The sequence below is a fragment of the Rousettus aegyptiacus genome, unplaced genomic scaffold (assembly GCF_014176215.1).
Source record: "Rousettus aegyptiacus isolate mRouAeg1 unplaced genomic scaffold, mRouAeg1.p scaffold_m13_p_4, whole genome shotgun sequence".
Taxonomy (NCBI): Eukaryota; Metazoa; Chordata; class Mammalia; order Chiroptera; family Pteropodidae; genus Rousettus; species Rousettus aegyptiacus.
In genome coordinates, this window is record NW_023416307.1 from 8,267,748 (window position 1) to 8,339,836 (window position 72,089).

The following is a 72,089-nucleotide window of genomic DNA, read 5'->3' on the forward strand; positions in this document are numbered from 1 at the left end:
CTGTTCCATCTCCCGAATCTTGTGGACCTTATAGAAAAATAACCCACTAAGAACCCCTAATTGGTAGAAATACTAAATGAGTGTCAAACACATTTGGATTTTAGTTTTCGTATAGCACAAGTACCGCAGCCACATTTGTGTGCATGGATTTTTGATGTGAAAATAAAGGGTCCGATATTATCAGGAGTGCTTTGAAAATTACATTGTAAAGATACGTAAGTCAAGGAATCCTTGATTTGAACTTGACTCACTTCTTGATAAATGACACTGATAAATTAAATTATCAAAAATTCTTCATCCCCATAAATTTTAAGTAATTTCCGGTGGTGTTGATACTATTGGGAACTAAATAACAAGCACTATACATAAAAAAAAGGCCTTTATACCTTTAGCTTCCTCTCACAGGGTGAGATTTTTACTACAGAAGGCAAAGAAAATTAAGAAACTAGGTATCTACCCCATGTAGATGTCATTGAAAGATCAAGTATTTGAAGAATTCATAATTACAAATGATCTTTATAAATTGAAGTGGTGAGGGTTTCAAAACAGGTGCTGGTGTGAAATAGAGAATGAATGTATTTGGGAAGATCTCATATGTGGTACATGTATCAAGTTACATGTGCGTTCTGCCTAGAGGACTAATATTACATAACTATTTTTCTACACTCTTTCATAAAGTCGATCATTGCTAACTGTAAATGGGGTAGTGCATAGGTGCAGGAAATGGCTTAAAATAACCTGTGGGAATAGGCAAATCTCTTAAGACATCAATCTTCAGTAGCTGATAAGTTGTTCAATGGAAATGAGCTGAGACTCATTCACTGAGGAACGGAGATTACTAGGTGGAAGTGTTAAGGAAAGATTCAGCTAAAAACTAAAAGGAGCTACTTTTGTAGGTAATGAGATTTCATTTTGAGGACTCTGGGAAGATCTGACCAGAAAATTGTAAATGGTGTTTCAATCAGGGGAGGACTGCAGATAATTGCCAAATTCTCTCCCAAAGTAGACTTTATGAGTCTGAACATTTCGAATAGACAAATTGGTCTTCAATCATGTTTCATTTATTAGGGAACATAGTTTGTTCTCTGTTTATAAAAAAATAATTTTTACTTATTAGGCTTTTTTATTATGAATAGGAAAAAAACATTCTAGTACATTCAAAACCTCTCATCTTAATTGTCAATAAAATATTGAAAAGCAAAAACATCCAGATAAATATTTAACTCGCCTAAACTGAATTTGCTTGTTCGCTTCAATGTCATCCTCTCTTGTGTAAGCTATTTCTGTGGAAGAATATTCTATGAGATCAGATATTAAGTAATGTTGAACTTAATATCTTTTCTCAACAAAACGGAAGTTTTTGCACCCAAATGCTTTTGTTGAGAAGTGGAAATTATTTTATATTAAATGAACACATCAAATAGCACAGAAGCCACAGCAAGACAAGCCTTCTCAATCTCTCCCCTTCCTCGAGGTCTCAATCTTCATTACCCTACTACACACAGGTAGAATAGAAGTAAATAGGACAAGAAAAAATATGACTGTTATTTTAGAAATGTTGTAATACTTGTTGGGAAGACCTGAAAACAATTTAATTCAAAGTGATGTATATTCCTTTCTGAAGCAAAGTAAGAAGCTCTTTAAGATGGCTCTGTTGGTCTAATACTTCAAGGCAATTAACTACCTTACAGACTTTCTTTAGAACAAGAACATTGTCCAGATTCTGGGGAATTCTTTTAGTGGTAAACACTGCCTTGGATTAGAGATAAAAATACACAGGGTGTTCTTGCCACATGTTTTGTGCTTATTTTTAACAATTTTTCAGCATTTTAGATGAGTAACTCTAACGTCACAAAATTGAATAAAACACTTATAATATTTAACTCATCTCACAGTAAATACGAGAAGAAAACAAGCTAAGATCAATCTTCTGAGTCTGAATACTGTTGTAAGTAGGAGCATGGGAAATAAAGGAATGTCACAGTTAATATTTCACTAAAGCCGTTCACATTGAGATCCAATTGAAAAAAAAGATCCTCACATATCTTGCATATCACCATTGCGGCTTCCTGATGACACTGTTAAGTAACTTTGCCACTTCCTGGCAACAATCAATGTGTGTTTTTGTTTAAAAGAAATGACTGTGAATAGATCAGTTTGTTAGCAACTTTGCTATCCAGATGGCAACAATTTTGAGACAGATTGTGAAAGGGGTATCAATTATTTTTAATTTTAGCCAGCTTCTCTCAGCCCAGGCACTGCCTACCTCTAACGCAGTTCTCTGAGTGATCTGCTGGGTGATCTTTGGTAGAGGAAGATGACTAACAGCTTTGAAGATTCAACACTATCACCTGACTTCCAAGACGCAAACATTCTGCACTTTCCAGTTATAAAGCCACCAAACTACATATGTATGACTGTAATGATCTTTTCGATTCAATTAAAAGCAGAAGGTAACATGTTTTTATGTGCTATGTGGATGACACACCCAGTGATAAGGGTATATAAATGCTCTCATTCAAGGAGTGACATTCAAAATCAGAACCTTCTCATTGTAAGTCGCATCTGTCAAAAAGTCTTACAATTGCTATTCTGGGAACTTCTTCCGTTCCCTTCAGGTCTGTGTATGCAGCCCCAGCAATCTGGTCTACAACACTGGTCTCTGCTCTCCCAGCACTTGCCAGCAGGACTCCCCTCTCTACAGTGGCTGTCAGGAGACCTGCTGTGAGCCCACCAGCTTCCAGATGTCTTGTGTGGTGCCCAGACCTTGCCAGACGTCCTGCTACCACCAGAGGACCTCCATGCTCTGAAGACTCCGACGGACAACTTACTCTGGGTCTCTGGGATTTGGCTCCAGTGGTTTTCGATCAGTGAGTTGTGATCCCAGTGCCTTTTCCTACCTAAGTTGTAGATCCAGCTTTCCCATCCAACTAACTTCTATTCTGGAAGTCGCCAGTCTGCTTCTTACCAATCAGGCTGTGGATCCGGCTTCTACTAACCTTAGGTTTAAATACGGTATCTACTATGTAGAGATTTTAACACAGTATCTATCTACTATATCGAGATCCATACTATCTATTGATCTCCTGTCCTATCATTAGCTTATAAATTTGACTTTTACTGTTATCTACTATAAATTAAGAATAGTTTGAATTCCAGTAACTGGAAACTATATTCATTGAATAAAGATACTAAAACTACTTCATTTGTAGTTGTACAGACATGCAATATTGAAGCATATTTCTTTCTTAATATCTGCCCTAGTTATTCCCCTTAGTGCATTTGTTTCACATTTTACCAAGTGGAAAAATGATGTAAGTTTAAATAAAAATGTTATAGTACATCCACATGTTTGTTTTAACATTATTTGTTTACTCTGTCTTCAAAGCTACTTACAAATGTCTGGCTAGATATTTCTGTACCTAGTATTTATTATGTAAAAATTTTTTACCTTAAAAAGTAAAATTGTTCAATGTCTTTTTGGTATATAAGAAATTATTGTACCTTTTGTGTTTACTCCATCTGTTAATACCTTTATATGATAAAATCTAGGAACACATTTTTAAGACTACAAACAAGCTAATAACTAGCCTTTTGTTCTGTAGAGAGTTGAAAACTTTGATATTTTTATATAAAGTAATTACATATTGTAATGAATATTAAATTGACCAAATATATCCTACAAGTTTTGAGAAATTGGAATTAGGCTATCTATTAAGAAGTTGGCCGTTAGTTAGATTTGGTGAAGGCTTCAGTGCCTCCGGCTTCACTGCTGTATAAGAAATCAAGTCTCTCAATGAAATATCCTAACGCATTCCAACATTTATTAGCAAGCAGGCTCAAAAATTTCCATATAATCAGTTCTATAAGTTTGATAAAGTCCAAACTTGCTCCTATTTTTAGTTATTTTCTTGGTAGCATTTGATTGAAAACAAACAAACAAACAAACAAAAAACCTCCTTCAAAACCAATGTGAATATTCTCTTGTTACATAATTTAAGTAAATATCCAGGCAGCTGATAACCCCTGAACCAGCGCTATGTCCCAAATATATATCCATCAAGTCAAAGACAACATTACTAAAGGTATCTAGTTTCTTCCCAGGAGAGTAACTATGTGTCTTGGTTCATTTTGTTTATCTCAGCTTTGAGCCCCATTTGATAATTACCTTAGAAGTTTCACTTTTTATTTATAATAAATAACAACTGAATTAGCAAACATGATAATTGGTTTAGGAATCCTCCACTTTGCTTTTGCCCTGGTTTTTTAGTTAGTAAAACTTAAGGTGCAAGTACAGAAATCAGAGTTTAATCATTGTTAAATCAGAAAGCAGGCAAGCCATATCCTAGCCTCCCTTTGCTCACCCTTCCTGAATAAAATAGAATTGTCACTTGTCTCTCACAGAGAGTATGCACAGGGATCACTGAAAAACAAATTACACTCAGATGCAAATGACAGGACAACCCACGTGTTCAAATTTGGTGGAGGGTCATCTGTTGCTCTCACCTAGCCCCGCACTGTTAGGGTTTTTTCCACAACCTGCAAGATGAAATAACATACACCAAGCTACCAGTAGGTGGAGTTAGTGGAAAATTTGAGAGTTACTGATTAGGTGTATGGTAGCGTTGCTTTGCAACTTCCCTGGAAACTTCCCAGGTATAAAGTGAAACCAGCTCTGTACACAGAGAAGGGAGAGACTTAGGCAAAAGGGCAGACCACTTCGGATTGGGAGGTAGCAGGTCCAATAAGCAAGGAAACTTAGTTATGAGGATCGTCTTGGGAGATCGCAGGATAGTAATTTTCTCCACACACTACCAAATCTTAAGTTTATAGAAGTCCTAACGGGGATCAGTCCTGTGCCGTCATGTACCCAATCCAGATGATCTCAACACCGCATTCCCAGCCTGTGTCCTTGGGCAGCGTCTAGCACGGGAAGGCAAGCAAAGCACACATCTCAAGCTTGCGGGAGGAAGTGGGAAACTTCCAGTTGCTAAGTTCCAGCTCTGGGGTCAATCATGTCTTTTTGATGACCTTCCCTAACTCTCTATCCTAATGACTGGCTCTTACAATCTCACATATTCCCCTTTTGTAATGTGCCCTGAGGGCAAGCAAAGGGTTCACTAGCACAGACATGGATTGTTTGGTAACTATTTGGCTGCACTGGAAGCAGAGACCACAGTATAGGCACACGTAAGAGAAAACACAGATTAAGATAACGTTTCCTAAAATATTTCCTTGGTGGTCTTTTCCACCAAGACGGCCGTGATCGAAACCATTGATTTATTAAGTCCCCTAGGCTGAGGATTGGATCACTCACAGTATTCACTTGTGTCCTCATGTGATTTAATAAAGGTAACACATTAGCAGACTTATCAGGTATGAACACAGAGAATTCAATAATGTCCAAGGCCATCTATTCTGGAAGAGACATTTCAGGGTTCAATAAGGACAGGCTTTACTGACTATCATTCAAGGCTTGCTGAATGAATTTAGTAAGGGTAGTTCTATATGTGCTATAATGTCCTCCAGACAAATGCAGGGCACAGAGATGGCAGCCAAATGAATGAACTAATGGGGACAGAATGTGCTCACCTGGCCTTGAGGAGACAGAGGTTGACTGCTTTAGGATCTTGACTTGCTTGGGCATACCACATGTGTTGGCTGTGGGAGGCAGCACATAAGGAGATAAACTGGGGGAGGCGGGGAGATAGATAGAGATAGAGTAGTTCTCCCTCACCCAGGGGTGCAAAGAAACTCATTCATCCCGGTGGGACTTCCCATTGCAAGTTCCAGTAGATAATTTATTTTCCAGGTGCGATGGGGCTTGCCGTTCTCAGCAGCATAACGTGTTGGTGCACAGTGAGAGTGAGGGCAGCGGCTGTTTCCTGCTCCTTCCATAACTTTCATGATATTGGGTGTCTCAGTAGAGTCTCCAGTCTGGCATATGGGCCAACAGACTCTACTGGTAGATCATTCAAACGCATTAAAGCCTAGGACAGTAGTTCAGTCCACCAGGCCAAGGTGATTTTGCTTATTAGTAAATTAATCTGCTGCTTCGATATTTCATTTTCCTTCTTTTTGGCTGACCCTGCTGCTTGTGGGATATAAAGGGGATGGAACCTCCATTCGATGTCACACTCGTTTTCCTGATCTTGCCTATTGTGACCTTTAAAACGTGACCTCGATCACTGTCTAGTCGATAAGGATATCTGCACATAATACTCAACTTCTCTAATCCCTTAGGGGTGGCAGCCTGGTTTATGTGGAGACAAAGGACTGTGTGGGTTCGGCCAGCTGCAGTGTCCTTACAAACCAGCGTGTGTTTAGAGCACCTACTTGCAGGGAGAGGGCCACTATCATCAATTTGCTAATTCCTCATGGGTTGGAAACTCGAGACTCTTTTGGAAGTTGCCTTGGATGCTGCTTAGAGCACACATCACATGCTGTTATTGCATAAACCAAGTCACCGCATTTCAATCCAGCATCCTTGGCTACATGTTATTTCACTCAGACACTGCTGTGGCCGCCTTTTCTATGCACTAAAATCTGCTGTATCTGCTAAAGGATCAGTTGCTGAGGCTTGTACTAAAGCTAAGGCAACAGCTTCTCGATTGCCAGGGAGTGCCAGGGGATTCAGAACACAGTGAGGATTACCTCAGGTCCTCGCAGGCAAAACCTAATATCCCGCCACACATCCTGGCCCCATGAGGGCCCACTCATGAATCACCCGGCCTTGCCTTCCCATTGTCCAAGCTATAGGATTAAGCTCTTTAGAACAGAGCGACTGTCAGTGCAAAGGGTTAATGGCCAGGGATCATGAGTGGTCACCAAATTGTTTAGAGTTCAGCTCACTGGCTGTTACCGTTCCTTTTTTCCTGAGAGGCGCCCCCTGGAGGAGCACTGGGTACATTGCTAGGAACTGCTGCTCCGTGGGAGTATATCAGGTTTCTGCCCCCTTCCGGATGGAGCTGGAATCAAAATCCTAAGGGCACGCATTCCTTCTGCTGTCTCTGCCACAGTTCCTGACCCCCTACCGGCTGGAGTCACAGACACATCTGACTCAAATCGTTGCCCCGCCTGGGAGGTGCCCAGAGCTCTAATCTGCTTCACCAGTATTTTTGACTTCTCAAAGGCAGCTTGCTGCTCTGATCCCCGGTCCCACATTTGCCTTTTTTTTTGTTTTTGTTTTTTGTTTGTTTTTTTTTTTTTTTTTTTTTTTTTTAACCAAGTAGCATAAGAGATGGAAACAATGCGCTGGGTGGGGAATAAAAATTCTCTAAAACCCCAAAGCCCCTATAACGGCCTGCATTTATTTGACATTCTTAAGGGTTGGAGAGCTTTATATCTCATCAAACAGCTTCTGGGACAACACTTGTCTCACTTGACCAAAGGACTCCCAAAACCTACAGTGGTGCTAGACCTTGAATTGTCTGTGGGTTCACCCTCCATCCTCTCCAGCAAAGCCTGCAGAGTGCCCTGCTGCAGAGGCAAACCTTCACATGCTCTCACTATGTCACCAGTATAACGGCCCATTTTACTCATCTGAAGAAATATCAGTTTACATTTCAGAAGAGAGTGGAAATTTTAAGACAACTGCTTCCAAAGATAATTATTTATTATTTGCAGTTGCAAAAGATGTGTTACTATATCTCACTCTGATGCATACATTTTCATTTAGGTCAAATAACTGTTCTAAATCATTTTCATTCCTGTTCAATTCTAAGTTTTATTGTGCATTTAAAAAAAAAAGAAGCAACAGCTGATGATGTGTTTTTACATTAGCAGAAGAAAAACATGTCTAAGGATTAGATGAAACCAGTTTTATATCAGTATCATCAAATGTTTCGGAGAGAATGAATTAATTCCAAGAATGGTTTCATTTCTTCATCTAGTCCCAAAAATTCAAGTAAAGCCATCAAAACTTCATGCTAATGTAAAATCATTTAAAAAGTTCAACATTGCAGTTAAAATTATGGGTTGTCTCACTAATAACAAAAAAAACACAAATTTTGGTGAAAAACAACATTACGGTAAAAACAGTAAAGTAAGATTCCTATGGGGAAGAAATACCATTTAATTGTTGGAAACACATAATTCAATCCAAACCAACTGATGAGTATTCTGCTCATCAAATGGAAATTGTAGTTTTAAGACTTTAAACACATTTTCGTGTACTCAGAGTAAGTTGTTTTGGCAATGATGGTTTTTCATATCTCATCAACTGCCTCTGGCATCTCTATTGTATTATTATTATCATCTTCATGCCTTTAAATTATTGGTTTTTAGATCATTGAATTTTACATAACAAAGTGCATGCCAGGAATTTTCTTCTGTTTCTTGCTCAGCTTGGGCTATCAATTCTTCCATGCTCTATTCTCAGCTTTCCTTTCCTATCTTGTGTTACTTCTACATCCTACAGCACTACTTTCCTCTGCTCAAGGACAGTCCCACGATTGTACCCCGAAGGCCTCCACAATCCCTCAAGCTGATTTATCAAAATGAAGATATAGTTTGCAGTGTTAGGGAGATGTCACAAGGGTTGGGCCGTTTAATTTTTTTTTTATTTAATTTTCAAAGAAAAGCTTCTAGGAGTGATGAAGAGTGTTGGGGAATTGAAAGGAAGATAAAAAAAAAAATCTGCCAGGTTACATAAGAATCATTTTTATCTTCTTGTTTATTATAATATTTTTAACAAGAAGCTGATCATCTTCAGGTTTTTTCTTTTTTTTTGGTTGCTGGTGTTGAATTTGTGTATGTGTGGGTGTGAGAGTATTTTTTAAAACTGTTTTCTTTTATAGTGTTAGGTATGGAGGAAGGTATTATTACGATGTGATACTAATAATAATAATAAAAATAATACATGATTTGTCATATCACTCAAAATTTCTAGCAATATCTCTCTGAGAGATAATCAGATATTTCTCTATGTCTTTTAATATGTATTATTCTTAATGCAACTGTTTTCAAAAGAAATTAGCTAATTCTTTCTTAGTGATCTTCTAAACTGTAAATTTAGTTTCATTTTTATTCTTTATTATGGATACTACTCATGATTCTAATGAAACTAAAACCAGAAGAAGCTGAATGAAGCCTATTCAGAAAAATTTCCGTAGTACCAGAAGTACTTGGTGCTCTTTGGTTAAACAAGAAGTTGCACATTGAAAAAAAATAATTCAGGAAAGAACAACAAACCTTCGATTCAAGAGATCAGATTCTACTAGATCTTTGATTTGTAAACTTTAGCAAGCTCCTAATCCTTTTTGAGTTTTCATTACCTCATGTCTGGAAAGGTACATAGGATAGAATGTTTGTCTTTCTTACAGGAATGTTTGAGTATTAAATGAAAGCGATGCATCTGATACCCCTTGTGCCTTCCCTTATACCCTCATGCTCTCAGTCGTGATCTCCAAGCATGGTTATGCCGCATAATTTCATGCCAGCTTTAATCTTCTTTGCACGGGCATCTCCCCTCGAGCATATACAATGTTTCTTTATCTTTCTACCTGGACTTCTCAGAGGTCACAGCTAGGAAAACAAAAGGAGCCCGCTGTGAATCCTTTGCTCAGTTAAGAAGTTTCAGGAAATTAACACACATCTGAAACATTCAACAAATGAGAGACAGAAGCCAATGGATAAACATTTCTCCCTGTTAATCAGATCTTGGAGTGAACAATCCCAGGAGTCATGCCGCATGTTCCTACAAAGAACTTGAAGGATTGAGTCTGTAAAATCAAAAGTATGTCCTTTATGTGATTATCCTATTTGATTCTTTCAGCTTCCATGGTTTCCTATATCTGCTTCCTGGAATCTTATGCCAAATAAAGTGTAAAGCCTCACCTTATACATTAGCTCGTATTCTTATTGTTTATATTTTCAGTTCATGTACCAATTTCTTTGATCTCCTTTATCAGTAGAAGTTCACGTCTGCCATTCTCAGGCAATGCCCCTGATATTGACACATGTAAAATATGGGCCTCCTGGAAATGACTACTCCTAATAGGAAACATATCAAATGTTAACAGAAATTTGCTAAAATTTATCAAATTGTATTGTACCCAAATCCAATTTCAAAATCTTCCAAGTCCTTGAATACAAAAATTATAAGCACAAAAGAAAGAAAATAGTAATAATAATGAGATAAGACTTTAATTTTGTTCTAGAGTACATAAATTTATTAGATTAAAATTTTCATTTTCAATTGCTCTTTGATAGAAATACAATAGCCTAAATTTTATCAATAGTATAGATATTAGGATTTAATTTTGAATTACTCATTAATTTCAGAGTCTGCCAAAAATTGGCGATGCGAGAAACTGATGATTGAAGAATAAAAGAATAGTGTTAACTATTGACAATGAAAATTATAGATTTACTGAGGAAAAATTTTGACCTCAATACTCAAAATAATCTGGACACTTTATAAATTAATCAGTAGAAGCCAGATCCACAGGTTGGTCTGTAACATGATGATTGGCAGCTCCTGGAGGCATAGTAGGTCGGACGGCAGAATCCAGACCCATAGCGCAGGAAAGGGAAGCCACAGACTCCAGAATCCAGAGATCTGAAGCTCCTGGAACCACAGCCCAGGGAGTAGCAGCTGCTGCTGGATCCAGAACGCAGAGACGTGGTATAAGTTGAGCGGCAGGGACTGCAGAGTACGGAGGTCCTTGGGTGGTAGCAGGACGTCTGGCAGGTGATGGGCTCACAGCAGGTCTCCTGAGAGCCACGGTAGAGAGAGGAGCTCAGCTGGCAGGTGCTGGGCGAGCAGAGGCCAGTGCTGTAGACCAGGTTGCTGGGGTAGGAAGAGCCACAGGAGGAGCGGGGAGAGCTCAGGTAGCCCCCAAGGGAGCGGGAGGAGAAGTTTCCAGAGCAGCAGTTGTAGGACATGTCGGCAGGAGATGTGAGTTCGGCTGAGTTACAGGGAGAAGATTCTGAGTTTGACTGTCTGGGACCGTGGCATTTATATACTCCCAGCGATGGGTGTGATGCACAGTGTGATGACGGTTCCTACCGTGGATTTGCTCCTTTGCATATGTGTAACTCAATAATCTTCTCTGTAACTGCAGCTACATTTGAATAGTTTCCCACACGTTAAATTTATGAATGCTGTAATTTTGTTGTTATAGACAAAGCCGGTGAACCACTCCTATGTCAGTAACGCTATGACTGTTTTACACTAATGTGCATCCCATCCTGACCAGGAAAGCATCATGGCCAATAAAGCGTTTCCTCTAGCTTATACTGCCTGCATCTTCTACATGATTATTTGCATCTGGTTTGACCTGTGGATGTTTCCTTCCAAGGAGAAAATGAACTAACATCAATTTTCTTCTAGTATGATTCATCAGGGGCATTAATTTCCACTGGGATGGGAGCCTTTCCTGAGAATGATCCATCTTGTCACCATTTATCCCCTTTTTTCAAAATTACCTCGTGGTCATTTGTTATGGCAGCAATAGAAAACTAATACACCAATACACGAAACTAATACAAAACTAATATACTTACACAGCGTGTCTCTCACCCAATGAAGAGAGATCAGAAATAGGTAAAACAAAGAGAATGAGAGATGGCTAGAAACTGAAAAACACCTTGTCATGTATTTAAAGATAAGGTGACAGAAAAGGGCTCGATTGAAACAGTCCCGGCAAAGATCAATCTGGGTCCATTTCTAAAAAGCCAAGAGGATGCTGGCCTGATGAGGGAAGGAGACAATAGAGAGGAAAACACAGAGAATTTCAGGAATTTCAGCCTTTTTTCCTACTCTGCACTCTTGAGTTAGGGTCTGTTTCATCCCAATATTTTTATAGTTAAAACTTTTCAAAATTAATATAATTTATAAATTTTGATATATTTTCCTATTCATCATCTACATACATAAATATCTAAGGCTTCTATTCTTTTAGATCATCTCTAGTTTTTCACTCCACAGGCTTTGAATGACTTTCTGGCATTTTCAGAGCTGGGTACCACTCTGCATTTTCCTGGCTAAGTCTGAAGTTTCTTTTCCAGTTCTCTTTTTCTTTTCAGAGTGTATGAATGTTTCTCTGTCTCGGGTGTCTCTGTCTCTGTCTCTGTCTCTCTCTGTCTCTCTCTCTCTCTCCTACCACCATTTTTCTTTTCTGTTTTTTCAGTGTTTAAGTTTGATTTTCTATTTTTGTTTGTTTTATTTTTTGCCTCTGCTTAACTACAGATTTAAAGTTCAAAAAAATTTGATAGACTGATCCTATTTTTAGAGTATAACCACCAGCTTTGTTAGTTCACTCGCAAAATATTTATTGTTAAAATACAACCAGTTAAATTACACTCCAGACTGAAGGAAATGTATTATCATGGTTGATGGCAATATTTTCTTATAAAACTGTCATAAACTCACAATAATAAATTTAAATATGTAAAATTTTCTCAATAAAATCTATAGCACCTTAAAAAGTAGCATAATCTAGAAGGAAGAGAACTAAGAACTAAGGAAAGAAGTAAATGCACCCAATTCGAATAGCTACTTGGTGAGTCCTTGACTTTCTGTTCTTCAAGACCAGAATTCATTTCTCTTCACTTTGTGCCTCAGCAAGTAGGTAAAGTGTCCTATTCATACAGTACTGAAATGCTGAAGACACTGTTCCTTCCCTATTTTTTTCCATTTTCAAACATAACTCTTTAAAATTGTCTTGATGTTGGTCAAAGTGTACACAATTTCAATTACACAGAATAAATAAATCTGGAGATCCAATTTATAGTAGGGTAACTATATTAAAAATATTATTAATACTGTCTTGTGTACTTGAAATTTGCTAAGAAGGGTGATCTTAAGTGTTCTCACCACATACACAGAAACAAACAAAAAACTGATGAATATGTTAATTAGTTTGATTTTGGTAATTTTGTCACAATACTTACCGATATCAGAACATCATATAGTACATCTTAAATATATGCAACTTTTATTTGTCATTTATACCTTAATAAAGTATAAAAAAAGAAAATAACCCTGAAGCTAAAACCTTAACTGTTAAACAGGGACGATACATTTATTAGACCAACCTGAAGAATTTAGTGAATTTGTCTTCAGTTACTCATCTCCTTGTTTAAGGATTTTTCTCTGATAAGATATAATCTTCCCTTTGCCTCTAAATCTAAAAACTTCATCCACATTAAGTTAATATAAACTTAAGAAGAATTTGCAAACTCCCCAACGTGGGAATAAATAAAGCGCAGAGATATATCGTTTGTTTTATATAACATAGACCTCCTCCACTGTTTTTTTTTTTTTAACTGAGTTATCAATGATTAAAAATTGAGTTATTTCACTTAAAACTTATCACTCTGGGCTGTGCATCCAGTGGCTTCTTATCTTGTGATTACAGAGTACTGTCACTAGGCGATAAACAAAATTATTTTGATATTTGAAGTGTGTTTCCAGCAGAATCTCATCTATAATCGAAAGTTACAACTTTTGGCACCTATCTACTGCTCTTTCCAAATTCCCACTCAACCTGTCACTAACATGCTGGGGATCTTGCATTTATTAGTCATCTTGGGTAGAAGCTCAATAAACAAAAGCCAATATTTTTTTATATAAACATTTTCTTTAATCACTATGTGTTAATATTTATTAGCCACAAAATATGTTTTATTACTATTATGCAACAGAGATTAAAAGCCTTTGAATTCTGTATTCTTAAAAAAAAAATTTATTGAACAAAGTTATCACGGCTGCTTTTCTTAAATATGCTACATGCAATAGTAAACACATTTTTCACTGTGATATATTCTTGGTATTTTTCCCTAGGGTTCTTTTAATTAAAATTCCATAAAGTGAAGAACTATTGAATGTTTCTCAATAAACATATTAATGAGTCATCCAATATGTTTTTTTTTTCTGTATATTATCTAGAGACAATAGTTGAGAACATGACCTCAAATGCAAGTTGTTCATTTGGAAGGTGATCCTAATAAATATCTGTTGAGGAGTAGGACAATGTGACAAGAAATGGAAGGAAGGCAATATTGGTGCATTGCAAGCTAGGCACCTCCGTAGAAACTAGAGCTCAATTCTCCTAGAGAATTCCCTGCACGGGAGCTCAGTGCACCCTTGTGAAATGAAAAAGTTCTTAGGCAGAGTTCCACAGATGTCCCTAGCAGTCAGTCTTCAAGAGTTGAACAGATGATTACCCAGGGGATATGGACAAAGTGTTGACAGCTTCTTCTGGGGATGAGGTGTCACTTAGAAAAGCAAACATACAATAAATATGAAAGAAATAGCGTAAGATCTGGAAAGATAAAATGCGATGAGAAAAGCAGAAAGGTTTGAAGGCTCCTGATGAGTTCAGGCCATATCGAAACATAGTATCAGGCACATGTGTGTGGAACGGAAATGGGAGACGGGGTTAGGAAGAAAAGTGGGCGCCCACAATGGCAGCACAGGGATTTCCTGAGTTTCGGTGTCATCTGCTACCGCTTAAACAACCGTAACAGACTTTTCAATGGTCACTTTCACTGCAGCTACTCACTGATTTGAATTATTCCTATGTGTTGTGAAAATAAATAAATCTTCAAAATTACATAAAATTAGCAAAGTAACATTGCCGAAAATATTAAACCATTCCTCTCAAAGAGAATAGAAAAGCCGGAGAAGATACAAAAAATAATAATAATCTCTCTTCGAAAACTTCAGAGAAATTCCAAAGTGTTCCAGACTTATTGGGCTCCTATATGAGCCAGAACTGAAGCTAAAAGAAATGAGCCTGCAGATCTGGAGTTGCTATTCCTTAAAAATTGCATGTTGATTTTAAAAGTAATGACTAAGAGGCTGGAAGAATTTTCATAAACTCACAGAGCTAGAGAAGCAAAATTGGAATTCAGGGCCCACCTTTGGTTGCCAGGCCTGGCTGGCGCAAGGTCTGGCTGTGATCCAAGGCCTGGCGGATCCAAGGCCTGACTGGCTCAAGTTCTGGCTGGCCCAAGGTCTGGCTGTGATCCTCAGACTTAGAAAATATGTAAACATACTTCAGCGTATTGTATCACGCAAGTGTGGCTGAATGCCACTTTTGTACTCGGCTGTGTGAGGAGCCATGTGGTCCCCTGGAGAGGAGAAGGGGAGAGCAGAAGGGGGAGGAGGGGAGGGCAGAAGGGGAGCACAAGAAAGGGGAGCAGAAGTGCGTGCAAGACTGCAGTGCCCCAAGCAATAGACTGCACTCCCCAATAGAACTGCTCTTCCCAACAGAAGTGAGCTCCACGCAATAAAGTTTGTGCCTCCTCATGTCTGCCTCTTGTGCATTCTTCCAGCTGGGCGTCTCACTGTCGAACCTTCCCTTTTCGGTCAGCAATACCCCTGACACTTGGTGGAGCCAACATGATCCATTAAGTTCCGACATCATCAAAGAGTTGGGACCATGGAAAATACCCTAGACCTCAGAGAGCCAATTCCTAGATGTAACTTTGAATTGCTAATAGATAGATAGATTCTCATAAGGGCTGATGCGCTGGTTAGAATGATCTCAGTTCTTGATTGAATTAAAATGATCAAAGATGCCTGCTGCCAGAAACATAAGAAATTCTCTCTGGGGGAAGATAAAATCATGCAGATACACATATATACAAATAATAAACAAACAAATACATGTATTTATTTATTACTCAAATATTTATTAGTCTCTCAAAATATAGCAGGAGTATGAGAAAACAAGACTGAAACATAAGCGAACACCAGAAAATAGAATCAGAAGGACACAGTCCACATAAAGGACATGTCAAATCAGACATTAAAATACCTACGCTAAGAACTTAACAATATAACGTAGGTAAGTATTATCATTAATTAATAATTATGTTTAAAAAATTAAAGACAAGATCGAGAATTTTTGTATAAAACTGAAAACCACACAATAGAACCTAATTGAAATTGTTTTTTAGAAATTTACGTCATAATAACATTTAAAAACTTGATGTGCTGTATCAGGAGATTAAACATAACCGAACAGAGATGAGATAGATGAAAATTCTCACACTAAAGCACAAAAAGACAAAAAAAGATTAAACAGAAAAAAATATAAGGCATACATTACATAGTTTGATAATGTACTTCATTTATAATTGGAATCTCAGTAAAGGAGAGTGAAGAATTAGACAATATTTGAAGAGACTACAACTGAGAATTTACCCCAACTGTTGAAAGTTATCACCTCACCTGTGAAACGGTATTGAGAAAAATGTCTAGAGCTGGGCTAAGGTGGAAATGGGTGAAAGATGAGCATTAGCATATGTTACCCAGAGAGTCTGCAACGTATTCTCCAAAGCTAAACTCCCAATTTTTTTTTTTTATCATTAAATGACTGAAATAATTTTCTTTGTTATCTAATTGGCATGCCAAGTCTGAGTTATTTACTATCTGCCCACAAATTAGTTTAATTCCAAAAAGGTATAAACAAGATTCAATATACTCTTGATTTCCTGCATTTTTCCCTTTTCAGAACCTCTCCTTTAAATTTTATCTTGCCTTTGTTTCCTAATGCCAAAGTCTAAGGACTGTCTCTCTCACATTTAAGTAAGCATTTAGAATGTTTAACATGCACAACAAAGAAGTGCATCTGGATATTGTTCCACAGCAGATTAAGGAAGCATCGCAAATTCCAAACAAGATAAAAACAATGAAAAACGTGCTGATCAGCCCTACTTCCAGACCAGGAGGAAATCTGCAGAACAAAGGAAGATTTCTGCTGGGATTGCTAATGAACAATTTCCCCACACCATGAGGGGAAAATAGGAAAACAGAGTCTTTCAATGATGCCCTATGCAAAATAAAATCATTCATTCCTTGTGGCTAAAAATATAGGGAACCTATGTATCAAAGGCTGGGAACTACGAGCAGACCTTTTATGCTACCTCTTTTTACCTTTTCATGCTACATACTCTTATCCCTCCTTGCTGTATGCTCATATCAAAGGAAAATGAGTAGACAAAATCTTTAAACTATAAGTCACAGAACCTAAGAAAGATATATCAACTAAATTCCCCGACACTTGGGGCTTTTACTTTTTCTCGTCTTGGCTTTTTTTCTTTGCTTTCTCTTGTCTTTGCCTTTTCTCTTCTCTAATAAACTTTTCTTTTGACTCTAACTTTGGCGTGTACTTGAATTCTTTCTTGCACTCAGCAAAGAACTCTTGGGTGAATTTGCCTCATCCTGCATCACTAATGTCTTGGCTGTGCTTGGTCATTGCCTGAGAGCAGTCATTGGGAAGGCAGGCTTTCATGCTCACACAGTGTTAGATTTCAGACCATATCCTTGGTCAGTGAAGGCTCTTGTAGTTGAAGATCTGAGAAGTAAATTCTCAGGGTTTCTACACTGAAGGATGCAAACCAGTGAGGGCTATAGGCCTCTTACCACACACACTGAATCCCAAACCCAATTGTTTCCTTCTTTCATCTCAATATTGCTTAGCTCTTTGATAATCCTCATTAGGGCCTGAGTTGGTCTCTATTTGTGACCATCTTTGTTCTATCTCTTGCTGTCACCATGTCTCCAAATAATTGTCCAGGTGTCTCTCTGGCTCTAGTCTTCAGTAAGATTTCAATTCTCTTGGCTGATATCTCTCCACTGCATCTGTGGCACACTGTGTCACAGAATGTAATGGATGGGCAATGATTTTGGAGAATTAGAAAACGTAGTGACAAAGAAGGTCAGTATTTAGTAGGCTCCTCATTAAAGCTAAAGTTTGGCCTCTGAAACATGGACAATGAAGAGAAATAATTTTATCTCATTTTCTACCATTTACTCACTATTGCCAGAAACATGACTTATGAAGTTGTCAGGATGAAAAGGAGGGGCTTTTCTGATGACTGTGGGATAAGCGTTAGCATAAAACAGTCACAGCATTTCTGACCTAGGAGCAGTTCATTGTTCTTGGCTACAATACCAAAATTATAGCGCCCATAAATGCAATATGTGGAAAACTATTCAACTGCAATTACAGAGATTACTGAGTTACACATACGTAAATGAGAACAAATGTGTTAGGGATGACCCTGTAGGTTACCACGCCTATTGCTGAGTATATAAATGCTCCTGTCTAGAAGGTGACATTCATACTCAGAACCTTCTCACCGCGGCTCAGCTGAAACTCACATCTCCCGCCGACATGTCCTACAACTGCTGCTCTGGAAACTTCTCCTCCCGCTCCTGTGGGGGCTACCTGAGCTCTCCCCGCTCCTCCTGTGGCTCTTCCTACCCCAGCAACCTGGTCTACAGCACTGGCCTCTGCTCGCCCAGCACCTGCCAGCTGAGCTCCTCTCTCTACCGTGGCTCTCAGGAGACCTGCTGTGAGCCCACCAGCTGCCAGACGTCCTGTGTGGTGTCCAGCCCCTGCCAGACGGCCTGCTACCGCCCAAGGACCTCTACACTCTGCAGACCCTGCCGCTCGACTTACACCACGTCTGTGGGCTCTGGGTCCAGCAGCAGCTGCTCCGTGGGCTACGGATCCAGAAGCTGCTACTCCTTGGGCTGTGGTTCCCGTGTCTTCAGACCCCTGGGTTATGGCCTCTGTGGTTTCCCTTCCCTAAGCCATGGATCTGGATTCTGCCGCCCAACTTACTTTCCTTCCAGAAGTTTCCATTCATCTTGTTACCGGCCATTCTGTAGATCTAGCTTTTATTAATTAATCTGTAGAAGAGCCAAATCTATTTGAGAAATGCAGATTCTGTATTGAGAATATCTATTGTTTGAATTCCCTTCATTCGGAAATATTCTAATATTCCTGTATCAACAACAACTCTTTACCTCTTCAGCCTTCAGACATTAATTGATAGACTAACTCTGTCGGATTACAAAATTAATGAGTAGCTCAAATTACATTGCTGATAGAATTTGTGATTTTGTATTTCTCATCAAAATAGAAGAAAAATCAAATAATTTAAATAAACTCTTCATTCTGCTATCCGAATATGCTGTTAATGTTGTTATTTATGATCAATGTCAACTAGGATCTCTGTCATCATTGCTTCTGTTAATGGGATTTGCAAAGCTCAGATTTCAGTGGCTATGCACTAATTTTAGTTGGGCTTAAGCATTTCCCCTCTCTAAGCAGGCGTTTTCCCTGTATGCCCGTGTTTCTATGTGGAGCCTTTCTCTTAATGCTAATTTTAAGAGACTTGAATATCCTTGTTCACACAAATCCGGATCATGGATCTCTAAAGACATTATGTATCAGAGAGGTTAAAGAACATAGAAACAAAATATAGATATATGTGATGAGGCCTGTGTATGAAGGATATTGAAATGGAAGACTAGTTAGTGTGGGGGTGTAAAGTTTCAGAAAAAGTCCACCTTTAGATTTAAGTAATCACAGTGCAGGAAATGTCTCATATTTTTTTAATTGGCTAAATACCCACGCCCCAATTACTGTTTTTAATCTGCTCAAACGATCTCCATTTGTGTAAGAAGGCAGGGAACGAACTTAGATGAGAAGGAACGAGGTTCAGCAGGCGTGAAGTTGCACCAGTTCTTTGCGAACATGTAAACTAAATCTAACTGCAAACGAGAAACTAATATCGTCAAAAACAACTGTCTCAGTTGTATATTGAAATAAAACTGGATATCTTTTGTTTATACCATTCCTCTCTCTTATGTCCAAGTTTTATAAAAAATAAGGTACTAACATAGATAGTATAACAACTGGAGACATAATCTTTAAATAGAACAAAAACTGTTTAAATGTTTTTCTTCCCTTTCTTTCTCTCTCTCTCTCTCTCTCTTTCTGTTCTTTTTTTTTTAAATAAGATACTGAAACATCCCTAAAATTAGAAAGTGGAATGCAGTATATTAGAAGGTTGGCAAAAAACAAAGAACAAAAAAACAAAATAGTCATTAATATATGTCAATCATTTCATGCTCTTTACTTCCTCCTTTACTACACACATAATAAAATACGAAATATAGAAGAAACTGTAGACCATCAAAAGTCACACACGGTCTCATTGGGTTTAACTCAAGATGCTGACAGGCTGCATTCCTTTCCAGAGGCTCCAGAGGATAATCTATCTCCTTGTTTTTATTAGTTTCTAGAGGCCAAGGCCACCTGTATTCCCTAGCCCATGCCCATCTTTCTTCATCTTCAAAGTTAGCAATGATAGGTGAAATCGTTCTTACGTTACCTCACTCTGACCTACTCTTATGCCTTTCTCTTCCATTTTTAAGGATGCTTATAACTATATTGGGTCCACCTGGTAATCTCCCTATTTTAAGGTCAATTGATTATCAACTTTAATTTCATCTGTTAGCTGAATTATCTTCTCCACATAAGGCAACACATTCACATGTGCCATGGATAGCTTTGCATGTGGATATCTTTGAGGGGCCATTATTCTGTCTACCAACACTAGTAAACAAAACTAGTAAATTTATAAAAGCAAATCACAGATCGATTGGGCATAAATAGACAGCAGTGTGATGAATGTTCACAAACAGTAAAATTCAATGGTAGGAACAATGAACATGTAATGCCACAATTACACCTGCAGTTATATATAATACTCTATTTCAGGGTGATAATCAAGATAAGAAAAATGTGTTATTTTATAAAAAGAAAATCATAACTTCTGAACTGATGTCTTGCCATTACCTCTCAGGAAACTGTACCCTCCTTCATTCTGAGTCTCTGGCACATTCTAAAATTCCAAGATTACAGATTTTACTTATTTTTTATATTTCAACAATTAATTATAGTATAATGAATGGTGCTCTTTCAGAGTTCACCGCATTAACCCCACTCTACACAATTAATGGGAAACCAGCTAGCGCTAATCTGGCTTATATATTGTTGTTTCTGCTTTTCCAATTTCCTCCTACTGCACACTTTGACAGATGCAGAATATCACGAATTTTGAACCCAGGGGTTTAGGTCTCAAGCTTCTGTGCACAAATAACTATAATTCCAAAAGCTGTGGATTGTCTACTAGCTGGTTTCCAAAACTAAATATAACCAGTTTTTACAAAATTCTCTCACAAACCATTTCTAAGCACTTGATTTCAACAATTTCTACTTATTATGTTCATCCCACCCATGAGAGCAGCTTTATCCTCCCCAATTTTCTGCCCCCATTTAAAAAGAAAATGTTTTAGTCTTGCTTCAGAACACACTGTCAAACATTCCGTCAGTACCACTGTTTTCCACAATATTTTCATTGAGCCTTTACCATGAACCAAAGTCTGTACTGTGGAAATATATTATTGAACATATTTTTTAAAAATAAGATGGCATTTGTGTGTTACTGCAAAATGAAAACTATATTAAGACTGTGGTCTAACAAGACTGAAGATCTAACAGAGAAAACAAGGCTAAATAAATAATCACATATTTCCAATAATAATGAGCTGCGAATGAATTATCGATGTTAAAATAATGGAGAAAGATCTGATTTGGGGCGGTGAACACAGAATGCAGTATACAGATGTTATATTGTGGAATTATATACTTGAATTCTATGTAACTTCATTAACCAATGTCACCCTAATAAATTTAATTAAAAATAACATACATTGAGAGAAGCTTACCTAATCTTAGAAGGCAAAAAAAGTTTCTGAGAGGAATATCATTTGAAATAGGTATAAAGAATAGGCAGGGGATAGACAGGTAGGCTTGGAGAAGTGCTGTAAGGACCAAAGTCTTGAGATGTGCATTAGAAAACTAAAAGTCATTTTGGCTGGTCATCAAGGGAAAATAAAATAATGACTTGGAATTAGGCCAGAAAGATTTTGGGGCCATTTTCTTCAGGTCCTTTCTGATCTAATTCAGGAATGCACTTTCTTCTAAAAGCAGTAAGAGCCGCCGAGTGGTTTTAAGCAGGAGTATAAGATTTTCTGACTTGTTAGTTTAAAAAATCTTTTTGTTCAATTAGTATTTACGTAAAATGAAATAAACAGATATTAAAGATAGTTTGATACTTTTGACAAATATATACACCTATGTTACAACTGCCCGATCAAGATATAGAGGGTTCTCCACCCCCAGAAAGTACCTCTTTCTCCTTCTCAACCAACTCCATGCCTCCCTGCCCCGCTAGAGCCAACTATTGTAATGATTTCTATCATCATTGAATAATTTTGCCTGTTCTAGAATGTCACAAAATTGGATCATACACTATGTTTTCATGTATATCTAGCTTTTTCACTCAGCATAACATTCTTAAGATTCTTCGTGTTGCTTATGTTTTATTTATTTTATTTCTCTCTAGTGTTTCCTTGTGCGAATAAATCACAATGTGTTTATCTCTTCACCTGTGATGAACATTAAATTGTTTCGAGATTAGAAAAAACAAATTACTACCGCCATGCCACCCTGGACAAGCCGGATCCCATCTAACCTCAGAAGCTAAGCAGGGTGGGGCGTGGTTAATATTTGGATGGGAGACCACCTAGGAAGACCAGGTGCTGTAGGCATAAAAAATAAAAAAATAAAGGATTGTAAGCTGACAAGGTTCTTGCAATCTGTGAGGTCAACCAAAGGTTGCCTAGACTACAAAATAATAATAATAATAATCAATAAAACTGCAATGAACATTTATCATTTCAGTCTTTTTGTGGACATATGGTTTTAGTTTTCATTGGAGAAAAACCTCCACATGGAATTTCTGGCCTATAGAGTGAGCATATAAATTACTTTATTAGATTTTGTCCATCGGTTTTCCAAAGTTAGTTTTATCATTTAACTCTCCCACTAGCAATGCCCTAGAGTTTTAGGAGCTCTACATTCTCATCGACTTTTGCTAATATAACCTTTCTTTTAGCCATTTGATGGATGTCAGTGGTATCTCATGTGATTTTAAGTTATATTTACTTGGTGAGTAATAATTTTCAGCACCTTTTCTTGTGCTTATTAGCTATCCTCATATCTTCTTTTTTGTAACGTTTATGTTTTGCCACATTTTAAAATAGATTATTTTCTTTTTACTGATATGTTGAAATTCTTTACCTACTTTGAAAATCTCTGGAAATAAGTTTACTGTTAGAGTTATATATTGCTAATGATTTCCTATTTGTGACTCCTCACATTCTTAATGGGTACTTATGATAAGCAAAATGTTCATTTCATATTGATGAAATCAAAATAAAATTTATCAATTATTTTTATTTTATAATGCATTTTCATATTTTCCAAAAAAAAAACTTGCTTATCATGAGGTTTAAAATATATATTTTTACGTTTTCTTCTAGAAGCTTTAACATTTCAGCTTTTATATATAACTCTATGATATACACCAACATATTTTCTTTCCTTTTTGTTGTTTTGTTTTGTTATACATGTATTCAGTGATTCTAAGAATCTAAAAGCATTTGTTGAAACAACGTTTTTCCCCCATTTGAATCTGACATCATTGTAAAAAAAAAAAAAAAGGGACAGAATACACCTGAGTCTACTCCAGTACTCTATTCTGTTCCATTGAGCTATTGTCTGTATGTACAGCAGTACCCTAATGCAATTTCTCTCATTCCCAGTAAGCCTGAGAAACTCCACTTTTGAATTCTTCTTAGTTCAGGAAATGAGATCGTTACACATAGCAATTTACTAATCAAATTACTAAGTTTTTTAATTCAAGATTTCCATATTCACTATACCATATCATCCCTATCACCTCACTCTGTAAATTTTACTGTGATGGAAGCATTATAAATGAAATGACATTTAAAAGTAAATCTAAAAGTTGCAATTATCTTAATTTACCCAAAACATGAGAACTATGAGAACAGATAAGGGTAAGTATAAAAAGATAAGTCAGATGACTGAAGCAGAAAAAAAAAATGTGCTTTATATTCAAGGAAGAATGAAAGTTCAGTTGTTTTACAGTAAAAGGAAAGTTTATATAGAAACGAAAGACAAAGATAACAATATAGGATGGTTACATGTGGCTATCCTATTGGACCACATTAATCAGAGGTTATTATTCTCATGCAAACAAGTGCAATCATCTAATTGGATAAATTTACTCCAGTCTACCGCAATGAAGATATTTTTATACACTTTCTACACTCAGTTTGTAAAATAATTTCTCTGGGAAGCTTTGTTGACTTCTAAAGTAGTTAAGATCTCATAGTTAAATTGTGCTTATATAATTTAAAACTCATATACAGCTTTAATCATTGTTGTAATTAAATAGTTATTTGGTTACAGGTTAGAGAAACAGGAGCCACATTTTAAAAAAATGTTTTTAAATTTTCTCATCACAGAGTAGCATACGAATGAATGCATTCTCCTTGAAAAAAAAAAAAACTTAATATAACATTTGTTCATGATGCATTTCCTAAGAGCAGAACCAAATGAATGTTATTTGAGAACTGACTGATAGCGACAAGATGTTTGACAATGTACTAGTAAGGCATGACTAATAAAAAATATAAGAGTTAAGGTTCGGGGGAAACAAAGCTGTTATCTGTAATCACTAATGTGATGAGAATAAATAATAGAAATCGGTGAAATAAATTGCATAGAAATGACTCATGATGAGTTTCCTGGGAACTGAATACATTAATTCCTAGAAGTCAGAACCACATGCTGGCTGGTAAAAAGTTGATTGGAAATTTCTGGAAATAGAGAAGCTTGGGTAGCAAGAGCTTGAGACCTGAACCCCTGCATTTACAGAGCCAGTGAGTGTGACAGATGGGCAGGGGCTGCATCAGGAGAAAGCTGGAAGTCTGGTAGGGATAGGACCTGTAAGAAACCTAATGGGAACCTGGTAGGGAGTGGGGATGTCTTTGTAGGGGACTGGAGGCCTGGGATCACTGTTGCTAAGTTGCTGGCATATAAGGAGAACCTCACCTTGTCCTGGTAAAATCAGAATGATTTAGAAGAATTGGGGGTATGAACTGGCTGTTTCTGAGTAGCTTCATATGAAATTGGATAAAGTTTCTTGAGATACAATGATAAAGTTTTTATAATTTGAAGCTTATACCCTTAAATGAGACATTATTATATTTAACTCCAACACCAGTCATGATATTACAAATTTATAGTCTCCAACATTGTAATTACTCCTTGTGTATGGGTATTTCATTATATTGCTGTGTAATTACTGTTGAATCTATCCCTGATTTATCTTTAAAAGGAAGTTTGCTTTTTAACTAAAGTATTTCCAGGATCCAAAGAATCACTTTCATAGCTGAAATATGCAGATAATTTTTCAACAATTAGAGATGGCCACAACTTAGCCAAAAAGATTTCCTCCTCATTAATGCAATTTTTTTTTATGTTTGTGGCCTTTTAGATAACAGTGACTCACATGCATTTTTAAAAGTCATGAAACTTATAAACTAAATAAGATTGAGTTCACAGGGGAGCACTCAACATTGCCATTTCAAATTTTGTCAAGAAAAGCCAAAAAGATTTCTGTATTTTCTCTCACTATTCCAATCCCTTTAGGTTTCCCAGTAACATTCTGGAAACTATGATTGTTTTCCAAGCAATCTGGTGGTGATTATGATGGTGGTGATAATGGGGAGGAGGAGAAGAAGGAAGAAGGTGATTGAAAAGGAAAGAAGATGAGATCACATGGCACAATTAAAAGTGTTTTAAAATGAAATGTAGGCACCAGGAATTGTATCCTTATCTTTATCACTAACTTGCAGCCTGACCTAGAAACTAGCTAGGTTTCAAGTTCCATATCTATACAATAAGAACGCTTAAATATCTAGATAGTCACTTATAGCTTTCATATTTAATATATTTAGGAAGACTGTGGGACATTTCATTTCCTCAAAGGAATGGCACCCTCGACAATTCCATTAATCCCATGCAGCTCTATTGTGTCATTTACTTCAAGGGCCTTAGAATATAATGTGTAAATTCCTCACAGGTCTGCTTGAGGGTAAATGAAATGATATACTGGGAAATTTCTTTAAAGATTTCTTGGCTCTACACAAAGATATCAGTTTGTTTTTATGTTTGCCTCATTTACAACAAGCTATATTTTTATCAATTTGTTTTCTGAAATAGTATATTTATAAAGGCTTAGAAGGTAATCATAAAAATATCACCAATTTCCTGGTGAGATTCAACTGAACCAGACATACAGACTGCTCTTGAAGCTCATTTTCAGCTACACTGAACTTGAGCCTTGAGAAGGCACCAGGATGGAACCTAGACCCTTACACCCGGTTCAGTGATAACTTCCTTTACACACATTTAGACAAATGAAACAGACTAGAAGCTGGTTGTTGGAATGCAAAATTCAGATGCTATTGCTAACCGAAGTGGGGTGAATTCAGTTCTAGTTACTAAAAGATCATAGACTTTCTTTTCTAAATTTTATGAACATTTACTAGTTTTCCATTTCATTTTTATCACATAAAGCCATATAAAAACCAAACCAAACAAAACCATATAAAAAAATCTTTGCTTTCTGTATTCCTGGTGTATATGCTAACTTCTTGATTTCCTCCTTTGCCAGCACAGAAATATATTCGGGTGAGCTCTGAGTGAATTAACTCTCCTCTGCTCCTGAGATTTACAGAGATACTTGCACCTTCAAACTATGAACTTTCAGAAAATACCACTTTAGAAGAGTTAAAATTCTAAAGATATTAGTTAGGATCTGGCACACACTTAGGCTTTCACAGTGGAATAGTCATCTTATATTTTTATTCCACAAATAAACAACAAAAAAATTAAAAATAAAGGTAACAAACCACTGCATGATTTTTCGGTTAAGTTTATTACATTCAGATTGTGTGAATTTTATTTTGTGGATAAAATCTATTGAAATAAATCCTACTACAAATTCTGGCTTTAGACTTTAAATTTGGGTGATTGTTTATTTAGTGCTGGAAACAGTTTTAGAGGCATAAAATGAGTAGATATGATAGAAATGAATTATATACTTTTAACTTAAAAACATCATATTATAGTAAATTAATACTATTCATAATCATCCAAACTTTACAAATAAAGAGTGTAAATTGGGAAATAATTTGAAATGCATAATAATGATGATACAATCTAGTAAAATTTGAGTGATACAGCTCTTTAGAAGAAAAATATTAGATCTTAATGTATATATATGTGAAAATATGAGAAAGCTTGAAATCAAATTTTTGGTATCCTATATGAGGAAGCTAGAAATATTAGCAATTTAAACCAAAAGAGAACTTAAGATAGGACATTATAAAGATATGAACAGAAATCAACAAAATTAAAGTCAAACATGAAACAAAACCAACTAGGTCAAAATTTGGGTTTTGTAAAAAATCAATTCTTTTAAATTTTGTAAAAATTTTTGTAAAAAAGTTTTGTAAAAAATCGATTCTTTTACATTTTAAAAAAGTGACTAATAGCTGCACATGATTTAAATATGTATTTGAAAAAAAAATATTTTTCTGTATTCCAAACCGGAATTAATATTTTCTTCGTTTCTTTTAAGAAGTAAGGTAAGTCTCTCACCCTTCCTTATTCTTCCTGTTTGCAAACACTTATTCAAAATAACCTTCATGGAAAAATTAAGAGTAACCACATTAGACAAATGTGGAAAGTTAATAAATTTGTTTTCAGAGTATAGAATCTTAGTTCATATCCTCGGCACCAATCAAAGAGGCTTGTAACCTCATTCTCTTTTAGTCTATATTTATCTCTAATTCTACATGTGCATAATGGCAAATAATGATGGGTATTAGTTGAAGGAGACTTTCCATGCACTCAGATCCTGGTCAACCAAGCTCCAACCTGGTTAGGGGTACTAGTTAGGGGTAGTTTTGTTTTGTTTTTATTTGTTTTTTTAGAAAAAATGAATTATTCGTCAATATTACACAACTGGGCACTTTCAAAATATGTGTGTTCTTTACTGTGGAAATAGTGACTTGTGATATTTCTATTTGTGGATCTCTATTCCTGGGACATGAATCCAATTGTTTCTGATCTGAGGAAAATGATCCATGGATTATGGTACAGACTTTTTCAATTGTACACACCTCTAGATATTGATAACCAAATCACTGAGCATCAAATTAATTAATTTTATAGTTAATTTTTAAAGATAAAAATTTTATAATTTTTTTTAGCCTTTTAAATATTTCATTCCACTTTCTTCTGGCCTTAAGAAAGTCAGCTGCATTTCTTGTTACTATTCCCTCATATGTAATATCTCTTTTTCTCTCTGGCTACTTTTAAGGTTTTCTTTTTGTCTCTATTTTTTATCGGTTAACTATAATGTGCCAAAAGCTGGATTTTTAAATTTATTTTAAGTCAAAATAAATTTATCCTAAGATTCTTGGATTTGTGAGTTGAAAGTTTTTTGTTTGTTTGTTTATTTGATGATGGCTTTTTTTTTGTCAAACGTACAAAATTTTTTACTACAGTTTTTCTGTTTTTTTTTGTTTTTTTTTTTTTTTTTTTCATGCCCAACTTTTTTTCCCTGGGACTTTTGTTACAGAATTTTTGGATCGCTTGATGTTTTTTCAACGTGTTTCCAAATCTTTACTCTGTTTTTCTTTTTTTTTTCCCTGTTCTTCATTTCTCTAGGTAGCTTAGATTGGATGATATTGTGTTTTAAATTCATTTTCAAGTTCACTTATTCTTACTTCTGTCTTGTAAAATATTCTCTTAATACTATTTTTATTTTAACTCTTTAACTTTCTGTTTGAGAATATCAATTTTTAAAATTATTTCCATATTTTTAAATTCATCATATATTTATCAATTATATTCATCTTTCTCTTAAATCATTCACATATGCATTAGAGCCTTTTTAAAGTCCATTCCAACTAATTCTAATATTTATGATAAATGTGATTTGTTTCTATTGATCGATTTTCTTTAGATTGGGGTAACATTTACATGTTCTCTGAAATTTTTTGTAAGATTTTTATTGCATTACAGTTATTGTATATAAAAGAACAGTGGATTGTGGAATATACTTATATTTATATACACATATGACTGTATTTACACACACATATTATTATATGATTAATACACATACATACACAAACATGCACCTCCATTTTCCCTAAACTCCAGTCAGACATGCTTCTATTCTGATCTGAGCTCATTATTACATTCTATATTTTAGCTGGGAGGGAGGTTGGTTCATATTTTCAGACTGTGTCAGTTTGTCTTTGAATTAATTTGAGTTTTGTTCATTTTAATTATTCTATTTTATAGTTTAAACATTTTCATGTTCATTTTTATGTACTCTAGCACTGTCTAAATTGTTTTTTTAATTTCTTAAAAATAATAACCACAATTATTTTTCTGTATATTTCTAACATGTCCATTACCTAGATCTCTTGTAGGTTTGTTTATACACTGTTGTCTCTTGGTATGGTCTTTCTTTCCTTCTTTTTCTTTTTCTTTCTTTCTTTTCTCTGTTTGTTTGTTTGTTTTTTGTAGAACTGGTAATTTTTAATCAATTATCGTAGATAATTTAAGGCTGTAAATGGGTCTATCTGCAGAGGAATTTACTTTGGATGTACCAAGCTGGGGTAAGATTCCTAACACTCTCCTATTATCAAGATTGATGCAATTCAAAGGTTGGCTTTAGTTCCTATAAATCATATCCTATGTTTTCTTATCCTTAAAATTCTAGTAGAGTCTTTAAAATCCTAGAATATTTCAAAAGCCTATAATGTTTACCTGTATTCCCAGCTATTTAGAAGGCCATGGAATCCTGTTTTGTTCATTGACACCATGAGCTCATTAACATTATTGGAATAGATGAACAACTCCAGGAAGAAAATGGTCAAAACATCAACATTTTTTTGATTTAGAACCTCTCCTAATTTTGATCTAGCAGTTTTTAACCTGATGGTGCTGTAGTGTTTGTGCACAGATTATTTTATCTAGTTTTATTAGGGTTCTTATTGCTGGAGTGATTTAAACTACCCAGCTTAATGCTATCTAATGTTATATTTGGTAAATAACATCATGTTAAACTTCTGCATATAAGGGTGATTGGTAAAAATGTTTATTTTATGATATATGCAGAATTATTTAGAATGGATAAAAAACCTGGAGCAAGAATTTTCACTAGACATATACAGCTATTATAGATATCTAGCCCTGTTTACCAAATAAACCTTTGACTCATTGTAAATCAATGCCCAAACATTCCCTAAACATACTGGGTAACTTTATACCCAGTGGCTTTGTTCATGCCATTTTATCTTCTCAAACTACTTCTATTTTATCCTATACTACTTAGTCTGCTTTTCAAAGTAGACTCTATTCTTCAAGAAATTATGAGCATTAATTTTTCTTTTATCTTCTTTGAGCATCATTTGATATATTTTAAAGAAATAATGAGTTGAAAATCTCTTGGAACGTGATTTAGCTCAAGATAAAGGTAATGCTTTTTTTTTTATTATTAGACTTGTCTCCAAATCAAATGGTATCTGACATTGCAGTGTCTTGTTTTCTGGAATAAGTGGCCTATAAAAGATTAACAGGTGACTATAAAAAAAAAAAAAAAGATCTCCATATTTTGCTGACATAAAGCCTATAGTTCTTACCTGAATGTAGTTCGAGCCATTGGAGAGCATGGAAGTAAAAGCCCACACATCCTGAAGCAAAATCTTTACACCAAGAATAATTGGCTTCCTCCTTATAAAATGTAAAGGACTCAGAGAGATTCAGGGATTTGGTCACGTTGCAAACCAATATCAAATGAACTTAGTACAAGTTATTCAAGCTTTATATTTAGTATTTTCTGAAAATATACAGACACAAGTTAGATTTATATTCAATTTTTATTTCATGTACAAACCCAGCAGTTTTTATAAATTTTATTCTTCCTCTCTACATCCCATATAGATCCACAAACTTTTGTGCTTTTCTTCTCCTGTGAGGAGAAATTTAAGAATTCACATGATTTGAAGAATTAAGCTTTCCAAGCTCTTGATTTGCTTATTTATACAAAGTTTATATTAAAATGCAAATGAAATCTGAAGACCAAAAATTTTATTTCAAATCTCTTAACCCCTAGAAATCCAAAGCTTGTTTTATAAAGCAAATTAATCTTTTACATATATAAACCCAACAAATACTGAAAGGAATTCCTGGTCAATAAGAAATAAGTAATAACAATAACATATATGGCTGCCAGAATCTACATGTTTATTTATTTAAGACAATAGATTTTCTTACTTGTTAAAGGATATCTAATAACTGGATGATTTCCATCACCAATGGAACTATAATTTAAAGTTTAGTTTGTCACTTAGTTTTACATTTTGCAAGAACTAATCTGTAAGCTAGGCTGAGTGGCCAGAGAGTAGGTGAGCAGTCTTTGGAGACCATGAAGAAAGTTGTTGTCTCTGAGAATAAAATAGTTGACATTCTACAAAAATATGCCACAAGTTGAAAACATCCAGCAAGTTAACCTGTAAAAGCGAGATCCACAGACTGGCTGGTAGCGAAGTGGCTGGAGATTCCAAAAACCAAAGTAGGTTGGATGGCAGAATCTGGATCCAGAGCCCAAGGTAGGGAAACCACAGATTCTATAACCCAGGGGTCCAAAGCCACTGAAACCACAGCCCAGTGAGTAGCAGCTTCTGGATCCATAGCCTAGGGAGCAGCCTCTGTGAGACCCAGAGCCCAGAGACACACTATAAGTTGACGGGCAGGGCCCGAAGAGTGTGGAGGTCCTCAGAGGGTAGCAAGAGGTCCTTGGGCAGTAACTGGATACCACACAGGATGCCTGACAGCTGGTGGGCTTACACCAGGAGTTCTGGCAGCCACGGTAGAGAGAGGAGCCCAGCTGGCAGGTGTTGGGAGAGCAGAGGCCAGTGCTGTAGACCAGGTTACTGGGGTAGGAAGAGCCACAGGAGGAGCCTGGGGAGCCCAGGTAGCTTCCACAGGGGAGGGAGAAGTTTCTAGAACAGCAGTTATAGGACATGTTGACCAGAGATGTGAGTTTAGCTGAGTTATAGTAAGAAGGTTTTGAGGTTCATTTCTACCTCCTGGACTATGGCATTTAAATACTCTCAGCAATGGGCGTTGAAAGGTACAAGGGCATCATTCCTTCATTTGTACTCCCTCATTTGCATATTATTAACTCAACCACCATTTCTGTAATTGCAATTGCATAATTTCCTGCATGTTGTATTTATGGTGCTATAATAATAAAACACAAAGCCAATAAACCACTCTTGTGTCAGAAATGCTATGACCGTTTTACATTAATGACCATCCCATCATGACCAGGAATGTCTCTCCTTTACTTACTGGTATATGCTGCTCGTGTATCTGATTCTGGCTATGCTGGTGTATGTGTTCCTTCTAAGGGTGGAGATTAAAATGACATCATCTTTCTTTTATTCTTTTATTTGTTTAGATGCATAGCTTTGGGCTTGACAAAAAGTCTTCTAAATATTGAACCTATTTGTGACCACTTATTATTTTCAAAATATCTATCAAGTATTAAATATTAATGTAGAGTATCTCATATCCAATGGAGAAGGCTAAACAATGTTAAAAATAGAACTGAGGGATTGAGAAAGGCTAGGAACAGAAAGAAACCTGGATAAACATTTGGAAGCAAGACACAACTATGTACATCTAAATGTTACTCTTGTTCATGAAATTTTCAATATTTCTGTCAAGTTCAGAGTTACATTGCCTTTCTCCACATAGATAAAGCTTCTGTTCTTTGAAGGAATGAATTATATACTGATTCTGAGACTTTCATTTATAAATCTTTAAGACTAAAAAATGTGATGTCTAGTAACTAAAGTTTGAATAAGAAAGGTATTCATAGTCCAAAGAAATTAGATCAAATTTATAACTTTCTAAGCTTCCAAAGTTTACTTTCAGATGCATATTGTATAAACAATAACATAAAAATATGTCAATGCCAGAATGAATTAGTGTATTGGATTATAATCATTTAACTCTTTATCCATTTTCGGCAGAAAATAGATTAGCATGAACTTCATCAGTGATGCTGATTTTATGATTAAGTCATTAGAATCAGAGGATTTAGGAATCCATCTGCTAGCCTGTGTTTAACGGAAAGAGATTGGTTAAGGAGCTGGTGGATCAAAGACTAAAAAGATAGTTGCCACTGAAAATAATGAGCAAGATGGAACTTTTAGTAGACACTTTGATAACTGCTTTAAAAGTACTGGAACTCAGCAAGATGATCAGTAGAATCCAGATACATAAGTCATTGGTAACAAGATGGCTGGAGTCTCCTAAAAGCAAAATAGATTTTTCCTGAGCTATGAATCCAGGCATAAACTGGATTCATAGCTCAAGAAAGGGAAGCCAAAGACTTCATAATCCAAGGGTGAGAAGACATGGGATCCATAGCCCAGTGAGTAAAAACTTCTGGATCCATAGCCAATGCTGGATCCAGAACCCAGACCCAATGTAAGTTTACCAGCAGGGAATGCAGAGTGTGGAGGTCCTTGAGTGGTAGCAGGATATCTGGCAAGGTCTGGGCACCACACAGGACACCTGGCAGCTGGTGGACTCACAGCAGTTCTCCACGGTAGAGAGAAGAGCCACGGTAGAGAGAGGAACCCAGGTAGCAGGTGCTGGGCGAGCAGAGATCAGTGCTGCAGACCAGGTTGCTGGGGTAGGAAGGGCCACAGGAGGAAACTGGGCACAGGTAGCCCCCACGATGTGGGAGGAGAAGTTTCCAGAGCAGCAGTTCTGAGACATGTTGATGGGAGATGTGAGTTCAGATTAGTCACAGTAAGATTCCATGCTTTATGGGTAATTTATATACTATTAATTGGAATGACACAGGACAGGTACAATCTTCTCACATTTGCGTAACCTTTTCTGCTTCCTACCTATTGTATTTATAGGTGTTATAGCTTTTTGTTACAGCACAGGCCAATGATCATTCCTAAATCAGAATTTCTAGGATTTTTTTTGTCAATAATCCTCATCCTATTATGGCCAGGAAAGCCCCTTCTTTTCTCCCTGGCCATGATCCCATGTATATGCATTCCTGCTTTGCTCTGGGGTTCATTCTGTCACTTTCCTACTATGTCAAGTGATCAGCGGCATAGCTTTTTTTTTTTTTTTTTTTTTTTTTAAGGATGCTTCTAATGATTGATTCTACTTGTCACCACTGATTCACATTTTCCAAATTTATTTTCCATTTATCACATATTATTATACAGTGCTTCTCACATCCAGCAGAGGGAAGAAAAATAACGTATAATGAGAAATGGCTAGAAACAGAAGGAAACCAGGCAAACCTTTAACGACGAAATGACTCAATTGAGATGGAGTCGCAAGGAGAGTTTGATTTGAGCCACCTGGAGAAGGACTGAGACTAATGATGATAATGTGGGGGACTGAGAAGGGGAATGAAGGGAGAGAGATTTTAAATATCTCTTCTACTTTCTTCTAGCCTATGGATCTTTTAATATGAATGCTATTTAAATATATCATGTGAAAAGAAATATAGTTTCTGTATTTCACATATGTTCATTCACATCATCCAAATTTTAAAAGAACCTGGGGTCTGCATCCTCAGGCTTCTCTCTGCTCAGACTATCAATGAGTTTTGTGCATTTTTGAAGTCAGTTCCTTTTCTGAAACTTTCTTCAAAAATATAAAATATCCTTTTATTACCCCTATTAATTTTATTTTTCCTTTGAATAATACAATAACTGAATGTCAATTTTCAATGGGTTCACTATGTCAGATAATCCTGCACTAAATACTAACAGAAATTTTTGAGCCTGAAGGAAAACAATCTTAGAAGGAAATGTTAAATTTCAAGAAAGAATAGAGAGTATATTTGCTAGTTGGATTCTCCAGGAAGCAGGCACTGAGACGGGGTAGAAGAAAAAAGCATTTGCAAGAGTAGCATCTGTGAAAGAAAAAAAAAAAAAAAGCCATTCTACCACCTTGTTTTGTTATTGACCAGGAGCTGCTACGAGATAAATAAATAAAGAAAGAAAACCAAAAAACTTGACTTTGGCTTAAAATTTCAAACAGCCCTTAAGGAAGCCAACAGAAAGATGTCAGCTAACATCACTTGTCACAGACATCTATTCCTTTTTGGAAGTGATGTGAGTTCTAGTACGCATCCGTACCTGACATAGTCCACCACTTGCACCTTGAGGGGCAGCTTGTCAGGAGCGTGGTTCTCCATGGCTCTTGCAGGCCTCTTTTCCTAAGGGGAAATGTTAAAGTGTAAGACCAATGGGATGAAACACAGTTCCTGTCATTGCATTTGATCTTGGAGCTCCAGTTAGTGATCATCCTCCTCTTCCTTCACTCTTCATTATAATTGTGCTTCACTCTCAGTTACCACCTCTATTGGTCTTGGATTTTTTGGTGGTGTTACCCAAGCCCTTATTCCTGAGACGTAGACACCTTTTGTTTTTCTTGCTAGAGTTGTTGCCTTTGACAAATCACATCCACAATTGGACAGAAAGTTCCAAGAGTCATCCGAGTAAATCAACTGACCTCCACATATACTTTCCCTACCCTCACTGTGTAAGAGTAACCCTACCATGTTCTACTACTCAGGGTCATATACCCTTGGATGGAAGGTAATTCTTTTTTATGCCTGATGGTCTCTGAAAACAAAGAGCACAAAGCGCTTAGGCAGCAGCTGTAGTTGTACTGTAGTTCAGTGAGATCTTTGATATGTCCCTTAGCAAGTGAGCCTTTGGGACCTGGGAAACTATCCTTGAAAATTCCAGTTGCAGAAATAGGAAGCACAAAGTACTTAAATAGGACATTGGGAGTGACAGTAAGTGAATATTTGCTTCCCAATCTTTTGAAGGAGTTGCCTCCATGCTAATACTTCAGCTTCGCTGTCAGAGGCCAGTCTAATGCACCATCAGACATATAGCTTCAGTGCGATGTTTTTAATAAAACCCGTGGATCTCACTTGACGTTGTCTCTACTGTAATGAACTCACTTCACACTGTCTCTACTGTGAAGTGGATTTCCTGTGCGGAGGCTACTTTGTGAGGAATTCCGTGCTGGCGGATCAAGCTTTTGATCAGCTCCTGACTGGAGGTGCTGATGTGATAAGCATGAAAAGCAGACTCCCACTCTGAATAGGTGACTCTGTGTTTGAGAGTGAACCACACTGATCCTTCCAGGGCAGAAGGGGGCCATGTTCAAGTTGCAACCAAGTAGGTAGATGGTCTCCTTGAGGAATAGTGCCATAATGGGAATTTAGCATCAGCCTTTGTTGCTGACAGATTGGACATTCACAGGTGGCATTAAAAATTTATAACAGCCTTGTAAGTAGAAGCTCATGCTGTTGAGCTCATGCATAGCTGCTGTGGTCATTTTGTTCACTTGCTCATCTTGCCAGCATTGTGGCAGAGGCATTTTGGCTACTGAGTGTTTAGATCCTCTTCCATGGTGGATGCATTCTAGGGGGATTAAGAAGAAGTACAAAGATATTCACATTTTGAACTCATCTATATATATCTGTTCACATGTCTGTACCCTAGATTTCCTGTATCAATATTCTAAGAGTCTCCTTTCTTGGTCCCTAACTACTGGTCAGGTTACTTGCCACTGTCCAAGAATCTAGATGTATCATCAACTGTGGCTACTTTTTCCCCCCTTTTATACAAAGTGGATAATCAGATACTGGCTGTAAAGTTCTGCCACATAGAGAAAATATTTTTTTCTCACCACAGTGATTAAAGACATCACATAATGAGACAATATATCTGCAATCTTAGCTTGAGCTTTTCTTTTCCTTTTTTAGTTGGTCACCTGAGGCACCATACATGTCATCTGGGAAAGAGTGGTGGTGCAATTCTGGTGGTGACATGGAGTCTGGACTCCTGCTCATGCAGTCCGCTTTCTTGTTTTGCGTACGTTTATTCTTGTATGAGCTATTTCCTTCTTGCAATAGATTGCTACTGAGTCTACCTTATTTTATGACTTAGAGAGTTCAACAGGACCCAGCTCCTGATGGGCAGCTACAGATGCTGATCACTTGTCCCATAGTCAAGTTTTGTATCTTTACCAGGGCCATGTGATATCCAAGGAGATGATTTTCCAAAGGCATATTAATTCTTCACTGCAAATTACAAGGTCTTGCTCTATAATTTTATTTGCCTGTGTTGTGATTCTCACACTAGGGCTTGCCATAAACTCTATAATGCATTTTATTTTGTACCACAAATACGCCAACATCATATGGTCTGCCATATTGTGTATTTAACATGAATATATATATTTATATGTAATAAATATATATAATAATACATTATTTCATATAACATTTGACAAAAGCTTTATTTTATAAAATATTTAAGAATGTTTAAACTGGTAGAAAATAGAGTGAAAGTAATAAAACAGGAAGCTATTTTAACAGTATAAGAGAAGAATTCTAAGATTAATGTGATGCTAAACTCAAGATATCCAAATAGTGAAGTAATAGATACCTATTATACATCTCTAGCCAGATTTTTCATTGCTACGTCATACAAATTATATCTTGATTTCCAATAACTTCCTTAACAGAAGTACCATTAAACCTTTCTGTTTAGTTCATTTTATTTTATCTTCTGAAAATTCTCCTTATTTTTTCCCATACTTGTGTTTTCACTTCTTATATTAGTCCCCATCTGTCATGAAATCTTGGATTGCAGTTTCTTTATAAGACTGGGACCTATTGTGAAACCTTGAGCCACTTCAAATATTCATTTCCTTAAGTATAAAATAACTGTAGTTCCTAAAATGTATGTTTTTCATAATTCTCATAGCAATCTAAACATTAGTGGATAGGAAAATTCTTTGAACATTGCTTTTTATCTCTGTATAAAGATACTGTTTTTGTTATTAGTTTTAGACCTTATCAACATGTTACTTATCTTAGCATTTTATTATTTTCTGAAATATTTGGCCTATAAAATATCAGAATGACAACATAAAATATAAAAACAAGGGACCTGCAAAAATATGTTGAGATATGAATGAAAATAATTTTCAATGATATAAAAGAATTTTTCCCCTCAGTCATGTTTAGTTTGAGTTTTGGATACAAGAAGGTGAAATTCCACAACTCATGAACCTAATTAATTCTCACCAAAGATAATTAGCTTCCTCCATACACTTGTATAAAAGTTAATTACATACAAAAGGACTCAGTGAGTTGAAGGGATATCATTATTTCTGCCACCCAACATTGACTCAATCAAAGAAAGCTATTTAGACTAAAGTACAAATCTTCCCATATAGCCTAATTTTTTCCCAACTCGGTTATATTTTTCATGTTTTGTGGGTTTTTTTCCTATGGTTAACAACCATCAAGGCCCACATCCTTTGAAGCAAATGTGGTCTGTACTGTCCCTGAGGTTATTATCCAGATAAACTCTGTGCATGCAATGTAAGTATTCCTGAACACAGCAGTTTTGAAGAAGGAAATGTTTAAAGCCTAAAATAAATTATTTCAAATTTACCAATCTACTAAGTTTCCAAGGTTTGCATGATAAACTTCGATCTGAATACCCCTCCCCAAATCAAAGCAAAAACAAAACAAAACAAAAACAAACAGAAAACAAAATTTAGCTGATTAAAACTAACAATAAAAATTAATAGCAGATTGGAAGTCAGAATGAATAAGTTTATTAGGTTATATTAATTTGGATTTTCATCTATTTTGAGAATAAAATGCATGAACAAAACTCCCATTAATTCATTGACGTTAATTCATTGTTCATTTAAAATAAATTCCATTAATTGCTTTAGTAATATATTTCATTAATTCTACTAATTCCATTAATTCATTCAATAGAATTAATCATTAAGTTCAGTATATGTTAGTGATAGTTTTTGGTCAGAGAGTTTTTCCTGAACATCATGAAAATGATAGATACTCTGTTTAAAGGTTGGCTATTGCTCAAAATGTCTGAACACTCAGCAGGTTGATTAATAGAAGCCAGATCCACATGTTGGTCTGTAACATAATGATTGGCAGCTCCTGGACCCAAAGTAAGTTGGGCGGCAGAATCCAAATCCATAGCCCAGAGAAGGGAAACCACAGAGGCCATAACCTAGGGGTCAGAAGCTCCTGGAACCACAGCCCAGAGAGTAGCAGCTTCTGGATCCGTAGCCCACGGAGCAGCTGCTGCTGGACCCAGAGCCCACAGACGTGGTATAAGTCGAGCGGCAGGGGGTGCAGAGTGTGGAGGTCCTTGGGCGGTAGCAGGCCGTCTGGCAAGGGCTGGACACCACACAGGACGTCTGGCAGCTGGTGGGCTCACAGCAGGTCTCCTGAGAGCCACGGTAGAGAGAGGAGCCAAGCTGGCAGGTGCTGGGCGAGCAGAGGCCAGTGCTGTAAACCAGGTTGCTGGGGTAGGAAGAGCCACAGGAGGAGCGGGGAGAGCTCAGGTAGCCCCCACAGGAGCGGGAGAAGTTTCCAGAGCAGCAGTTCTGAGACATGTTGAGAGATATGAGTTCAGAAAGTCACACTGAGAAGATTCTGAGGTTTAATGTCACCTTCTCTACTGGGGCATTTTTATACTCTCAGCTGTGGGTGTGGCATTCTGCACAGTCATGGGTTCCATACTTGGAATTTCTCATTTATGTAATTCAGTAATATTTTCTGTAATTGTAGATGAATAATTCCTTTCATCTCATATTTATGGGTAAATTCACCATGTTGTTATATCACTAAGTCAACGAACCATTCCAATGTCAAAATTCTATGACTACATGCCATTAATGCCATCTACTCACATCCAGGAAAGCCCCTACTCATATCCTTAGCCAAGAATCATTGTGTATTTGCCTGTATATTGGCTGGAAGAGGCTTAGTTCTAAGGGCAGGGATGGCGATGAAGTAACTTTTTTCTATGTCAGTGGAATAATGACACCCCATTTTTTACCCATGTTTTCCTTCAATTTGTTTCATTCCCTAAAATTATTTCCCATGGATTTTATTATATAATATATTGTTTCTCAAATCCATTGCAAAGAGGAACATAGATAAGATAAATTGAATGAGAATCGTGGTGGGTTACAGAGGTAAATCAGGACAAGTGTTTAGAGTCAAAATGACTAAGAAAGACTAATTTGAATCAAAGACTCAGTGAACACCAAGTTGTGCACCTGTGAAAAGACTCAAGAAGTCAAATATTCTTGAGGCGAGAGGATATAACTAATGACTCTATGGGTTTTTCCATCTCTGTGTAATTTAAATAAAAAGTTCCATATCAATATGGTCTGTGGCTTTTCATATGTACCTTGCCTTTCTTGTCATTTATAATTACAATTTGTATGGAGACCCTTTTTTTCTAGAGCAATTCCCATCACATAGTACATTTTGGACAATTTTCCCTTTAGATCTTTTCATACCATTTTCTCCTTCATCGTAAAAAATGCTTTTTCCTATTGTATTTTTTAAAAAATAATAAAGTAATATTTTCCACTTTAAAATATCTAACTATCATTTTTATAGAGCTCTCTGTGTCAGGCTAAACTGAGCTAAAATGAATGCTGAAGGATTCTCTCCAGTTAGACAATAAACTTGAAAGGAATTTAGGGATTGCTGAAGAGAAAAAGACGACAAATATAAGTTAATTATGTCTAAATACTCATTGTGCGCAATACTAATTAAAAGGTGTGTGGTTCTTAATATACAGGGAGAAGCAAATAGTCATAAATTAAGAATGATTATAAAAATCTCTTAAATTGCTTAAAAATTAAAAGCTTGGAAAAATAACTTAAAAATGTAATATTATAGTATTAGCCTATTTTATCACCTCTGAAAGCATGAAAGTAGATAAAAAGAAACAAGATAAATCACATGACAACAAAACAGTAAATATGTAGGTAGAAATCTGAATGTTTCAATAATTAAATTAAATATGACTAAATAATCTATGTAAAAGATAATATTAGACTGGGCTAAAAATCAAAACTTTTCTATTTCAAATAGATTTTTTAAATATAAGGAAACAAAAGAGAAAAGTAAAAATATATATCAGGAAAAAGAAATAAATAAAAAGTGATGATTCTGCTTTATTAATCTCCAAGTTTGCTATATGATAAGGAATTTGTCAACTATAAAACAAGATATTTCTTAACGATCATCCTGTCAACCCTCTAGGATGACACGCTTTATTTTATTTTTCATTTAGAGGGTACCCTAAAGCCACAGCATCAAATAGAGTAGATATTAGCCACATAGTATCGAGTTTAATTTTCATTTATTAAATTAAATTAAATTAAAATTCAATTTTTCAGTCATAACCACCACATTTCAAGTGCACAGCAGATACATGTGGTTAATGGATACCAAATTTTGGAAACTACAGATAAAAATATTTTCAGCATCACTGAATGTTTTATTACACAGTGCTGCTTTTGAGAACACAGCATGTAATATTGATTTACTAATATAAATGAGCACTTTCACTATTCCCTGTACAGTTTAAGAAGGTTAGAAACCTTAAGACCATTTATCCTTATTCCGATTTATGTATTACTATGCTAGGGTTGTCTGTGTTTTAATTTCATGTATGTTTGTTTATATTGATATATGTGTCCATGTTTTTATAGGCAACGTTTGCTTAAACTTATTCAATATATATCTTTTGTTTACTCTTCATTCCTTTCTACATCTTTTTGCTCTATTCTGGGATCACTTCGCTTTTCACTATGTATAAATTTTATTACATGTCTTAGTGCTAGAAGATTATTGACAAATTCTCTAAGTTCTTGATTATCTGAAAATGTTGATATGTTCCCTTCATTTGTGAAACAGATACTCAAAGTAAGTATTCTAGTTTTTTCCTTTAGAAATTTGAGGGTATCTAATTACTTTTGTACCTTTTTTACCATTTCAATTCAGTTGTCAATCTTATTGTTACTTTTTTAAAGGTAACTTGAATTTGTTCCCCTCTGGTCAATTAAAATTTTTCTCTCTTTTTTTCTTGTTCATCAGTTTGACTCCAGTAAAGTTTAGATGTGGGTCTTTCTTCATATTTATTGTGCATGGAGCTTGCAAGAGTTCTTAAATCTGTGAATTCATATTGTTCTATTTGGAAAATTCTCTCTGGGTCTCTTTCTATTACATGTTAATTTTCTTGAACCTGGTAATATCCTGACTTGTCAATAGCTGTTAATTTTTCATTGAATAACTATCTATCATCTATCTATACATCATCTATCTATCTATCTATCTATCTATCTATCTATCTATCTATCTAATCTATCATCTATCATTTATGTATCTATGTATATATCATATCTATCATCTATCTACTTTAGCATGCATGTGAATGCACAAATGAATACAATCTTGTTTTAGGATTCCAATTGAAATTATGTTAGACCTTTCCATATTCTCTGAAGCTCCATTCATTTTTTTTTTTTTAGTTTGAATATTTCTTAGGGAACAATCACTAGTTGTCTCTCCAACCGTATCTAATTTCTTTTTAATCTATTCAACAATTTCACATTTAATTTATTTCTTTTTTCAATTTTAAAATTTCTACTTGGTTATTTTAATGTTTCAGTGCTCTGACAAAATTTCCAATCTACTCTTTAATTTTCTAAGTATAAAATATTTATATTAATATCTATGTCTAATATTTTCACTTACTAAATCACTCACAAGTGTGTCTACTATATAACACATATTTTAGATTTAGTCATTTCTTAACTTTTTGACACCTGGTAAAGTTTTCTTGGGTACCAGATTATCTTTATATCTATCTCTGTATCATCTCTTCATCTATATCTATAGCTATATATTCATATATATCTATGTAAAGTATATCTTCAATTATATATACATAAATCTATATTTACACTTACATTTATATCATATTTATGTAAAGATACAATTTAAGGCTCATTCTTATGTTATTAATCTAAGAAATGATTTGGAACTGAACATCTATTCATATGAAAGGATAAATATTTATAGCTCAACCTAATTCTAAGGTGTTTTTCAAAGTCCTGGATAATTTTGGCCAAAAATCATTGGAAACTTCTGACCTTCAATTTTTTGTTACCCCAGTTTATAAGTTTCATCAGCCTCTTTTTTTGTACTGAACAACATCCTTAATATAAAAGTAGTCACAGATTCTTTGACTTGTCATTGTTAAAACCTCTCTCACATGTTGGTCCTGATCATTTCTAGATATTGCACATATATTTTCTTTGTCTAGAGTTTCTAGAAAAAAAGACATTAGTTCTAAATATTTTTTTTTTCATTTGTAAGCATGTCAATTTTTACCTTATTCCTCCTTAAGAAAAAACTTGAAATTTATACCTAATCATTGGATGGAATGTTTATTTTATAATATATGAAAGGGTGATTGGAATATGAGAGAGACGGGAGTAAGAGTGTTCAATCACAAATCTATTTTAGTAATTTGAATGGAAGGGGATGAAGACAAGAAATATTGTGATTTAAAGTGTAATACTTCTAAATGATGGAGTGATGGTTACTAATCAACTCACACCATATAGAATCTCCTTAAGTTGTAAGTTAACTAAGTTTTCAGTTTTTCCCGGAATATACAAGGCCTTTTCAGTTTTTTTATGCTTTGCTTATTCCATTTCATCTTTCCAGATTTCTCCTTTGCTCCTCTCCAATACTCCTGTGTCTTTGCAACTCAAAATACATCTCATCTTTTAAATTATCGTAAGACAGGTTTTTCTTATAATTTTCTTATTTTCTTTGTGTCTCCACGTTCTTAAATTTAACATAAAAATTTACAATATGTCTCTTTCTCTAAAGTTTGTTATACATCCTGAAGAAACAAGAAATAGGAATATTTATTGAACATGTTTTTGAACTCCTTTTTTTTCAGTTTTAGGTTCCTATTAAAAGCTATTTATTACTTCACTTTACTATGTGCAGATATAATTCTTCCTTTTGTTGTTGTTGTTGAGATCCACATTAAATCATCACCTTTGATAACATCAAAAACACTTGCTGTTTTTTTAGCTTGAAACATGAGTAAAAACTAAGGTGGAATATAAACCTTATGATTGTAGCTTCTTCCTTTAAATTTCATGGTATTGCTCATTACACATATGTAGGTAAAAAAGATCATATTGAATACTCATCAGTGAGATGCAGGTTCTTGATCACTTCTACCAACAAATAATAGGTAACTTCAGTTAGGTTATTTAAAATTCATACATAATCATTTTAATTTGTGTTCTATTCAACTTTCCTTTTATATATAACCCTAATCATGTAAATTAAAATATTATTTTTGTCCTCTGTATTTTTTTCTATAACTATCACCTAGTCGGCTACCTTATCCCTGTTGGTGTACACATGAGGATCCATATTTTATGAGGGAATTGATGTAATTTCTGATTCTGAAATTCTAATTCAAGTGAGAGTCTTCAACTGCCAATAATTTGAGTAAATTGAAAAAATACCATTATTCTGTGTTGATGGATTAGAATATAAAACATCATTCACAAAATGAATCATAGGTCAACTAGGCTACCTCACTTACGCTGATGATCCTCTGACTTAAATTACTTTATACAACAACAGAGTTTGGATTGGCTTTTATGTGGTGGGCAAAGGCTTAAATCAGTGGTATCTTAGTTCTTAATAGGCAACAGAATTGATAATGGGCCATTTTAGAACATACAAACTAGCCAGAAAATAAATAAACAGTTAAAAAAAATGATCGAACTCATCCTCAGGCCACTGCTCCAAATGTGACTCTTATGTACCACCATTGTTGGAAATCGCTCCCTTAAATGAAAGGGTTAACATCTAGCCTGGATCTCAGGAGAGACATTCAGAGCCCCGTAAAATCATACCACCTTCCTGACAACTGTAACCACGTCTGCACAGCGAGAGTCTTCCCAAGAATATGAAGTACAGCATTAAAGAGAGGAAAAAGGAAATCTATTTTCTGTTTATAAGACAATAGTTCTATTGTAATGGGCAGCCTTGCTTATAACAAGCTGCACCCTCTCTTCATGCCATGGTACAGACATGATAGCTGTTAGGAATGCTGTTTTCCGAGAATGTCGAAGATGGATTTTGTAGCACTAATATCTATTCTGCAAGAGACAGCATCTTAAGGTTTAAACAAAGGCTGCATGTCACTACCCAGTGACAGTGTGCAGATGGTCTCATGATGACTAGTAATGACTCATTATAAAATCGGGAGAGGAGAAGGGCAATTTTGATAGATTATGATAGCTAAAATTGAGAGGCAGAATAATAAAAAAAGCTTTTGAATTAGAAATCAGATGAATGGCAAGTGGAATATACGAGTGCAACTGAAACTGTCTGGTGACATCGAGCGGATACTCCATAGATATATGTTGATTGAATGAAAAGGAAAGTTAAATAGCAAATGTCTGACATAAAATAGGCCTATAAGAAGATTATACAAATATTAACTATTTTTTTTTGTTTGTTTGTCTTTTCTCTGGTTGGGTAGCTGAGTGCAGGTCTGCTCTATCTATAAACAGATTTGGAAGCTTTTCTGCTCAGAAGTCATAGGTCAGATAAGAACCATGGGCTTAAATTTTCTCAGCTGGTATCAAGTCCTGGCCTAGTGGAAAGTAGTGACAAAAGAGGAGAGAGCCCCAGCTAGCAGACATCTGTGTGTATGAGTAGCTTTGAGGTGCTGTGGCCTGACACTCTGAGGATGTCTGACCCTGGGGTGTCGCCATCCCCTGCTTCTTCCTTCTTGCCAAATTCTTCGCTGGCTGAAGGCATGGTAAGTGTCTCCTGGAAGGTTAACTCCATATTTACTCAGCATTTATTCATCTAACCTCCAGAAAGCAGCATAGGGTTGAGTGTGTTCTCTGTTTACAAAGCACCTCCATCTCCAGAGGGGGGTCAGGGAAGAAGACATGAGTGGGGACGGTGTGGAGAGGCACGCAGGGAAAAGGAAGCTGAAGAGGAAGAGGTTATTCATGGTGCTTCCGGATTTTCAGAGGCTTAAAAGTACAAAATACTTGAGGTTTCTTTGTTTCCTAGGCTTCTTTGCCCTGTAATTGGAACGGAGCCCTTGCCAGGAATAGTGCCCAACTGTCTTTGGAGTGGAACTTGTTTCACGTCACTCGTTTGGCTGAGCACTGCGGTGGGTGGTTGGCAGGAGGCACATGCAAAGCCGTGTCCATTGAAGACAGCTGGAGAGAGCTTCAGCATCTGGGAAACCTCTAGGTTAGCGTTCTTGTTTTGATTTTCTTGGTTACAACAGTGCAAACTAGCAGTGTGAACTTGGTTTGTTCTGTTACCTGTTTCAGTGCTCAAATTCTGTGATGCTAAAATTTGGTTCTGGCAGCATCCCTGGTACTCAGACAGTAGTTCCCCTGCAAGTCCTGTTTTGTTCAAAGCAGACCAAGGTTTTGGTCAGAGTGGTTGAAGAGCTGTAAAACTCAGATTAGTCCGTTCATTCCTAGGGAAGCGCTATGCACAAGGTTCTTTCTTGTTATCTTTCTTGATATTGACTTTTTAAAATTAAATTTATTGAGGTGACATTGGTTAATAAAATTATGTTTCAAGAGTATGAATCAATAATATATTATGTGTATATTGCATTGTGTGCTCACTACCCAGAGTTAAATTTCTTTTTGCGATCATATGTTTGACCCCCTTTACCTTTATCTGCCTACCTCTTCCCTCTGGTAACCACTAAACCATTGTCTGTGTTCATGAGTCTCTGTTTATTTGTCTTCTTTGTTGCTTTCAGTTTTATATCCCACATATGAGTGAAATCATATGGTTCTCAACATTTTTGTCTGACTTATTTCTCTTAGCGTGATAATCTCAAGATCCATCCACATTGTCACAAATGACAATATGAATCTTTTCTTATAGCTGAATCATAACTTATCCTAATACCAGGATCTGATTTATTTTTCAAGACTTGCAATTTAAGACAAATAAAGTAATCTCAGAGCATTGTGGAATGGAGTATGTTTGATCACTCAGGATATTAACTCTGGTGAGTTTCAGTAATGCCTGTTAAAACTAGATGTCAGAATCTCACCAGGCCAGTGAGTAGCTCTGGAAAGAGGGCATACCATCACAACTGAGAGACAATGTAACGCAGAGGCTAAAATCATGGGGTGCTTGTTGTCAGAACTCCTGTGAGGCAAAGCTTGATGCTGCCTTTTCCAGCACCTAAATCTTATGCTATTGACGTGAGCCTTTCATGACCCACTTTTCTCATCTGCAACCTGGGGATAATAGTACCTCTCTCATTGGGTTGTTATGAGAATTAATGAAGTAATAGATGTGAAATACTCAGAGCAGTGCCTGACAATTAGTAAGAAATATGCGTAAATCTTTGCTCAAAGAAAACACTTCCCAGGTGATTCTGAAGTAGTGAACTTGAGAATCACTAATATAAATATCTGAAGTACATTTTTTATCGTCTGGGTCATTCTTTGTTAAACAAGCAAAATGTTTATAATTAAATGAGAAACTTAGTATTTCAAAAGTCACATTTGTTTAAAAATAAAAACAGAGAAACTGCAACCCCATTTAGATACCACTGTTTTGAACCTTTATGGGACTAAATCAGCCTTTCGAAATCAGTGATAAATGACATCCTGACTTAATGACTTGTAATGTTGTACCGTTATGCTGTGTTTCTTCTCTTCTTTTTCTTTCTCTCCTTTCCCTGCTTCTTTATGCTTGTTTCATGTGCCATTCCTCTTAACCTTCTATACTAATAACACTCTCAAAGAAAGGAAACCTTTCTGTTTCATTGATCGAATAGTTGATTCTCCTCTTTGCATATTTGCAAAAACAGTTAAGCATTTCTATTCATTTCTCTTAAAACACTCGAAATTGAGTTCTATTAGTATTTTAGATTAGAAATTATTGAATGAAAATGTTCCAACTCCTATTCTAAATTTTGAACTTTCAGGGTTATAATACCTTTTTAATAGACTATTCCCAAAGGCTAACAATTTCAAGATGAATTGAGACTGTGGCTCTGATGAAACTTTATTCACAACTGTACATATCTGCCCTCCGTGGCTCTTAGTCTGTTGTTCCTACAGAGTGCTTGAGGAAGCCCCACTTTGTACATTTTTTCTTTCTTAAATGGAAGGACCCAGGTGAAAGGGGCGACATCGTCTTCTCAATTTCTGGCTCTTAATGGACTTTTAGTATTTTTACTAAAAAGATGAGTGTAGCCATTCTTAGTATTGACTTTATTATTTTTGCTTGTTGACAACTGGAAATGTGTGATTATTGTTTCATGAACTGAGATTTTGTGTCCTGGTTCCCTAGGGAACAGAAATAAAAGAACGTGGTACCTTGTCAATATGAGATGGCAGAGAGCGGGAGGTAGCAGGGGGTCCTGCTGTGTTGCATGGTGATTACTGGATTATTGGCCATGAAAATAGCCTCTTTCATCCTATAAATGAAAAAGGAATAATCTGTGTCTCCAAAGTAAATGAATAAAACATATTCAGCCATGTCTGTGCAGGGGAAAATCAATTTCATTTTGATTAGAGAACTGATTAGTGAGGCCCCAGAGGACTCTACCAGGATGTATTTGTTATATATACCACACCCAGTGGTAAGGGTTTATAAAGTTCATTCTAATTCCTCATTACACCCAAGGAAACCTAAAGATGGGAAACCATATCTAATCAACTTTCTAAAGTGCCTCTTTTTTCTACTTTTAATGACTACTTGTGTTCTGTTAGGAGTTGAAAGGTGTCCCCTAAAATTCATATATTGAAGCCCTACACATTAGCACCTCAGAATGTGACCTTGTTGGGAGGTAAGGTCTTTACAAAGGTAATCAAGTTATAGTGGGATCATTACGATGGGCTCTACTCTGATATAACTGGTGTCATAAAAAGGGGAAAATTTGGACACAGAGACGGAAACCTCTAGAGGGAAAGAGATATGGAGAGACGAAGGAAAAGTTGGCTATCCACAAGCCAAGGAGAGCTGCCCAGAGCAAATCCCTCCATTACAGCCCTCAGAAGAAATCAGTCATGCCAATACTTTACCTGAGACTTCCAGTTTCCAGAACTGTGAGACAAGGCATTTCTATTGTTTAAGCCATCCAGTTCTAAAAGTGGTACTTTATCATCGCAGCCCTAACAAATTAACACATCGTCCTCTGTCAAAAGAAAGTCTTCTTATCCCAGGAATCGAGTTGCCCCAGGGACTCCCTTCATTCGGTGTTCACCAAGTTTCTGTTAGCCTCCTTCTAGCCATCTTGTTCCCCTTCCTCATCAGTCTATCTGGGGATGGTAATGGTACTATTAGCTTGGGGCTGCAGACTCTGTGGTTTCCAGTCTCTGGGCTGTGGATCCAAGACCTCCCCCACCCCTGGTGACGGATTGGGCTTCTTGGGCACTTCTGCTGTTTCTTCAAGAGAGGTCAGTCTCTTTATTCCCAACCAATTTGTGCTCAGATCATTGTGTTGCATTTCTAGGATCTCAAAAATCTAATTTTTAAAAACTTTATTACTAAAGAAACTCTAGATGTAATAACTCAAGAGCTTCCTATCAATTTCTAAGAAATGAGACCTTCAAAAGGCATCCTCCAGCACTAATTTAGCTTTTTGGTCCACCAGTAACATACACTACAATAGAAATCTGCAAGTTGCTAGTTGCTACTTCTGAATCAATCAATCTCTCTCTCTCTCTCTCTCTCTCTTTCTCTTGCTCCCCACACCCTTTTCTCCCTTCCACCTTCCCTCTCCCTTTCTTATAACACATTTTATGTTCTTTACTTTCTGGATCATCTCTTTCCAGTTTATCACAAAGGACTAGAAATATGTCAGCTGATTTTACAATAATTTGCTTAACACAGAAGTCAAGCTCACGTTTCTACTTACTTCAATGCATTTTGTTTGTGCCTTTATTCACTTTTCTTTGGCATGAAAATGCATCAGTCCTGCTTTCCCTGAGGAACACCATTTAACTGCAAGGTATAGAGTTTCTGGAACATATATACCAGCCAGGTGCCCCAGATATTGAAATCACTCCTGTAGGTAGACTCCTAATTATCTCTCTCTGTTTTTACTTTTTTCTTCTCTTAGTCTCTATCCAAACCTGGAGCTCCAAACAAAATGGTTTTTTTGCAAAGCCCAAACAATAATTAGCTTCTTCACATCTCTTGTGAGATATAAGTTAAGAAATGTGCTGAGAAAAGATGTTTCTTTTATGCTAGCTGTTCCGTTTGAGACCTAAATGTTATCTCAAAGAAGCAGAATCCAAATTTAAACATAGATCAGAATATAGTTCCTGTCACTCAGAAATATATTTCAGGATCCTAACAGAGTCAGAGTTTGGGAGAATTTGGGAATGGGTTTGAAACTAATAACTCAGATTAATGTGACTTCATAGACTTTATTCATTTGTTCATTCATTTATATATCTATACATCAGCTCATCTGTTTGAAACTGATAAACACCTATCCTGTGTAAGAAATACATATGTACAAAAACAAATACAATAAATAGAATGAATAAAAGAATAAATGAATTAGAAGAATAAGATTTGAAGTAAGATAAACCTGAACTTGACTCTTAATTCCATTAGTTATAAGAAATGACCTTACGTCATTTATTAAATTTTGTTTGCCTCTTCTCTGCAGCTGGTAACTGTGAATGACAATGGCATATATTTTTTCGAAATATAAATTAGTTTGTATACGTAACATTCCTGGCATAGTGTTTTTGTTTTTTTTTAAATACATATTGATCCTTCTACTTTCCCTTTTACCTAACTTCTATGTTACTCTATGTTCCTTTGTTTTGATCTCTCTTTATCTAGAAAATCTCTTTATTTAGGAAAACTCTCTTGACTTCTTAGAATTCATGTCTGTACTTACTTCTATATGAGCTTGCTTTTGATTATAAATAGTCCTGAACTTATCTTTGTATGGCTTTGTATGCTCATAATTTATGGCACATGAATTAGAAATTAAAGTGAACTAATTTTCATTATTGATTCACAGAAAAGTGTAAAGTTGATGAATATATTTGAACCAAAGGGATCTTGTCAGAGAAAAGCTAGAAAAGCCTTCATGGAAACCATTATTTGAGGTGGACCTAAAGTCCAATTCTTGGGAGTACAGTTAAATTAAATGAAGAGAGATATTCAGGAATGGTCCAAGGATTCATAAAAGATTAGAGAATCAGGGTGGGAAATTTTGTTTTTTCTTTGAGGGGATTGTTGGTATCATTGAAGTCTAACATAGTGGTGTAAAGTTGTGGTAGATCTTAGATGTTTATTTTCCTGATTTGGGTTAATCATGCATAGACAATAGTCTAATTAAAATTTATATTCAACAGAATTGAATAACTGGGGCCAAAAACTTAGTACACTCCAATCCTAATCCCATATTTCTCACCTTGTTGTCCTAATATTTTTTTATTCCTATTCTGCATCCAATCTTTTATTCTCTGTTCTTGTGAACACCATTATTCAACTTTCTTGTTACTGAGCCAGTACAGTAAAGAGTGTAGACTCAGTAAAAGCTATGATGGTATATATCTGCTACATCACAGCTCATCTGCAAGAGGGTGGAGATTATTGTAGAACTACTGTGAATTGAATAGAATAACTTATGCATCATTTATAATGCTTAAAACAATGTTTGTCCCTTATAAAATACTTATTAAATATTATCAACTTATTATTTTAAGAGAAAATTATTATTTTATTAAGATCCTACATTATGTTCAAAAATTAATCATTAGACTCTATTTTACTTGCAGTTGTTTAAGGAATGCTTTAGATACATTTCCAATTCCTAAGGTCTCTCTAGGGCTTTCATACTGCCCGTGGGAGTTAAGGATAATTAATTCAGTGATATCACAGTTAAGATATTGATAATTACAGTAGAGGGAGTGAAAATTTACATCCTACAGCAAATGGCAAACATAGTTTATAACTTTAAGTGAATAAATACATCTTAACAAGTGTGACTTCTAACAAAGATTCGTAGTCTCAAGTTTCAAAGTCAAGAGTTCTTAAAAATACTATAATAAACATTTCAATATTATAGGAAATCAATTTGTACCTTTTGGTAAATAACTACATAAAACCTCATCTTTATGATGAGATACAGAGTACATATAGATTTAGTTTACATTAATAGCACTGGTTTGTGAATATTTTTAAACATTCTTACTTATGTGTATAAATAAGACATGTCTTCCCCAGATGGCACTTAACCTTTTAAAAACACTTGTGTCAAGAACTTATTTTTTTCTTTGAGTGCTGTTAGATTTTAAAGCTTGTGACTTTAAATATAACTTAATTCAGGATGGCTTAAGATACTGAGATTTCTACAAGTTCCTTATCATTAATAGCATTGAAAAACAGGAAATAATAAATCAACAAAAATAGTGAGTAGTAGAGAATCAAATAATTTTTCTGATGAAAGAATTGTTTGCTTACACTGTGTGATGTCTGATAATACCTGATTTGCTCATAATTTAATGTCTTCATAACTAATCATAATGATTAACTTCAATATTTCCACTTGATGAGGCTCTGGTGTCCAGTTAGTCATCAAACATCAATCTAGATGTTGCTGTGATTAACATATTTTGAGTAAAACAAATTCCATCATGTGGGGGAGCCTCATCTAATTAGTTAAAGGCCTCAAGAGCAAAAATCATGGTTTCTGGGAGAAGGAATCCTCAGGGCTGCAACATGGGAATCCTGCCTGAGTTTCTAGCCTGTCATGCTATGGAATTTGGACTTAAGATGCCATATCAGCCTGAATTTCCAGCCAGTTGCTCTGTTTTGTTGATTTCAGACTTGCCCGCCCCCACAATCACTTGAAACAATTTTAAAAAATAAATCTCTCTCTGTTTCTGTATACACACACGTATACAGAAACATCATATACATGTGTGTATCTTAACTATGATATCATATATATACATATCTTATACAAGTATTAGATACTCACATATTGATCATATTTATATACACACACACATATCACATATTATATACACACAAACACTATTGGTTTTGTTTCTCTGGAGAACTCTAATACATTCTCCAAGAAATAGGTAATTTTCTTAAGGTTTTATATCAATATCCTCTCTAACCAAATTGATCATGTGCTTCTTGAATCTCACTTGAATTTCGCTAAGAAGGAATATAACTTTTCCTTCATAATTAGCCCCCAACCAAAACTAAACAACAAAATGTAATCATTAGAAACTCATTATGGAGACCGAATTATCAGAACATGGTTTTTAACTTAGAGTCATAAAATAGTATAATTACTAGGACTTTCAGTGGCTACAAAATCCTGCCTCTGATGTGTGTAATGGCCTAAAGTAAACTGCTATAATTCAGTGTTGTTTCCATCATAAGAAACTAAAACTCACCTTTATCAATGTAAGAAATCAGACACTGTATGTAACCCATGGTTTGACACACTAGCATTTCCTTGGTAGGTTTAGTAATATCTAATTCTGGGAAATACAATTGTGCTTTGCTCAATTCCTCTTTAAGTTCTGTTTCTGTTTTGTTTAAAGCACTGAATCCAAAGAAATAAAACAGTAAGGAACACAAAAGTTGAACAAGATACTGGACTCCCTTTCTGGTCGCCTATGATTTTTTTTTCTAGATTATGCATACATTTGGCATTTTCAAGATGGAAATTTGAGAACTAAGTTTTGGAAACAGAACAAGAGTTAGATATTTCTTGATATTCTTAGAAAAATCAGCAGTGTTTATCAACTGACAAGCAAACTGAAGACCAAGGACTTCCACTGGCTTTCACCAGTTAAATGACCCACCCAGCATCCAAAGAATGATCTTTACTTAAAATGCAGGGTGAAAACCTATCACTACGTTATGCTAGCTAGTAACACACTGCTCAATGAGACACTGAGAGCAACTGAGGTAAATGATGACAAAAAGAAACCTGGGAAATCTGTTCCACTGAAACATGTATTTTATTTTGAGGCAATCAAGTTGAATAGAATTCAAAAGATTTTTGGTTTCTTTAGAAATATTTCAATAAATAAAATAATAAAATTTGATTTGCATGGACATCTGAGAGAGGACAGGTATACTAGGATCATGACAGAAATGATTAAAATAAAAACAAAACAAAATAGTGTAGGCTAATAATATTGAGATTATTGATTTCAAATCTTCTGGTTCAGTTTTTGCTCCAGCCAATATCATTGAACTTCCCTTGTTTTCTGGCCAGAGTGGTTCTAGCAATGGCTTATGTTATTCTTGTGGTTATGATATAGGATTGATGATTCACAATCTGATTTCAAGGCTTACTATAAAATTATAGTGATTAAGGCACCATGGTATTGGCCTATGGATAGGCATATACATTAATGGAACAGAAGAGTGACTCCAGAAATAGATTTATACACATATGATTAACTAACTTTTCATAAAGAGGTAATGGTGTGATTTGGTGAGTAATTCTTTTCAACAAATGATAACTGAGATAACTGGACATCTATATACCTACACACACAAAAAAGTTTGCACCATACACAGTTGACCCTTGAATGTAGGTTTAAACTGTGTGGGTCCATTTATATGCAAATTTTTTACAATTGACTATACAGTTCAGTTGACCCCTATAGTTCAAATCCTCCTTGCTTAAGGATACACTGGCTGCTGAGAATCTGCATAAGTGGAAGGCTGACTTCAGTTGTAAATGCATTTTTGACAGTTGTGGGGAGTTGTCACCCCTGACTCCATGTTGTTTGTGGGTCAACTATAGTATTTTTTAAAATGAATTTATGAATTTAATCAAAATTAAAAACATCTACTGTTTAAAAACATTTTGATAAGAAAATGAAATGACAAGCCATGGGCTTGGAGAGAATATTTGAAAAATATCAAACACTTGTTTGATAAGGGACTTGGATCTAAAATACATTCAGAACTCTTAAAACTCAATTATAAAAAGAGAATTAAAAAATGAACAAAAGATTTCAGATACCACTACCAGAGAGATATGGAAGGCAAATAGCACATGAAAAGATGTTCAATACTATTAATCATTAAAGAAATGAAGATTAAAATCACATGGCACACTACTGCATGCCTAACAGAATAGGTAATAATAATAACAACAACAACAATAATAATAAGCATAGTGCTGTTGAGGATGAGACGAAGCAACTGGAATTTTTATGCATTGCAGTTGGGAATGCAAAATGATAGTCACCGTAGAAAATATTTTAGTGAATTTTTTTCTAATGTTAAACAGTTAACATACGAACCAGCAATCCCACTCCCACTTCCGAGAATTTATTTAAAGTATATAAAGACATATGTCTACAAAAAGACTTGCATGTGACTGCGCATAGCTGCTTTACATATAATAACTCAAACTGGAAATCATCTAAATGTTCACTACTTGATGACTGGATAACCGAAGTGTCTAACTACATACAGTAAAATATTACTTAGCAATAAAGACCAATGGACTATTAAAATGTACAACTACATGGATGAATCTCAAGAGCATTATGCTCTGTGAAGGAAACTAGACACAAATATATATATAATATACAATTCCATTAATAGTGCATTTCAGGAAAAAAAAAAAGGTTATAGGGACAGAAATATGAGGTGGGAGGAGACTGACATGAAGGGGCACAAGGAAATTTTGGGTGGTAATGAAAATTTTTTGTTTGTCAATTGTATTGATAGTTACATGACTGTATTTGCCAAAACTCATTGAACTTTGCATCAAAAAGGTGAATTTCATTATATGCACATTGAACCTCAATGGAATTAATATTAATAGTTGACTGTCAGAAGAAGTATATTTGTAGCATACCAAAAGCAAAAGCATAAAATAAAGGATATACATAGAACATCCTAAAAATAAATTTAAAAGAAGAAATGACTCTATAGAATAAGAGATAAAAGAAAACTATAAAAAATATCATAAATGAGTCCAGTTTCTGCAGCTTATAAGTAATAGAGTCAGGATTCAAACCTAGTCAGTCTGAATCTTAGGGCCCTGAGCCTAACAACTGTGCTAAAACTGAGTTACACATACCTAGCAATTTCACCTGCAAATGTATACTTCATAGAAGACCTAGGTCTGGCACAAAGTTTTAAGTACAGATATGTTCCTTTTCACATGATTTGTTGATATGAGAAATCAAAAATGGTAAGGAAACAGATAAATAAATTATGGTATTTTTATGTAGTAGAAGTCTGTAAAATAGTAATAAGGAAGAAACCAGATTTTTATATCACAGCCAAGAGGTTATTTGTACAAATTCTGACAATGGTGCCAGTATCTGGGTTCAAATCACATCTCTGCTATTTACTACGTAATTGACCTTGGATGAGTAACTCAATATGTTTGTATCTTAGCTTTGTCATCTATAAAATAAGAATGGTAACAGTATGTATTGAGCAGGATTACTATTAAGATTAAATAAGCTAATATTTATAATCAAGTGCTGAGAACAATGTCTGGCACTTAAAAGTGCTACTGAAGTGATGATTTTTTTAAAAAAATACACAAATACATACATATCAACATAGATAGACCTAAAAAAATATTTTAATATAAAATTACAAATATATGTGCAATAAAATAGCATTTTTATCTTTTAAAATGATAATAATAAAACAATAAACTGTATAAACTAATAAATATGTGTAAAGAAAATTCCCTGAAAAGCCATTCAAAACTGAATGCATTACCTGGATGACTTTGGAAAAATAGGAAGGAGAATCAGCCTGAGGTTGGCCCACAAAACATCTGTAATATTTTATATTGTCGAGAGACCAGGATTAGGGGTAGAAAGGTGGGGGAGGAGAGGAAACAGGGAGAGAAAGAGAAAATATAAAATGATAACAATTGTAAATTTAGGCATTCCAGAAAACGATTCTAGAGTTCGCTTTATTACTCTTTGTAATATTTTTATTTATTTATTTATTTATTTATTTATTTTCATTTTTGAGATGAATTGAGGAAATGCTTGTGTAGGGGGATCAGAGAGCTCTGTAAGCAGAGTCCTTTAGAAATCAGCTACACTGGCCTTTTCACTTAAGATTTATAGATGATGCAGTTCTAAAGACATAAAATGGGCCAGTCAGTCTGGGGCAGGACGAAGCCTCAGTGATCAAGTGGAGCGCCATGCTGAGAAGATTCTCCACAGCGAGGCTGGATGAATGCTGCGGAAGCAGCAGCCTGGGGCAGATTTGCATGGGCGCCTGGGAGAGAGGCCAATGCAGAGAGGATGAGGTCTTCTCAATTCCTTTACTCGGACGGAAGGCCATACCTAGTAATAATATTTAACGTATACACTGCCCCCCACCCCCGCCCCGGGTGAGAGAATGTGGCAAGTAAAATCTTAGTGAGAAATAACAGCTGTTGTGGAGAAGAAATAGGACAATAAACAAACACCTTCGCAGGTCTAGGGAAGGCAGTTTTGAGGATGTATGAGAAAGTGAACAGAAAGGCAAGAAGCTATAGTCTGAAATATGTGGGTTTCTAAGGCTATGCCTACTGCTGCCTAATTGGAAAGGTATTCAAAAAATCTCTGAAAACATCTGCAAAAGGAGATTGTCAGCTTGAAGACTGAATTCCATTAATATGGTGACCTGGAAAACAATCCCTATTCAACTAATGCAGATCATTCGCTACTGGCGGATATCCGGTACCCTAAAGCTTGTTTTATTCTATGCAGTGTTGATATTTCTCCATTCCTAATAGACCAAAAAAAAAAAGCAAAAAAAAAAAAAAACAATAAAAGTTTTTCATTGTCACGTTTTTCTTCTGACACATCCAGATAGTGATTTTTTTCCTTGTATAGAGCACATGGAACATTTTATTAGTCCTAGGATCTACTTCTGAACTATTAAAGCTACTCTTGTTTTGCTTTTTCTTCCTTTCAGGACACATTTATTAGCATTTAAGATTATTCATTAGCATTTGTATAAAGTGCACAAACGACTCTAATGAAAAATGTTAACCTAATAAAAATGGGTGGGGGGGCATTAATTGGAATTGACATTGAGTTATTTTAACGTTAATTCCCAGATATAGGGAGCTGGCCTGGAAAAGTAGGAGCTACTGGACATTAGAAAGTATTTTTATTTTTATTTTTTTAGCAGAATCAACTCAGTAAAAAGAGAGAAATATCACCCATTCAAATGGAGCTAAAGGCTGGCATTATAATGATTCCTATGTGTTGGGGGTGGCATATACTTCTTTGGTAAATTTAATAGGTGTCCATTCATAAAGCATAGCTTATTTTACTTCAGTGAATCAGAGCGACAGTTTAAGTATTGCACAAGGGCACTTCATGTGATGCATGCCACACTTTGGGTCCTGCATGGGAGAGATAATCATAAAACAAAGTAACTAAGTACTCAGAAGCAGCCTGCTTTGAAATAAAGCAGGTTAATTTTCAGGTAGTTAAGGAGCTGTCTTTTCAGTAACAATCTCAAAGGCTATTTCCCTTAGTTAAGCCAAATAAAATATCAGATTCAGAAGAGGAAAGGACACAAACAAGAAGCCCTTTTTTATTCTGCTTCTCCTTCTCTTCCCCCACCGTCCCCCTTTTTTCATTAATCCAAATATTTGTTTCTCTTTCTTGGGCTAGAACACAGAATATACTTCACATGTATAAAGATCAGCAATGCATGGAATTCTACTAGTGAGTACTATTGAATGCAAATATTCTTAGGAAAGGTAAATAAGGCTTTATTATGCTTTTATATCTCAGTATAAATAAATTTAATAGATTCATTCTGAGACAAGTTAAAGTTAAATTTGCTTTTATCTTTGCAGAATATTTGAATCTTGACTCTGCATAAGGAGACTATGGTTCAAGTTTTAATTCTGCTTCTATCTTACTGAGCAATTAGGAGGAATTTATTGGGCCTCTCTGAGGCATAATTTTCTAGCATGGGTTGACCAGAGGCCATTAAAGACCCATACAGCTCTAATACTTCAAGTTAGTTGTTTCAGAAAATGTTAACCATTCCTGAAAATGCTTTTTGGGGTATTAATTAATAATTATAACTAAGAATACATATGTCCTTCCATCAAGAAATTAAACAAAACAAAAACCTGTGAATTGACATAAAGTATAAGATGAGAAGAATATCTACTCTAAGACAGGCTCATCAGAAAATACATGGAAAAACTCAGTTCTAGCAAACTTCTTTCCGAAGTCTTACTGAAAAGGATGCATTTATTGTTTCCTAAATGAGCATCATCTAAGGAGAGCTTTTAGGCTTCCATTCTCTTTAAGAAAGTCTATTGGCATGAACACCAAGGATGGTGTCTCTACCCCTTACTTCTCAATATTAGACCAAGACATGAGAAAGTTAAGCATATGATGGAAAAGGCAGGCTGAGTGCTTTGCCAATCAATCCACAATCTCATTAAACTAATCGATAAATATCAGGAATTACATGGATTAGTTCAAATAGAAAATTAGTAAAAGATTGCACTGGTAAATTGTTGAGAATGCTGAAAGTAGTATTTGGAGAAATCCATTATAATATGCTGGTGAAGAAAAAGACAAACTATTTTTAATAGTAATCACTGATGCTCTTGAGAATTTAATAGAAGTGAAAAAAAGTTTTTTCTATTTGATAGGACAAGGGCTTACTGTACATGTAGATAATAAGTAAGAGTATATTTGGCAATATTTGGAAATGAGATAATATAAAATTTTGAAGGTCCAACTGCAGAAAAGTCCTAGGGGAAGAGACTGAGTAGCTTCTCCTTAAGTGTATCAAAGTAATTAAAGTACAATTAAGTATGTGAATATGTGATAAATTAACTTAAGCAATAATCTAAAGAGGTATTTTTCTATAAAATGGTGAGCAAGGAGGAAGGAGCATTGGACAGCGACACACCCAAGTTTGAGAGTATATATAACTTGGAGTCCAGACCATGGCATTGAAACTCAGAGAACCTTCTCCCTGTAACTCAGTCGAACTCACATCCCCCGTCATCATGTCCTACAACTGCTGCTCTGGAAACTTCTCCTCCCGCTCCCTTGGGTGCTACCTGAGCTCTCCCCGCTCCTCCTGTGGCTCTTCCTACCCCAGCAACCTGGTCTACAGCACTGGCCTCTGCTCGCCCAGCACCTGCCAGCTGGGCTCCTCTCTCTACCGTGGCTCTCAGGAGACCTGCTGTGAGCCCACCAGCTGCCAGACGTCCTGTGTGGTGTCCAGCCCCTGCCAGACGGCCTGCTACCGCCCAAGGACCTCCACACTCTGTAGCCCCTGTCGGTCAGCTTACACCGTGTCTCTGGGCTCTGGGTCCAGCAGAAGATGCTCCCTGGGCTATGGATCCAGAAGCTGTTACTCCTTGGGCTGTGGTTCCCGTGTCTTCAGACCCCTGGGTTATGGAGTCTGCGGCTTCCCTGCCTGGGGCTATGGGTCCAGATTCTGCCACCCAATCTACTTGCCTTCTAGGAGCTGCTAGTCTTCTCGTTACCGGCCAACTTAGAGTTTCTATCACAGGCCTTTTCCACAATGTTAGCTAATCTCTCTCATCACCAACTCTTTACCCTTTCTCTAGCATTAAGCATTGACTGACAGACTAGTTTGTTCTGACAGTGAAATAACCAAAATATTGAGATCAATATCTGTAATTTGAAACAATTGATTCAGAATTACATAAATTCTCCTCGCAAATGTATGGGAGTTCATGTTTATTTGACTAATAAACTCATTTACTTTTCATCTGATATGTTCTCATTGTTCTTTATTGATTTTCAAATTTTGATTTGCGATCCGTCTTTGGGCTCTAGACCCTCAGAGTATTTTCATTAAGAAATAGGTTTAGATTTGCCTAGGAAATCCATTTCCCTAGAAAATGGCATGAGGCCTGGTATATGAGAGAAGTCTCTGGTCTCTCTACTGACTTAGAGTTAAGAAGTCTGTGTATATTCCGCCATCAAAGCTGGTAGGATTTTGTTATTGAGAGTCTGACCATATGGAGAGAATATTTTCCTTGTGTTTTTGATAAAGACGCTGTACACTAACAATTATATTTGGTTTTAATTTTACGTTTCAAAACAATATTGAGTTAGAGTTTTTCCAGAAGATGTCAACTAGGTAATAAAATATTTTAAAATATATTATATAAAATATTAGAATAAATTCAATATATTGGCATGGAAAAAAAGAACATATGATGTGCCAGGGATTAGAAGGCATTATGGTTATCTTTAAATATATAGGTAAATGGGTTTTTCAGTGTGAATGTGTTAGTGCCTGTGTGTGTATGAGAGAGAGAGAGAGAGAGAGAGAGAGAGAGAGAGAGAGAGAGAGAGAGAATCTTAAAGTTTAAAATTTTGAGAAATTGAAAGAGTTCTAGGGAGGAATGTGTTGTGTTGGCTTGTTATAAAGAAATATAGATATTTAGAAATTATAAAATTTAGAATTGTTATAACTTGGGTCATTTTTTTGAACTTACATAGAGTTCCTCAAGCAGTAGACAAATAAACTACCCCCCCCCTTTTTGTGTGTGTGAGTTCTGCATTAAATTGGAGGTAAGATTTTAATGTTCTGAAACTTATAACCTGCCTAGGTCTTCTTTGGATCCACTGCTCAGCTTTGGTAATGAAAAAAAAAAAGATCCTTGTTAGATATTATTCAGATCTGACACAGAACACACTTTGTATTTATTTTTTATTTAAGTAAGTTATTTGTCTCAGATGCTAAACATAGTGTCAGAATTCAGTTACATTTTTTCCATAACATAATTAGCAATAACTCTCCATGTCTGGGAGAATAGCTATCAAAGATATCATTTACTCCAATCATGTGCTATGGAGCATTTATTGAGTTGTCTGCTTTTTTCCTTAAGCTTTTTCTAATTGTATCTGAGAAAAGAGGGTCTCTTTTCTCATATACTCAAGACAATAATCGGCTAAGTATGAAGGTATGGAAACCAAGTGCTCTGTGCACAAAAATCTACCCAACAGACAAAAACCAAACAACCAACCAACCAACCAACCAACCAAACAAACAAACAAACAAAAACCAGAAGAATCAAGAGAGGGACACAGAGAGAGGCTCCTGGTGATACAGGAGCCTCTGGTTCTCACCATTCCTGAAGCCAGCTTTATTAGCCCTTCATGCATTTTGGTTATATAGACCAATAAAGTCTTCTTTTTGGTTTAAACTAATTAAACATAATTAAAATGAAATAAGATTTCTGTCACTCACATCCAAAGACTAATAATTATTAAAAATGTGTCATCTAGTGCAGTTACTCATTGACTTTTGTGTACAGAGGTGGCTAACATTTTTATTAGTAAGACTAAAAAGATCCTGTGAGTCTGAATTATTGCTATTAACATTGAACGTGGACTACTAATTCTTCTTTAAATAATGTGGAATGAGCAAAATGTGGAATAAAAAAAAAAACTCATTTGGGAAAACACACTCAAAGGGATCACTGTAGCATGGCCAGTGGAAAAGTCCTGAGAATGCATTCAGCGAACATAATAGAACTAGAAATTTCTAATGTCAAGCAAGTAAGGTACCAGGCCCTATAAGAAGTTATGAGTACAAAAAAAAAAAAAATGTTTTAACATGAGATAATCTAGTGACGTGGAGTCACTAGATTTAGAGAATCTAGTAGAATCTTTGAGTGACTTGGAGAGTTTCTAATGGAATCTGAGTGAAGAGGCCAAAAATTGAAACAGAGAAGAAAAGAGTAGGAGAGGAAATGCATACATTTGAATAGTTCCATATGTAAACTTTTCAAAGTTTAATGTGAGGTTCAGATTTCAGGGGTCAGAAAAGAATAATACTTTTTGAATCCTTTATTCTCCCCATAAAAATCTTTTCTTAGTATCTCGTCACTGCTGATTTTCAACTATTTTCTTTATTTTTGTCTTTACTCTCTTTCCTTCTCTGTCTCCATGACTTTCCACATCTTATGTACACCTTGGATTTTTTTTTTTTTGACCTTTTAGTGTCTTATTGAGTTTGGGGGCCAGGGAATATCGGGTTGGGGACGGAGAATATAGTGGAAGGCTCTGAATTTAACTCATTAAATGTGTTTAAGCTTTAAATGATGGAAACTTAGAAAAGACAGAAGCGTTTGGCTTTGAAGATACAGATCAAGTGAGAGAAATGAATTTTCTCTCGTTATCTTAGAGTAAAGGGTAGATTCGAAGAGAGCTTTAGGAAGAGGTAACTATATAAGCAATGACACAATTGCTTTGATGAATATGATGTGGGGTTTAGGGAGGAAAACTACAAGTTATTTTTTATTAAAGCATGATATCTGGAAAGCAAGTGATAAAAGATTACATAATAATTCAAAGTGGGATTGCCCAAACCTACAGAGCCAGAAGCAACTGACACCTGAGAAAGCCTGAGCTTTGTGTCTGGGGTGACAAGACGTCAATGATAAAAAAAACAACTTCCACATTTAATATGCAAGAATGGTTCTTCGGACTTATTATTCTTGGGTAGCAAAGTTAACGTGCTTATGTGACTGGGGGCTCATTAAGTTGCAATTAACAGTCTAATAAAATGCTAACACACACAGGGCAGAGTTCAGGTACGTAGATTATAACTTGAAAGGCACTGCACTCTGAATGAAGGGAATGTGAGTTACTGTTCAAACTCAAAATACTTATGTAGCTATTCAACAGGAAATCATACCTCTCACCATGCCTTACATAGCCCTGCTTTGAGATTTCCTCTACTGTCCTTAAGGAATCTCATTTCCTAGGGTCCTGCTATAGTTTACCCCACCAATTTGGTTTACAGCAGCGTCTCATTCTTAAGATGACATTCATGTCAGGGTTGTGCAATTGTTCACCTCCCTAAATGTTGCATACTGGACTTCCCACTTGCCTCACCCTAGCTCGGTCCTGTGTTTCATATACCTCTACTCCCTAATTACCCCCACATTGACTGTCACATACACATCACTCAAGAACTGCTGCCTTCTGCAGCAACAGTTGCCACTTCTGGGTTGTGGACCTTGTTTCTGTCACCCGACTTATTTTCTTCTGTACGTTGTTTGCATATTTTGCCAACCAATCTGTATGCATGGATTATGGATCAAACTGCCACGTTAAAATTGTTAGTGCAAAGACGACACAGGTTTCTGGTGGTGTTGAATACTCCCTACACAATCAACTATTGTCAAATATGACCACTCGCTTATCAGACTGTGGTCTTTCCCCGGGTCGGCCATACTTGTTCTAAGATACCCCTTATAATAGGACAAGAAACAGTCTACTTACAGCAAAAGTAGACTTTGTCCATTAATCCTTCCATTTAATTATTTCGCTGATTTTTAAAAAACCTTAGTAATGTTTCATTTCAAAGCTCATTCCTTTATAATAAAGAGGATTCTTACAAGCAAGTAGAAAACAATGGAGAAAAATGAGATGGTGGAGATCTAACTCATGCACTGTATTATTTTTCGTTAGTGTGTGTGTGTTCTGGTATGTATTTTGGATGCTTTGGGTTTAAAGAAACATTTCTTTTCCTGTGAAATATACAATACATTTTTAACATAGAGGAATGTTGCTATATATGGGATTGCGATAGGTAGACTAACGTTTTGAAATTTCTTATTTTTTCCCCCTTCTATGGTACCTTGTAAAAGGAGATAAAGCAAGTAAAAATGTTGGGAGATAGGTTCAATCCCTGCTTCTCTGCTAACTGGTTTTTGATCTTACACACATCACTTAACTTCTTTGAGTATAGTCTTCTCAGCTTATAAAGTGAGATGGTCCTTGATAGTCCAAGATCTCTAAGGTTCCTTTCAGGATTACAAACTTATGCATATTATAGGATAGTAGTAGCATGGGAGAGATGGGCTAGTAATGTCCCCATAACAATTTAAATTCTTCTATGTGGCCTGGGGAAGGAGGAAGATAAGCCAAATGTTTAAATGTGATGCAATATAAAACCTAATAGTGTTAAACAATAACTTCAAAAAAGGAAAATCATAATCCTCATGCAAATAAAAAAACATGCATATTAAATATTTTATTTAACTCACTAATGAATGAAGGGACCATTAATAAGCTAGATCTGGTTCAAAGGAGAACTCAAAGAACACTCTTATATCAGCTGCCAGAATGCTGAAATGAATTTACAAAGGTAGATGCAAAGTGGTTACTGTACACAGAGTAAAAGTCAATGGCATTTCATTAAACAGGAATCATTTTCACTTCTATAGACAAGAATCATTTGCATTATTATCAATTTTCTACAACGTATGAAATTATACAATAAATTAAGAACAATGAAAAGAGAAGATATCTTGAAAGGTGAACTAGAAGGGTCAAATTCATTCCCATGGTTCTTGTTTCAAAGTCTCACAATTTTTTTCTCTGACAACGGTATGTGAAATGAGTCATGTTAATTGTAAAATGCTAATACGTGCACTGCAACAGTGTGAATATAATCTTTTTCTTTAATATAGAATCTAAGAAGTAAAAGAATAAACTTAGAAAAAACGACGCATGTCAATTCATGTGCACACTAACATCTGTCAGTTAAAGTGATGAGATGCAGTTATCAGTGATGCATGGAATTACACATTAGTCTGTCTGTCTACTCCCCTTTATCTCCTCATTGACTTATGATTTTCTAATGGTGCTGTGTCTACTTGTTACTTGGGGGATAATATTATTATATAGAGTGTGATATTTTGACTTGATCTTTACTTCTGCTCCACCCCATCTCTCGCCTCACCTCACTTCATCTCAATTGCTACCCTGCTTAATAATGTTGCTTAGGAAAAACAAACAAACCACTCCTTTTTAAAACCTCAGACTTAATGAAGTTAAATAACTTTATGTAAATATAAAAGAACAAAGTAAGTGTTCTATCGTTTTGATTCCTCACCCTTTTTAATTTTCTAACTATAAAAAGTGAACCACTGCTAAAACAGTTGGCAGTGGTTACACAAAATCTATACATGGAAAATCATACACAGAACTATACACATATGTACACACACACAAATGGTGTAGGTTTAAACTTATAAAACTGGGTGCGAAGCCTGTAGTCTGGCTAACAGCACTGCACTAATGTCAAGTTCCTGGACTTGATATTGTAGTGCAGTTAGATGTCTGTTGGGGGAAGCTGGAGGGGGTTCAAGGGATCCTACGTACTATTTTTGCAACTTCCTGTGAGTCTATAATTTTTTATTTAAAAAAAAATGTTTAATAAAGTTAACCATATGTTGAGACATAAGTAGATTATTCACTAGTATAATGTGTCATAAGGTTATAATGGAAATTTCTGGAAGATTTCTACAGGCGCACTGAAGTCTGTCGGTTAAAGTTGCAGGAAACAGTTATCTGATGCACGGAAGCTCGTAATCTGCTAAAGACAGATAGCGGGGTTGTAAACAAAGTCAAAGGATTAGAAATTGCCCAAAGATTTTCTTTTCTTCCATGTTCACCACGTGTCCATCTCAGAATTTGGAAGGTTTCCCATCAATCTCCATTTTGTGCCCTAAGTGACTCAGCAAAAATCCCTCCACTTCAATCTCAAATGACTGATGCTCAGCTTCGCAATGCTCATCTCTTGGGATGCTGGTCTTACGGGATGGTAACTGATTAGATACAAAGTTTATATTGACATGACGAATATTGGAGGAACCAAGTTAATCAGGTTTGCTTTCTTCCCCTTTCAGAGTTTTTAAATATGCTTAAGCATAGTGTGAATTTCTAAAAAAAGGAGGGAAGAATTATAGTTTTTCTCCCCTCTCCTCTGTATGGTAGGGTTGATAGAGACACAGTATGAGATTTCCCAAGTTCTTTGGGCCAGATAATATTGAAATGTTTAGTCAAAATCAATTTTAGCCAAAATTCATAGTCCAGGTAATGAGTTATTGCCTTATTTCAGAGAATTCCTGCAAAGGCACAATACCTAGATTTGTCTCTGATATACGTTTACTTTTTAGTACTTTACCAGCAAAATAACCCCAGTCACATAATTGAAGAGAAAGCTGTTGCCACACTCATAATCATAAAAGAAAAAGTGAATAGTGGCTGATTGTGTGTGTGTGTGTGTGTGTGTGTGTGTGTGTGTGTGTGTGTGTGTGTTTTAACAGCTTACCCTTCCCACTGAGCAAATGATCACAAAAGTTAATGTCTTGACTATAAAATTGATCATAGGGCACATCGCTTTCTGTGTCTTATGGATATTGCAAGGTGAAGAGGTGTCATTGATTTTTCATGTTTGCCAGCTTATAAACCAAATCAAAAAATGCTTTAGCTTCAACAATCTTAGGGTGATTTTTCATGGTCTATTATTGCACTAGGTAAAGCAGGAAAAACAAACAGTCAAACCACATTTAGCACATCCTCGGGAGCTGAAAACTTCATTCTGGAAGAATGATGTGGAAATGTTCTCTTAATTGATTGTCAGACACATGTGGAGAGGCATGCTTTGTACAGCAAGCCTACATTTACTGAAGTCATGAGATGAACTTTTACGCAAGTTGTTTATTTTCAAATTCTAGACAGAAGAAAATGACTATGAATTTTAAAATGACTTGCCTTTAATTTTCCTACTCCATATCTTTTGACATGTAGTTTAGCACTTTTCCTGGGATAGTCTCCTCCCCTCCATTTTAGTGGTATCTTCTGAGGGTTTGTAAGTGCTGAAGAGCTCAGTAATAAAATTTTGCTTCATCTACAACCTGCATTTGGTCCTCAGCGTTTGTTATTTTTATAGTGTGGCTTAACAAACATGGGAGGTACGATTGAGTAATAAAATATCTGCAGACAGAGCTAGCCTCACTTTTTCAGGTTTTACTGAAGTAATTTTTAACACATTACTTAGCATATTGTTACATTTTTTATATCTAAAAAATGAAAATATTCGTTCATAGGGCTATTTTGAGTAATATATGTAAGAATCATGTAATATAGATAAGAACTTTTAGATTTTGAATCTATTAAGGTAGTATGCCTCAGACGTATCTGTTCTTCTGAGCACATTCCCTTTGATATATGATGTGATTATCATATATTTGGCAATTAGTGTTTGTGTATCAATCTCCGTGTAGCCAGCAGGAAAAGCATAGACCAGGCTTCTGTCTGCATTACTGAGTTTCCTAAAAGTATGCAGAGGGCATCACTATTTCACACATAAGCAAAATGACTGTTGCTCTTTCAAATATAGAGAAAAATAAAGTTGTGTTTCAAAGTGTACTTGTAACTCATTTAATATATTTCCTTACCTAAAACTTCAATGATTGCTATGTCGGGTTAGGGTAAATAGGCAAAAACGTGCAAACCTTCCTTAAAAGAGTTCTTGTCTGCTGAGATGCTGCTTTGAATAAACTCCTATAAATCACTGCAGCATATCAAGAGAACTGCTGAAAAGTTAGAAAAGTGTTACTATGGAAACAAAGCACCACCTGGCACCTATTAGCTCACCAGATCCTGTTCTAGAGGGTAATGATGTCCATCATTCCTTTCTCATGATTCTGTTGGGAATGGCAATCAGAACATTGCTTACTAATAGTCTTGAAACTCAAAATGAATGAGTACCACACGTTATTATGGTTGCCTATTGGACTTTGAAGTCTTGCCAATTCGGGTAGAGAATGAAGGCATATTTCCTCCGAGCTACTGAAACCTTGCGGAATTGATACCGTGCGGAGCGCGCTCCCTCTTGTTCACAGGCACACGGTTTCTGAATGGTGGGGTCTCTTTGGTACGTCATTTCTTTATTATTAGCAGTAACTCCTTTCCAAAATGCAACTAGAACTAAGATGCTCGTGCTGGTGGCGGGGACAATTGGTCAAGATGAAGCCCCTTAAAAAGAGAAAGGAGGTAGAGCTGACCTGGCTTTTAAGTGAAGTCCCAAGCTGCGCCCCGGCTGCTGCGCAGTCTTCCAGGTAATGGAATGGGACCGCTGGGTCATCAGAAAGCAGCCCACGGAGTCCCCACTTTAGTTTCTCCACCTAGAGGATTTTCTGAGTCTTTACACTTCATTTCCTGGAATATTTAAGCCTTTATATAATAAGCGTTTTTTTGTTTTGTTTTGTTTTGTTTTGTTTTTAGGCGAGACAACCCTTGGTTGACCTCAAAGATTATAAAGATCTTGTCATCTTACAATCCCTTCTTTTTTATGTTTTATGCCTATAGCACCTGGTCTTCCCAGGTGGTCTCCCATCCGAGTACTAATGAGGCCCAACCCTACTTAGCTTCTGGAATCAGACAATCAGACAGGATCAGGCTTGTTCAGGGTAGCATGGCTGTAAGCAAGTCTTTTTTTTTTTTTGAACTTGCACGTTTATCTGTCTGACATAGGAGCAAACCTATTTAAACTGTCTAAGCATGTAACTCCTGAAGAAACACTACACATATTTGAATCCCCAGTTCTAACATACTCGTTGGCTATTTGTCTTGTACGCATTGCAGAACCCCTTCAAAATCCAATTACCTTTAATGTAAAAGAAACATATTTATATCACAAGGGTATGATGAGGATCAAATGATAAGATATGTGAACCAACTCAGAGTTCCTTAAGTACAGAGAGTACTCTGTAAATGTTAACTATTCTTAGACTACACATGTATATAACTTATGTCTTAAAAAAAAAAAAAAAGCACATGGGCCCCTTGACCTAACTCTCTGCTTACATGAGCCATAAACATCATATTCTTTTATATAGTCTAAAACTAAATATCCTCTCAATTTCTAAACATTTTAAATATCCACTAAAGTACACAGTTCGTATACTCTATTCTCTCCCAAACATCATGAATATGTAAATAAATGTGTTTTAATCTACTTCTTTTATAATATTTTTTTATCCTATGTCTAACCTAACTTAGAATTTTCTTATTATGCCTTTTATTTCTATCATTTATTTCTCTAATCTGTTTATCTATCATTGAATCTATTGATCTATCATCTATCTATCTACCATCATCATCATCATCATCATCATCATTTTTAAAATATTTATTTTATACTGTGATCCTTCTGAGCAGTCTTATCTCTCTGCCTTTAACTTCTGGTGTTCAACAGTGTCTGTCTGTATTTCAAGCCGCTATATTTCTATATTTAGGTTAATTGAAACTCTTTAGCTGTATGCCCACCCTCACATAATATGGAAATGTGACTGTCTATGACATTGCTTTGGAACTTTTTATTTGTTCAGCAATTTTCAATGGACTTGAAGAAAATAATTTGGTATTTGCTTTACTGCTTATAAGCACAGCCCCTAAGGGGCCATTAAATTTTACACACTATAAATTTGATAGTAGATTACTTTTTAAAAGTAGTTGGGCTGAAATTTCCATCTTCTTAGCTAATATAATTGAAGTCCACTTATATGAAGCATTCCATATTCATCCAGCTGGTAAAGAGAGCCAACCAGAATTATTTTTCCATAAAACTCATTTGATTCTCATGGAGCATCAAGATCATGCCATGATATCTTTGTCTTTTATGCACCATTTATATCACACATATTGGTTGTTACTGAACATAACTACATACTTTATAATATGCTGAGCCACATTAGGGATGACTGAGAAAAGAATCGCAATAAAATACGATACTGCAGGGAGGAAGGAAAAAAGCTACATCTCAGCTTTTTGTAAATGACCCGGTGAGTCACAAATTAAACTGGCAATGATGACCAACTGTTTTGAGTACGCAACATTAATCTTAGGTCCAAGGCAAAACTGTAAACTGGCTTTTAGCTATAAAATACAAGTAAGCATATTTACAAAGGTATTAATCTTTTTGCTTGAAATTAGACAACGGAGTAAGGAGAATTTGCATGAGAAGCAAATTGCAGTGTAGGGGACATCAAAGTTGGCTGTCCAAAACATCTCACTCAAAGGCAGAGAGAATATAAGCCCTCTCGGCCAGCGGAGAACAGTCAGACAGTCTTCGACGCTGAAAACAAATGAATTAGATGTAGCGATGACATGTTACAGGTGCTAGGCTAGGATCTTCTCTCCCTGCTTTGTTGGGTGATTTCTGGTCTACCCAGTCTTACCCTGTGGCTCCTCTTAGACCAGCTACTTTACCTATCCACTGACTGCTTTCCCAGTCTCCACCCAGATAGATCTCTCTGTAGTGACTTTCAAGAGAGTTGCTCTAAGCCTACAAGCAGCCACAACCATCTTTTTTCTAGAGACTATGAATTCAATGGCTTCCAATCTTTAAATTTTGGATCCTGTGATTTCCAAAACCTAAATCAACACCCTAGCTTCTGCCATGCAAACTACTTCTCTACTAGGGACATCATGTTAGCTTACTACTGACTAGCCTATAAGTCCTGTAAATCAGCTTACACATTCTTACACAAAGTGCTGCTTTCTGTTATATTTACTGGCTACAACCCCTGGCTTCAGGAATTGACTACCAACTACTTGGGTCCTCTCAGAGATACATTTTCTATCATCATAATGCAATTACGGACTAGTCAAAGTTGGGAAATTACCTTAGAGTTTTATATATCAGATATTACAAGAAGTTATATATGAGAAATTATGAGGTTACTTCATATGATTTATTCTTTTGCAATGTGATAGACATGTTGCTATTTAATAAACTAAGCTTTCATGGAATTTGAACACATTAATGTTTTCTTTGATTTTCTTTAGAGTTATTGGCTTGCTGTGGTTGCATTTTATTTTTATATGGAAAATTACTATTTAGATAGCTTTGGTTGTTGATTTTGTAAGAAGCAATCTAAAACCAGAAAAAGGATAGCACATTTGTATAAGCAGGAAAATCCCGTAGTCTGAAATGACTTCTAATCAGAGAATTACTATTTCCTATGTAAAACATAAACAGAATTCAAAATAATTCACAGTATGTAAATGCAAAGGGTGTACAATTTTATTCAGCTCTATATAGTAGCTGAGGGATCTTAAAGAAGGGCAAAAGTGATTGGATTTAATTGCCTATAACACACTCTACTCTAAAGTCACTTATCTTCTCTTAACATATTTCTATTCATTTTCCAGAGACAGATGAAGGCATGCCTCCTTTGGATAGGGCCATTTCATAGTCTCCTCCTTATCCTTACACCCACAGCAGTGCCTCGTACCTCAATGCATGCTTGCTGTAGTGACTTGAAATGAATTTCTCTAGCTTTTGAATTCCATGTTAATATATTGGAAAAGTTGGACAAGATGGTTCAGTTTAACACGCTTTTATTTAGCATCGACTATGTACCCAACACTATTCAAATTATGGCCATT

General features: G+C 35.8%; 5 protein-coding genes and 1 pseudogene across 5 annotated transcripts; 3 read left to right on the forward strand and 3 right to left on the reverse strand.

The window, feature by feature from the left end:
- Positions 1-10,428: 10,428 nt before the first annotated feature.
- On the reverse strand, positions 10,429-10,911 carry LOC107519556 (keratin-associated protein 13-1-like). The gene has a single exon (XM_016162348.2). It carries the CDS (start codon positions 10,885-10,887, stop codon positions 10,429-10,431), a length of 459 nt encoding a protein of 152 aa, XP_016017834.2. The 5' UTR covers positions 10,888-10,911.
- A 7,196-nt stretch (positions 10,912-18,107) lies between these two features.
- Positions 18,108-18,766, forward strand: LOC107519555 (keratin-associated protein 13-1-like). The gene has a single exon (XM_016162347.2). It carries the CDS (start codon positions 18,135-18,137, stop codon positions 18,648-18,650), a length of 516 nt encoding a protein of 171 aa, XP_016017833.1. The 5' UTR covers positions 18,108-18,134; the 3' UTR covers positions 18,651-18,766.
- A 3,544-nt stretch (positions 18,767-22,310) lies between these two features.
- On the forward strand, positions 22,311-22,429 carry LOC118602097 (annotated as a pseudogene).
- An 8,813-nt stretch (positions 22,430-31,242) lies between these two features.
- LOC107519549 (keratin-associated protein 13-1-like) lies at positions 31,243-32,242 on the reverse strand. Its single transcript, XM_016162340.2, has one exon. The coding sequence runs from the start codon at positions 31,864-31,866 to the stop codon at positions 31,309-31,311; it is 558 nt and encodes a 185-aa protein (XP_016017826.2). The 5' UTR covers positions 31,867-32,242; the 3' UTR covers positions 31,243-31,308.
- Positions 32,243-38,846: 6,604 nt separating this feature from the next.
- LOC107519557 (keratin-associated protein 13-1) lies at positions 38,847-39,397 on the reverse strand. Its single transcript, XM_016162349.2, is given in 1 exon segment — positions 38,847-39,397. A coding segment is annotated over 1 exon segment (513 nt). The 5' UTR covers positions 39,360-39,397.
- A 20,460-nt stretch (positions 39,398-59,857) lies between these two features.
- On the forward strand, positions 59,858-60,412 carry LOC107519553 (keratin-associated protein 13-1-like). Its single transcript, XM_016162345.2, has one exon. It carries the CDS (start codon positions 59,858-59,860, stop codon positions 60,329-60,331), a length of 474 nt encoding a protein of 157 aa, XP_016017831.2. The 3' UTR covers positions 60,332-60,412.
- The last annotated feature ends 11,677 nt before the right edge of the window (positions 60,413-72,089 follow it).

Bases quoted from the DNA above. Each gene is read 5' to 3' on its own strand.
- LOC107519556 (XM_016162348.2), bottom strand. From the start codon at position 10,887: ATGTCCTACAACTGCTGCTCTGGAAACTTCTCCTCCCGCTCCCTTGGG.
- LOC107519555 (XM_016162347.2), top strand. From the start codon at position 18,135: ATGTCCTACAACTGCTGCTCTGGAAACTTCTCCTCCCGCTCCTGTGGG.
- LOC107519549 (XM_016162340.2), bottom strand. From the start codon at position 31,866: ATGTCCTATAACTGCTGTTCTAGAAACTTCTCCCTCCCCTGTGGAAGC.
- LOC107519553 (XM_016162345.2), top strand. From the start codon at position 59,858: ATGTCCTACAACTGCTGCTCTGGAAACTTCTCCTCCCGCTCCCTTGGG.